General features: G+C 45.3%; 1 protein-coding gene and 1 gene segment (V, D, J or C); one reads left to right on the plus strand and one right to left on the minus strand.

The window, feature by feature from the left end:
* Positions 1 to 8583: 8583 nt before the first annotated feature.
* Positions 8584 to 36038, minus strand: LOC140479534 (immunoglobulin kappa light chain-like). Its single transcript, XM_072573345.1, has 5 exons — positions 35873 to 36038; positions 35185 to 35240; positions 33811 to 33931; positions 18974 to 19105; positions 8584 to 8912 (listed from the first exon to the last, which is right to left on the minus strand). Exons 1-5 carry the CDS (start codon positions 36036 to 36038, stop codon positions 8584 to 8586), a joined length of 804 nt encoding a protein of 267 aa, XP_072429446.1.
* A 12464-nt stretch (positions 36039 to 48502) lies between these two features.
* On the plus strand, positions 48503 to 60701 carry LOC140479435 (Ig kappa chain V region Mem5-like). The segment is given in 4 exon segments: positions 48503 to 48569; positions 48756 to 49050; positions 49547 to 49581; positions 59838 to 60701. Coding segments are annotated over 4 exon segments (708 nt in total).
* Positions 60702 to 72089: the final 11388 nt, after the last annotated feature.

Here is a 72089-nt window from a genome sequence, read left to right on the forward strand (position 1 = left end):
CACACTAACCTTCTGTGATTAATGCACAGAGACCTAGATATGGTTCCGGGGACGCAGGCTCAAATCCCACCGTGGCAGATGGGGGAAATTGAAATCAATTTTTAAAATCTGCAGTTAGGAGCCTAACGATGACCATGAATCCATGTTGAATGTCAGGAGAACCCATCTGGTTCACTAATGTCCTTTAGGGAAGGGAACTGCCATCCTGACCTGGTCTGGTCTACATGGGAATCCAATCCTACAGCAATATGGTTGACTGTTAATTGCCCTCTGGGGCAATTAGGGGTGGGTAATAAATGCTGTCTGAGTCAGTGCTACCCTCATCCTGTGAATGAATTAAAAAGAAAATTCTGGCTATAAACAATTGACATAAGGATTAAAGTCATTTGTAATTAATGAGCAGCCTGAGTTCCAGGCCCTCATTATCTCCTGATTTATTCTCTTTCCCACCATAAAGCTACTGATAGGAAGCATGGAGACTATTCCTACCAGCTCTTGGATCTCTTCCCTATATGTACTGCTTTCCAGAACTCAAGTGTCTTCCTGCTCCAGCCTCCATTCCTCACCCTCACACTGTTCTCCCTCTCTCCACTCCTGACCTCTCACACTGTTCTGCAGCCTCCGCTCCTCACCCAGACCTGTTTAAGACCAGAGGTCATAAGATTAAGGTGGAAGTATTTTTTGACCCAGCGTGTGGTTGGTATATGGAACATGCTGCCTGAGAGGGTGGTGCAGGCTGAAAATCTCACAACCTTTAAAATACATTTCGATGAGCACTTATAATGCCAGGGCATAGTAGGCTCCAGGCAACTGCGGGTAAATGGGATTAGTATAGTTTAGTGTTTGTTGGACAGCATTGACATGGTGGACCAAAGGGCCTATTTCTGTGCTGTATGACTCTTTAACCTGGCTCCCTGGCTCTGTGAAGCAGCAGTGCTGTGTCGCCCATATTGAGGGAGGCACACAACAAAATCAGCACAAGGTGCGATAAGAATTCAGCTCTTCCAGCCTTTGAAAACCTCAACATCACATCACCCAATTAGTAAGTTAAAACAAACAATGGGTGACAAGCACAGCTCCCACCAGGGTTGGGGGCGTGACGTGGTGGTACATGGTGGTGGGGAGGTGTGGTCACTGGTCAAATAACAAATATGTAGGAAGAGAGGGAGTGGGCCCAATTAAAATTGAATGGTAGTGGTGTGAGTGGAATCTGTGAATGGATACTTACCCATCTGACAGAGTGCCCTCCACCTGGCAATCTATTTTACGCTCCATAGAAGCATAGAGGGTAGGAGCAGGAGTAGGCCATTCAGCCCCTCCAGCCTGCTCTGCCATTCTAAATTATTGTGGCTGATCATTGAGCACTATGCTGTAATCCCTCTCTACTCCCATGTCCCTTGATTCTTTAGCCACAAGAGCCATCTCTACCTCCTTCTTGAAAACATGACGTTTTGGCATCAACCACTTTCTGTGACAGACAATTCCACAGGATCACCACTCTCTGGGTGAAGACATTTTTCCTCGTCTCTGTCCTATAGGGTTTACCCATCAACCTTAAACTATGAGCCCTGGTTCTGGACTTCTCACCATTGGGAACATCCAAACTCCATTTGTCTTGTCTGGTTCCAATTTATAGCTTTCTCCAAGATTCCCTTCCTTCATCCTTCTCAACTCCAGTGAACACAATCGTTACCAACTCAACCTCTCCTTATACGTCAGGCCTGCCATCACAGAAATCAAATGGCATTCACTAATTAATATTAATCAGCTCATTGTGGAACACAGACTTTGAAGGTCAGGGTTTGAAGATAATCATTGCCAATTCTGAAATTCAGGTTTCTGTTGCAGTAATCTCAATGGAATTATTGGATACAATCTTACAACAGCAGAAATATGGGAGGTGTAAATGGAGGGTGCAGACAATGGCTGTTGGGTGGATGCTGGGTGCAGACAGTGGGTGCAGATGGTGGTATAGATGGTCGTGTAGACATGAGCAAGGCTTTGCATGGTGACCAGACAAGTGGCTGTGTGGAATCACACAAAGAGCAGCCAGTGAGCCTGACACAGTCAGGGACACCCCCTGGTGCTGAAGGTCACGTTGCTGCTGGCAAAGGACGCATTTCATCTGAAACTGCACTCCCTCCCTACACACTCCCCTCTTGTCCCCACATGCCTCATTACAACTCCTGGAGATGTCAACCAGCACCCTGTGCCCTCACTCAGTCTCCATTGACCTTGTCTCCATTAACCTTGACCCTTCTTCCAAGCACCTACTTGGGCCTTCACTGAAGCTTGAGCCATTTCCTCTGATCCTTGATGATGAGTTTGCCATCTTGGAACAGCCTAACCTAGTCACCATTAACTTGCACTGTGCTCTCAGCATGGAGAATAGATTGATACAACGCAGAAGAGGCCCTTTGGCCCATTGAGTCTGCACCAACATAGTTACCACGAAAGGCACTCTAATCCCAATTTCCTGCACTTGTCCCAGATCCTTAAATGTTATTCTATTTAAAGATTGTGAGGTTTCCACCCTCCACTACCTTCCCTGGCAGAGGGTTGTGTGTTTAGAGTTTATATCACCTCAGGCTCATGGAGATTAACAAAAGCTCAACTCTTTGGCCCTTTTTAATGGATGGCAAGGTGGCTCAGTGGTTAGCATTGCTGCTTCACAGCACTAGGGACCTGGGTCGATTCCAGCCCCAGGTGACTGCTTCTGCACAGTTTGCACATTCTCCCTGTGTCTTTGTGGGTTTTGTCCCACATTCCGAACATGTGCAAGTTAGGTGAATTGGTCATGCTAAAATTGCCCATTGTATTCAGGAATGTGTGAGTTTGGGTCTCTTGGGCCTGCAAGAGTTTGATCTCCCTCATTCAGACAGCTCCCCTCCCTGTAAAGTAATATTGCTGCATTTAGTGTAGCGCTGATTGACCATTGAAATATGACTATGGCTCACCAGCATTAGCTGAGCAGGCAGCCACTACTGAAATGACCCTGGCTCCAGAAAATCCCCTTGTAATCAGGCAACACATTAGGGAACACAGTGTGCACTGACTCTGAAGTCCCTCCCTTACTGAGAAAACACTCTCAGTATTCACCTTTCTCAGCTACCATCTCAATTTCACTGTAAATTCTGTGAACTATGATCCTGCCCTGCTCGCTACCAGATGAAGGAGCAGCGCTCCGAAAGCTTGTACTTCCAAATAAACCAATTGGACTCTAACCCGGTGTTGTGTGATTTTTAACTTTAGCCATCTCACTGAGGTGCCATCTCAGACTGAATTGTTTTTCATTTGAGATTTGAGAAGATTAAAGACTAATCTTCAATCCCCATCACAAAGCCCATTCTCTATCCAATGCTAAGAGACAAATACCTCAGAGTTACCTACAGGCATCACAGAGTAGCATACTCACACTCAGTGAGATACCGACGATCGGAACAGAATAACACACACACTGAGAGAGCCAGACAGCGCTGAGTAACATGCTCACACTCCATGCTGCCTGTAGGTGTCTCTCTGAGCGTGAGCAGGTTATGCAGTGCTGCCAGTCAGTGTCTCGCCTATGGCAGCTGAGGAAATTTGGCCATCCCAATGAGCTGCCATCTCAGACTGAATCAGCTGAACTGTTTTTCATTCATGATTTGAGAAAATTAAAGCCTAATCTTTAATCTCCAGCACAAATCCCATTCTGTATCCACCGCTAAGAGACAAGTACCTCAAAGAGACACCGACACGCTGTGCTAAGTAACACACACAGTCAGAGAGACAGGCAGCACTGTGTGAAATGCTCACACTCCATGCTGCCTGTCGATGTGTCTCTGTGAGCTTGTTACTCAGTGCTGCCTGGAGGTGTCTGTCTGAATGTGGGTGTGTTACTCAGTGCTGTCAGTCGGTATATGTCTGTGTAACATACTCACACACACACTCATACCTCAAAGAGACATGTACAAGCAGCATTAAGTAATACACTCACACTTACAGAAACACATAGCCTGCAGTATCTGTGATAGGCTGAACATCATTTCAGGTGCTACCAGGCAAACAACAGAGTGCACAGTGCAATCCCACCAGCTGCGTCTGGACCAACAGAGTGAGGAGGGAATGCCTCAGATTGGAATTATTGAGTCCCAACAGCTTTCAGTTTCCGTTCTGTTTGTAACCTTGACAGATTCCAGATCAAATGGATCATTTAAAAGTGATTGCTGATTGGCTGTCAGTATCACCTACAACAGACATGGAATTGATTGACAGGCAAAGTAGCCAATTGTGACAATGACCTGCTGAAATGCAGCCAATCAGCTCAGGCAGCAGTCCATTTCCAATGTACACAGCCCTCCCCTTCACTGTGTGATCATGTAGCATTGCCCCCGAAGAAGGACACTGCTTCTCACTCGACACTTGGGTGTTTCCTTTCTTTCTGGTTGTGGAAATTGAATAAATATTTGTACACCTTGTATCTTTCACTGTGTCCCACATCTGCATACACACAACATGGAACGAGAGAGACTCACATTTGGTATGTTGCCTCCCAGGTGCAAGGGTACGTGATGTCTCTGATCGTGTTTTCCGGGTCCTTAAGGGGGAGGGGGAGCAGCCTGAAGTCGTGGTCCATATTGGCAACAATGACATAGGTAGGAGGAGTGCTGAGGATGTTAGACAGGCTTTTAGGGAGCTAGGTTGGAAGCTCAGAGTTAGAACGAACAGAGTTGTTGTCTCTGGTTTGTTACCCGTGCCACGTGATAGAGAGTCGAGGAATAGGGAGAGAGAAGAGTTAATTGCGTGGCCACAGGGATGGTGCAGGAGGGAGGGATTTCAGTACTTGGATAACTGGGGTTCTTTCTGGGGAAGGTGGGACCTCTATAAACAGGATGGTCTGCACCTGAACCTGAGGGGCACCAGTATCCTTGGGGGGAGGTTTGCTAGTGCTCTTGGGGGGGGTTTAAACTAACTCTGCAGGGGCATGGGAACCCAGACTGTAGCTTTAGGGTGCAGGACCTGGAGTGTAGGGAGGTTAGGAATATGGCATCAATCTTAAAGGAGGGTGCCTGTAAACAGAAGAGTGGCTTGAAGTGTGTATACTTTAATTCCAGAAGTATACGAAATAAGGTAGGTGAACTCGCAGCGTAGGTTGGTACCTGGGACTTCGATGTTGTGGCTATTACGGAGACGTGGCTAGATCAGGGACAGGATTGGCTGTTGCAGGTTCCAGGGTTTAAATGTTTTAGTAGGGTCAGAGGTGGGGGCAAAAGTGGGGGGGATGTGGCTTTGCTTGTCAAAGATAGTATTACAGCGGTGGAAAGGAAGATGGACAAAGATTTGCCATCTGAGGTAGTTTGGGTTGAGGTTAGGAATAGGAGAGGTGAGGTCACCCTGTTAGGAGTCTTTTACAGGCCTCCTAATAGTCCTAGAATCGTTGAAGAAAGGATTGCAAAGATGATTCAGGAGAAGAGTGACAGTAATAGGGTGATTGTTATGGGAGACTTTAACTTTCCTGATATTGATTGGGAAAGCTATAGCTCAAGTTCGTTAGATGGGTCAGTGTTTGTGCAATGTGTGCAGGAGAGTTTCCTGACACAATATGTAGATAAGCCAACAAGAGGTGAGGCCATACTGGATTTGGTTCTGGGTAACGAACCAGGCCAGGTATTAGAACTAGAGGTAGGTGAGCACTTTGGGGACAGTGACCACAATTCGGTGATTTTTACTCTAGTGATGGAGAGGGATAAATGTGTACTACAGGGCAAGAGTTATAGCTGGGGGCAGGGAAATTATGATGCGTTGAGGCATGACTTAGGAGGTGTGGATTGGAAAAGTAGATTCCAAGGCAAGAGCGTAATTGATATGTGGAACTTGTTCAAGGAGCAACTATTGAGTGTCCTTGATAAGTACGTACCTATCAGGCAGGGAGGAAAGGGTCGTGTGAGGGAGCCGTGGTTTAATAAGGAGTTGGAATCCCTTGTTAAATGGAAGAGGGTGGCCTTTGTAAAGATGAGGCGTGAAGGTTCAATAGGGGCAATTGAGAGTTATAAGGTAGCCCGGAAGGACCTGAAGAGAGAGCTAAGAGCAGCAAGGAGGGGACATGAAAGGTCCTTAGTTGGTAGGATTAGGGAAAACCCTAAGGCTTTCTATAGGTATGTTAGGAATAAAAGAATGACTAGGGAAGGAATAGGTCCAATCAAGGATAGTAATGGGAAGTTGCGTGTGGAGGCTGAAGAGATTGGGGAGGCGCTGAATGAATACTTTTCGTCAGTATTCACTCAGGAACAGGACATTGTTGTCGATATGAATACTGAGGCACAAATAAGTAGAATGGATGGCTTTGAGATATGTAGAGAAGAGGTGTTGGAAATTCTGGCAAGGGTGAAAATAGATAAGTCCCCTGGGCCTGATGGCATTTATCCTAGGATTCTCTGGGAAGCAAGGGAGGAGATTGCAGAGCCATTGGCCTTGATTTTTGTGTCCTCTTTGTCGACAGGAGTAGTGCCAGAGGACTGGAGGCTAGTAAACGTGGTTCCCTAGTTCAAGAAGGGGAGTAGGGATAATCCTAGTAACTATAGGCCAGTGAGTCTCACTTCTGTTGTGGGCAAAGTCTTAGAGAGAATTGTAAGGGATAGGATTTATGCACATCTGGATAAGAATGATGTGATCAAGGATAGTCAGCATGGTTTTGTGAAGGGCAGGTCGTGCCTCACAAACCTTATTGAATTCTTTGAGAAGGTGACTAAGGAGGTAGATGAGGGGAAAGCGGTAGATGTGGTATATATGGATTTTAGTAAGGCGTTTGATAAGGTCCCCCATGGTAGGCTACTGCAGAAAATACAGAGATATGGCATTGAGGGTGAGTTGGAGGTTTGGATTAGGAATTGGCTCTCTGGAAGAAGACAGAGGGTAGTAGTTGATGGCAAAGGTTCATCTTGGAGTGCCATCACTAGCGGTGTTCCGCAAGGATCTGTTTTGGGACCATTGCTGTTTGTCATTTTTATAAATGACCTGGAGGAAGGGTTAGAAGGTTGGGTGAGCAAGTTTGCGGATGATACGAAAGTCGGAGGAGTTGTAGACAGTGAGGAAGGATATGGCAGGTTACAGCGGGATATAGAGAAGCTGCAGAGCTGGGCAGAAAGGTGGCAAATGGAGTTCAATGTAGCTTAGTGTGAAGTGATTCACTTTGGTAAGAGTAATAAAAAGATGGATTATTGGGCTAATGGTAGACTACTTGGTAGTGTGGAAGAGCAGAGGGATCTTGGTGTCCATGTACACAGATCTCTGAAAGTTGCCACCCAGGTAAATAGTGCAGTGAAGAAGGCATATGGCGTACTGGCTTTTATTGGGAGAGGAATTGAGTTCCGGAGTCCTGAGGTCATGCTGCAGTTGTATAAGACTCTGGTGCGGCCGCATCTGGAATATTGTGTGCAGTTTTGGTCGCCATACTATAGGAAGGATGTGGAGGCACTGGAACTGGTGCAGAGGAAGTTTACCAGGATGTTGCCTGGTATGGTAGGAAAATCCTATGAGGAAAGGCTGAGGCACTTGGGGTTGTTTTCATTGGAGAAAAGAAGGTTTAGGGGTGATTTGATAGAGGTGTACAAGATGATTAGGGGGTTAGATAGGGTTGACAGTGAGAACCTTTTTCCACGTATGGAGTCAGCTATTACAAGGGGGCATAGCTTTAAATTAAGGGGGGGTAGATATAGGACTGATGTTAGGGGTAGGTTCTTCACTCAGCGAGTCGTAAGTTCATGGAATGCCCTGCCAGTAGCAGTAGTGGACTCTCCCTCTTTATGGGTATTTAAGCGGGCATTGGATAGGTATATGGAGGATAGTGGGTTAGTGTAGGTTAGGTGGGCTTTGATCGGCGCAACATCGAGGGCTGAAGGGCCTGTACTGCGCTGTATTCTTCTATGTTCTATGGAAGCTGGGGAAAATATAAGCAGTACCACAGTTAGGGGATGGTGTGGGAGTGTTATAAAATAAAACAACAGGAGTGTCAGATATTCTCTTACTTAAAAAAAAAATCCAAAGTACACAGAGACAGAGACTGAATCTTCTTCATCTTTATTCCCTTTTCCAGATTGACATTGACAGAAAATAGACTGCAAGTAACAGCCCAGACAGAGGAAGCTGCACAAATTCACTGCCACAATGGAGCTTGAGGCAAAAAACTTGTGGAGATTTTCTCAATAACATGAGAATCCTGTCTCTTTAAACAGTGACAAAACCTTAAAATGGAACTGGTGGCTGAGCAGGAAGGAGATCTGGTTTACTGAAGCAGAGACTTCTGGGGTTCACATTGTTTTGTACAGCTGACAGTCTTCAGCACCTTTGAAAGTTTTTACTTGGCATCACAAAACAACACTGTTCCCATCATACACTCCCAGGACAAGGACAACATGAGATTTGACACAGCATAAAACTCTCTCTAACCTGTCCCAGTATCCTGTCTTAACCCCTGAAACTCAGAAGTGTCTCTGAGCCAGTCCTGAGAAGGAAGAGAATTGAAATTCAGTGCTAACAATGACCTTTGACCTGCAAGCTCAGACCTGTTCTGTTTTAAGTTGTGTCTCCACTGTGGACTGTCTCAAACTACACACATTCTGATCTCCTGATGCTCTTGCTGAGGGGAGAGGGGAGGGTCACATGGGTGAGGGCACAGGAGAAACAAGCGTTGGACTCCCAGTCAGACCCAGAGAGGGTCAGCAGGCTGCTGACACTGTAGGTGCTGTCTGAAGCTCGCAGGTAGTTGCTGGTCTGAACCCCGTCTGAAATGACTGCACCGTCCTTCTTCCACTGCACCTCCAGCTCATCGGGATAGAAGTGATTGGCAAGGCACACCAGGGTGGCAGTGCTCTTGGCATTGACCTGCTCCGGGGAGGGGGGCAGCAGGGTCAGCTTGGGCTGAGAGTTCTCACGGCCTGAAAGACAACAGAAACAATTTTAATCCCTGTCATTCGAAGGGCTTTCAACTCTTCGAACATTAAAAGGCAAAACAATCCATTTGAACATTTGTAGTCAATACCTAACAAACCTGACAAAAGACAAATTGTTTCTTGGGATGTGAGTGTCACTGGCAGGACCAGCATTTATTACCTATCCCTAATTGCCCCTGAGAAAATGATGGTGACGCAGCAGAGAGAGAAGGGACAGTTTTAGACCATCGTTTATAGAATGAAGGTGGGCAGCTGGAAGGGCTATCAATGAGGGAGCATTTCAGTAACAGTGATCAGAACTCAGTGAGATTGAGATGAGGGATGTAAATGGAGAACCATGGAGCAAGTGTGAAAGTTTTCATTTGGAAATGAACCATTTTACTAAATTGTACGGTGATTTGGTAAAAGTGGACTGGAAACAGAGACTGGACGGGAACTCAGTGTCAGGGCAGTGGAAGGCCTCGAAGGACGATACAGAGATCGTTCAGAATCTGTTCCCACAAAGATTAAGGATGGGGGTGTACAAATCTCTACTCTCAGTCTGGAATGTGTCAAAGCAGGCAGAGTAGGGCAGACCAAACAGGGAAGGTGATCTTCGTTATCTGGTGTTCAATCCTGCAGAAAGTTAAGAGGAGGATAGAAAATGCAGGGGTGAAATTGAACAAGACCAGAGGAAGGCAAAGAGCTGACAGGATAAAATGGAATAATAGAATTGACAGTACAGAAGTAGGCTATTCAACCCATCATGTCTGTGCTGGTTGTAGAAAGAGCTGTCCAGCCAGTCCCACTCTCCAGACTGATCTCTGTTGCTCTCTAACTTCATCAATTTCAAATATACACATTGAAACCTTCAACAGAATCCACCTCCACCATCCTGTCAGGCAGCATGCTCCAAATCCTAACAACTCTCTTCGTAAAGACATTCCTCCCCATCTCACTCCAAGCTGTCTTGCTGACCATCTTGAAATTGTTACCCATAGTTACAGACATACCAACTCATGGAAACGGAATATCCTCCTTAACGCTGTCAAAATTGTTCAAAACAGTGAACAACTCTATAAGATCACCACTTAATCTTCTCTGCTCAGAGCAGAATAAGCCCAATCTCTCTAAGCTTTCCTTGTATCGAAAATCCCTCATTCCTGGTATTATTCCAATAAAACTCCTTTGAACACTCTCCAGGGTTTTAATATTGTTCTTTAAATAAGGTGCTCAGAACTGAACACAATCCTCCAAATCTGGTCTGATCAGTGATTTATAAAGGTGGAGCATCAGTTACTTGCTTTCATACATTATTCTCTAATTTAAAACCCACAGATCCTGTAAGCTTTTCACTAACAATGCAATACGGGGTGAGAAGATGACATATGAGAAGATGAAATGCCAGCTGGTAATATAAAAAAAGATTGCAAGACTGTTTTTTTTGTTGAAATATAAAAGCTAAGAGGAATGCAAGGCTGGATGTTGGACTGCTGGAAAATGAGGCTGGAGAAGTACTAATGGGGAACAAAGAAATGGCAGAGGATCTGAATAGTGCCTTTACATCAGTCTTCATGGTGGAAGACACCAGTAGTATACCAGAACTTAAAGAGATTCAGGGGCAGAGATGAGAGTAATGGTTATCACTGGGGAGAAGGTGCTGGGGAAGCTGGAAGTTCTGCAATGGATAAATCAGCCGGACTGGATAGACTACACCCCAGAGTTTGAAGGAGACAGCTGAGCAGATTGTGGAGAAATTGATGGTGATCTTTCAGGAATCACTGGAGTCAGGGACACTCCAAGAGGACTGTAAAATTCTTAATGTAACGCTCCTGTTTCAGAAAGGAGTGAAGCAGAAGATGGGAAATTATAGGCTGGTTAGTCTGACCTCAGTCATGAGTGAGATTGTAGACTTCAGTTTAAGGTTGAGATTGCAGGGGAGTTGGAAGTGCACAGTCAGGTCGGGCTGTGTCAGCATGGCTTCATCAAGGGGAGGCCTGACAAATCTGTTCGAATTCTTGGAGGAAGGAATGAACAAGTTAGATAAACGAGAACCAGTGGATGTGATCTATTTGGATTTACAGACAGAATTTGACAAAGTGCCATACAGGAGGCTACTGAAGAAGAGAAGAACCCATGGTGTTAGGGGCAAGGTCTTGGCATGGATAGAAGATTGGCCGCCTGGCAGAAGGCAGAGAGTGGGATAAAAGGATCTTTTTCAGGATGGCAACCGGTGACTAGTGTGGTTCTGCAAAGGTCCATGCTGGGACTACAGCTATTCACCAAAAATGAATTATTAATTAATGATCTGGACAAAGGATCTGATGGCATTGCTGCCAAATCTGCAGGCAACCCAAAGATAAGTGGAGGGACAGGTCGTGTTGAGGAAGTGGAGAAGCTGAAGAAGGAGTTGATCAGGCTCAGTGAGTGGACAAAGGAGTGGCAGATGGAATACAGTGTGGGAAAGTGTGAACTTATGCACTTTAGTCAGAAAGATAAAGGCATAGACTGTTTTCTAAATGAAGAAAGTATTCAGAAATCTGAATCACAAAGGGTCTAAGGAGTCATAATCAGATTTTTATTAACATTAGCATGTTGGTTCAATTGGCAGTTAGGAGCACAAATGCAATGTCAGCATTCATTTCCAGAAGGCTAGAACACAAGAAAAGAGATGTACTGCAGAACACAATTCATGTATTGTGAGTAGTTTTGGGCCCTGTATATAAGGAAAAATGTGCAGGCATTGGAGGCTGTACAGAAGAGTTTTACAAAAATGATCTTAGGGATGAAGGGCTTATCATATGAGGAACAGTTGAGGATTCGATGGAGTTTAGAAGGATGAGGGGAATCTCATTGAAACTTACAGAATACGGAGAGATCTGTCTCAAGTGGACACGGAGGAGATGTTTCCAACAGGGGAAGAGACCGGGACATGACCGCACAGCCTCAGAATGAAGTGAAGACCCTTTTGAACTGAGATAAGGAGGAATTCCTTCCGCCATAGGGTTGTGAATCTATTGAACTCACTGCTGCAGAAAGATATGGAGGACCTTTCATTGAGCATACTTCACACAGAGGTAGCTAGGATCTGAATGCTTCCCACCATGAGAGCAGGAAGTGTGGTCAGTGACAGCAGTTGGAGCACCGGGTTTCGGAGCTTGAGCAGCAGCTGGTGTCAGTGCGGAGCATCCGTGAGGCTGAGAGCTCCATGGAGAGCACGTTTCTAGATATGGTCACTCTGCAGCTTCAGAGTATACAGGGAGAGGGGAAATGGGGGAGCAGCAGACAGTCCAAGAGGACCAAGAAGCTAGTACAGGAATTCCATGAGTGCATCCCACTCTCCAACCAAGATTCACTTCAGAATCCTGATGAGAATGATGGTTCTTCTGGGGAGTGCAGCCAGGCCCAAGTCCATGGCACCACGGGGGAGGCTCAGCTGTCCAGGGGGGCACAAGGAAGACTGTGAGGGGAGGGGAGATTCGATAGTGAGGGCAATCAGCAGGTGTTTCTGCAGCTGCAAATGGGAATCCAGGATGGTGTGATGTCTCCCTGGTGCCAGGGTCAAGGATATCACTGAGTGGCTGCACAGCACCCTGAGGGGAGAGGGGGAACAGGCAGCAATCGTGGTCCACATCAGTCCCAGTGATAGAGGGAGAAAAGGGATGTGTTCCTGCAGTCAGAATTTAGGGAGTTCGGGAAAGAATTAGGAGCAGGAACTAAAAAGTAGGAATCTCCAGATTATTTCCAGTGCTCCTTGCAAGTGAGATTAGGAACTGAAGGATAACACCAAGAGCCACAGAATCGACAGTGCAGTCTATAGGTCACCAAGCAGTGGGCTGGATGCAGATGAATAAATCTCCAAGGAACTTACAGAGAAGTGGAAACATTACTGAGTTATTATAATGGGGGACTTTAATTATCTGAATATAGCCTGTGATTGGAGCAGCGTCACAGGCAGAGCTTGGCCATGATTGTGGGAGTGTGTTCAGGTGAATTTTCTCCAGTTGTGTATTTCCAATCCAATGAGAAAGGAGGCTCTGCTCAGCCTGGATTTTGGGAATGTGGAGGCTCAAGTAAATCAAGTGTCAGTGAGAGGACATTTAGGGAAGAGTGACCATTGTATCACAAAGTTTAGGGAGACAGTGGAAAAGAACAAAGGCATTCGGGGGTCAAAATGACCAAATGGGGAAATCATCAACTTCCATGGGGTAATGACACATCATCTTTGAATAAGCTAAGGTCAAAGGTTGGCAAGAAATTCCTGAGGTGAATAATATGGGGTATAGATCAGCAACAGTCAAAGTATACTTAAGGGAGGGCAAGCAATCCCTGAGCCCTTTTGAGGGCAGAAGTGGAAAAATTAAAGTGAATAATAAGGAGATTTTAAGAAGGGGAGTAGAGACAACCCTGGTAATCACCGACCAGTGAGCCTTACTTCGGTCTTGGGTAAGTGTTGGAAAAATTTCCAAGAGATAGGATTTATAATCATCCAGCGAGAAATAAGTTGATTTGGGAAACTCAACATGGTTTTGTGAAGGGTGGTTCGTGTCTCACAAACCTGATTGAGTTCTTTGAGATGGTGACCAAACAGGGGGATGAGGGTAAAGTGATTGATGTGATGTATATGAATTTCAGTAAGGCATTTGACAAGGTTTCCCACAGTAGGCTATTGCACAAAATACAGAGGCATGAGATTGAAGGTGATTTAGTGGTTTGGATCAGAAATTAGCTTGCTGAAAGAGGACAGAGGGTGGTGGTTGATGGGAAATGTTCATCCTGCAGTTCAGTTATTAGTGGTGTACTACAAGGATCTGTTTTGGGGTCATCGTTGATTGTCACTTTTATAAATGAGCTCGATGAGGGTGCTGATGGATGGGTTAGTAAATTTGCGAATGACACTGAGGTCAGTGTAGTTGTGGATAGTGCCGAAGGATATTATAGATTACACAGGTATATAGATAAGCTGCAGAGGTGGTCTGAGAGGTGACAAATGGAGTTTTATGCGGAGAAGTGTGAGATAATTCATTTTGGAAGGTGCAACAGGAATAAAGAGTACTGGGCTAATGGTAAGATTCTTGGTAGTTTAGGTGACCAGACAGATCTCGGTCACCATATACATAGATTCCTGGAAGTTGCCACCCAGGTTGATAGGGTTGTTAAGAAGGCGTAAGGTGTGTTAGCTTTTATTGGCAGAGCGATTGAGTTTCGGAGCCATGAGGTCATGTTGCAGCTGTACAAAACTCTGGTGCGGCCGCACTTGGGGTATTGCCTATAGTTCTGGTCACAGCATTATCCGGCCGCACTTGGGGTATTGCCTATAGTTCTGGTCACAGCATTATCGGAAGGATGTGGAAGCTTTGGAAAGGGTTCAGAGGAGATTGACTAGGATGTTGCCTGGTATGGAGGCAAGGTCTTATGAGGGAAGGCTAAGGGACTTGAGACTGTTTTCATTAGAGAGAAGAAGGTTGATGACTTAATTGAGACATACAAGATAATCAGAGGATTAGAAAGGGTGGACAGTGAGAGACTTTTTCCCCAGATGGTGATGGATAGCATGAGGGGACATTGCTTCAAATTGAGGGTTGATGGATATAGGACAGATGTCAGAGGTAGCTTCTTTATTCAGAGAGGATTAGGGGAGTGGAATGCCCTGCCTGCAACAGTAGTATATTTGCCAACTTTAAGAGCATTGAAATGGTTATTGGATAAACATGTGGAATGAAAATATAGAATAATGTGGGATAGATGGGCTTCAAATTGGTTCCACACTTTGGTGCAACATCGAGGGCTGAAGGGCCTGTACTGTGCTGTAATGTTCTATGTTCTGTGTTCTTTGAATAATAAAAGGGCAAAAGATTAGCTGGGGACAGAATAGGGCCCCTTAAGGATAAATGAGGTCACATATGTGTGGGCCCAGAGAAGACAAGTGAGATCCTAAAGGGATATTTCATGAATGTATTTACTGGGGAGAAAGACATGAAAGCTCGGGAACTCGGGGAAATAAATAACGATGTCTTGACAAGAATCCCCATTTGAGAAGAGGAGTTCTTAAAATGCATAAATTTGATAAATCTGATCTATGGCTCTAAGTGTATCCCAGGACATTGTGAGAAGCTAGAGAAGAGATTGCATGTGTCCCTTGCTGAGGAATTTGTATTATCAACAGCCAGGGGTGTGGTGCTGTCTGATTCGAGGGTGGCTAATGTTGTTCCATTATTGAGGAGCAGCTGTGAGGAAAAGCTAATGAACTACAGGCCTGTGAGTCTAACACCAGTGGTGTGTAAGGTGTTGGAAGGAATTCTGAGAGACAGCATCTACATGCATTTGGAAAGGCAAGGACTGATTTGGGATCGTCAGCATGGCGTTTTTTTGTGGAAACTTGTGATACTGTTGTTCACTATTTATATAAATTATTTGGATGTGAAGAAAGGATGAATCATTAGTACATCTGTGGAAGACACCAAAATTGGTAGCACAGTGGACACTGAAGAAGGTTATCTGAGAGCACAATTGGATCCTGATCAACTAGGCCATTGGGCCGAGGAATGGCAGATGGAGTTTAATTCAGATAAATGCAAAGTGCTGCATTTTGGTAAGACAGAGGAGATAGGTGAGATCTCAAACAAATATTTTTGTGGCTGTGTTTACTGTGGAGAACGACATGGAAGATAGGGAACTTGGAAAAATCTCTGGGACCTGGTCAGGTGTATCCCAGAATACTGTGGGAATCTAGGAAAGAGATTGCTGGGCCCCTTGCTGAGATATTTGTGTCATCAACAGCCATGGGTGAGGAGCTACAGAACTGGAGAGGTTGGCTAATGCTGTGCCATTATTTCAGAAAGGCTGTCAGGAAAAGCCAGGGAAATATAGACCAGTGAGCCTGATGTCAGTGGGGGGTAAGTCTTTTGAGGGGATTCTGAAGGACTGAGATTTATTGAAGCAGTAGCAAAGAAGATTGATAAAGGCAGACATTTTCAACATGGACTTCAGCAAAGCATTTCACAAGATTCCACATGGTACACAGGTTAGAAAGGTTAGATCACATGGGGTCCAGGGGATCCATTTGGATATATAATTGGCTTGAAGATAGGAGACAAAGAATGGTGGCAGAGAGTTACTTTTCAGACTGCGGGGCTGTGACCAGTGGTATGCCACAAGGATTGATGCTGGGTCCACTGACTTTTGTAATTTGAAAGCATGGTTTAGATGTGAATGTTGGTGGTACAATTAGTGAGTTTACTAACAGTGTATATTACACTATGCAGTCTATCGAAAAGAAGATTATTTCAGAGTACAGCAGGACCTTGATCAGATAAGGCAATGGGTGGAGGAGTGGCAGATGTGTTCCGATATAGAGAAAGTGAGATGCTGCATTTTGGAAAGCCAACCCACGGAGAACCCATGCAGTGAATTGGAGGGCCCTGTGGAGTGTTGCTGAGCAAGGTGTTGTTCATCTGTTGCTGGGACTGGTGGGTTTGGGCTATCGGGAGAAACCAAAGGTCATTCCAGTGGTGAGGAATGTCAGTGATGAAGGTGGATTGAAGAAGTTGGGACTGTCTTCCTTGGAGAAGAGAAGGCTGAGAGGAGGTTTGTTCAAGGAATCCAGCATCACGAGGAGTTTGGATACAGTAAATAGAAAGAAAATGTTCCCAATCGGGAAAAAGTTTGAGTGTGAGAGGCCACTGATTGAAAGTAATTGTTCAAAGAAACAAAAGTAAAATGAAGAAAAATAATTTTCAGCCAGTGAGTGGTTAAGGTGTGGAATGCGCTGCCCGAGAGTGTGGTGGAGGCAGCTTCAATTGAAACATTCCAAAGGGAATGAGACTGTTATTTGAAAAGGAGCAATGTGCAGGGTGACAGGGAGAAGGCAGGAAAATGACAATCAGTCATTGCTCAGTTAGAGAGCTGGTCCAGACAGGATGGGCATAATGGTCTCCTTGTGCACTGTAACAATTCTGTGATTGTGTGATTGAGCAGAGTTAAAGCTGGGGGAGGTGGGAGCTCGGTGTCTCACTGTGTTGCTGCTGCTGCTGCTGCTGCTGCTGCTGCTGCTGCTGCTGCTGCTGAGGTCAGTGAGATCAGAGACTGGGACAGGGAGCCAGAGCTCACATCAAACTCTGCCCGTGTCTGTCACACTGAGACTGGCAGGAGGCTGCTCACTGATTTCACTCCATGCTGCAGGAATGGGACCACAGGCTGCAAATGGACAGAGCTCCTCCACACGGTGAGTATAACTGCTGCTTCAAGGGGGCAATGGAACTAAAGAAATACAGCTGGACACCCTGTTAGACACAGTGCTCCTCAATCAAGCATTTCATTCACTGAAGCTCCCCACGAACACCTTCAACAATTGGAGGGTGCTACAATTGCAACATTTAAGAGGCATTTGGATGGATTATGAATAGGAAGGATTTGGAGGGATATGGCCAAAATACAAAGTACTTTACAAAGTACAAAGGGATCTGGGAGTGCTAGTCGAGGATTCTCTAAAGGTAAACATGCAGGTTGAGTCCGTGATTAAGAAAGCGAATGCAATGTTGTCATTTATCTCAAGAGGGTCGGAATATAAAAGCACTGTTGTGCTCCTGAGACTTTATAAAGCTCTGGTTAGGCCCTATTTGGAGTATTGTGTCCAGTTTTGGGCCCCACAGCTCAGGAAGGACATACTGGCACTGGAGCGTGTCCAGCGGAGGTTCACACGGATGATCCCTGGAATGGTAGGTCTAACATACGAGGAACGGCTGAGGATTCTGGGATTGTATTCATTGGAGTTTAGAAGATTAAGGGGAGATCTAATAGAAACTTACAAGATTATACATGGCTTGGAAAGGGTGGACGCAAGAAATTGGTTCTGTTAGACGAGGAGACTAGGACCCGTGGACACAGCCTTAGAATTAGAGGGGGTAAATTCAGAACAGAAATGCGAAGACATTTCTTCAGCCAGAGAGTGGTGGGCCTGTGGAATTCATTGACGTGCAGGGCAGTGGAGGCCGGGACGCTAAATGTCTTCAAAGCAGAGATTGATAAATTCTTGATGTCACAAGGAATTAAGGGCTACGGGGAAAATGCGGGTAAGTGGAATTGAAATGCCCATCAGCCATGATTGAATGGCAGAGTGGACTCGATGGGCCGAATGGCGTTACTTCCACTTCTATGCCTTTGGTCTTATGATCTTATGGGCTGGGTGCTAGCAGGTCAGACTAGATTGGATTAGGATATCTGGTCGGCATGGATGGGTTGTACCAAAGGGTCTGTTTCCATGCTGTACATCGCTATGACTTTATGACTCTATAATTCAGCATTTGTGTTTTAGAAAGTTTCAGTGCTTAATAACAGAGGATTGGGGTTAACTTACTCAGTCTGAGCTTGGTTCCTTTACCGAATGTGTACCACAGTGAGAGGTCCCAGTGCAGAAGCTGTACAAAAACCTCTCCTCTCTGCTTCCCTCCATCACTCTCACCCTCTTCCTGTCCGTCTCTCATTCACCCTCAGCCTCGCTCTGCCCCTCTCTGTCTCTCGCTCATTCATGTCTTTCTTTCTCTCTGTTTGTCTCATTCTGTTTCTCTCTCTGTGCTGTGTCCAGCTGGGCTCGGACGGTTTGTGAACTTTATTTATCGATGTTAAATCTTGCAGCTGCTCTTCACATGTGGCCATGGAGTGTAAGAGGGAAACTTGAGGCCTTCAGTGAGCGGTGGACACCACAGGGATTGGAGTGTGTTGTGGATAGTGACAATCCCTGCATGGGGGATTTTGTTCAGTTTCATTTATATCTAACTATGTGTATTGTTGGTGGAGGTAGGGTTGTGTGTCCATTATTACATGCAACATGTAAATATGAATGTATCTATACAGGAGGTGGTGCCGTGTGTATTGAGGTTTTTGTACGGATCTGTATCACTGGGAAAGTCTGGTGTAACGCTGCATACAGTAATAGTCAGCGACATCCTCATTCGGAACGTTGCTGATTGTCAGGGTGAAACTGGTCCCTGATCCACTGCCGGTGAATCACTTGGAGACTCCTGTGAATTGAGTTGTTGCACCATAGATCAGGAGAGAGGGTTTCTGACCTTCTCGCTGCTGGTACCAAGCAAGGTAGCTGCTAATGTCTTCGCTGACCGTACAGGTGATGGTTGCGGTCTGGCCCAGTTCCACTGACAGCGCCGGGGGAGACTGGGTCATGGTGATGTCCCCATTGATACCTGAGGGGTGAGAGAAACACAGTGAAGTCAGAACTATCACAGAAAGCGCCTGTCAAATGAGAGATTGTTGGAGACACTGAGCATTCCTCTGGTTTCAGCATTTTCCCTTCAATCACAAGTCAGTGGAATTGGAGTGAAATGGAGAGCAGCTAAAGATTCAAGGTGGAAGGAGAGAGATTTGTACCTGCGACACAGAATGCCAGAGGCCAGATCAGCTGGATGTGTGAAATCATGGTGTGTGCTCCTGTCCCTGTGCCTGGTCCCTGATAAACTCTCCCTTCACTGGGCTCTGCTTTATAAAGCTGCAGCCTGTGAGAGTCTGATTGGGTGTTCCTCAATATGTAAATGGAATCAGGCAGAGAGAGCCACGTCAGCCCTGCACTCTCTCTCTCTCTCTCTCTGTCTCAGAGAGTCATTGATGTGAACAGCTCTGAATGAGGCCATTTGGCCCATTGTGTCTGTGCTAGACAACAAAGAGCTTGACAAACCAATCCCATTTTCCCGCCCTTGTTCCATAGTCCTGGAAGCTACAGTAACACAAGTGATTATCTAAACACTGCTCCAATATCATGAGAGTTTGTGACTCAACCATCCTTTCAGGCAGGGAGTTCCAGAATCCCACCACTCTCTGGGTGAAATCATTTCGCCTCAACTCTCCTCTCATTCTCCAACGCCACTGGGCCGAGACTCACTCGAGTTCGGAAGGATAAAAGGGGATCTGATTGAAATGTACAAAATTCTAACAGAGCTGGGCAAGGAGGAGGTTTCCCCTGGTTGGGAAGTCTGGAACCAGGGAACCCAGACTTGGGGGATACAAGGTTGACCATTTAGGGCTGAGATGAGGAAACATTTCTTCACTCTGAGGACAGTCAACCTGTTAAATTCTGTACCTACTATGCAGACGGCTATGGAGGAGAGGGAATTGAATGTATTTCAGATTATTGTTTTGCCTTTTCACAGCATGAAGGGAATGGGGAGAAATCAGGAATATGGCTTTGAGATGGCGGATCAGCCATGAGACAGACTAATGCCTGGTCAATGTGAATGATAGAGCAGACTCAAAGGGCCGAATGGCCTACTTCTGCTTCTCGTTTCTGTGTTTCTGTGTCTGTGTTACCTTCAGTTTCTGACCCTGGTTTTTGACTCCTCTACTCATATAAAAACTGCCTTCCTGTCGAATCTATCTGTGCCCCTCGTAATCTTATAGTCCTCTGTCAGGTCTCTTCTCAACCTTCACTGCTCCAAGGAAAACAACCCCAGTCTTTCCAATCTTTCCTCATCACTCAGACCCTACAGCCCAGGCAGCATCCTGGGAAATCTCTGCACCTTCCCGAGTACAATCACTTCCTTCCCACAATGTGGTGACCAGACGCTGTCTCTCTCTTTTTATCACTTTCTCTTTATCACTCTCTCTCTTCCCATTCTGTCTCACATCTGCCAATTCTTTCTCTCTATCTCTCTCTTTGGCACTCTTAATCTCTCCCATCCTCTCTCTCTCTCTCTCTCTCTCACACACACACACACACACACACACACACACACACTTTCAACCCTACCATCTCTCTCTTGATTCCCTTCACTCTTGGTCTCACATCTCCTGGTCTCTTTCTGTCTCTCTCTCCGTCCCTCTCAGTCACGCTGTCTCCCACTCTATTTCTCTCCCCATATCTTTCAACCTCACCATCTCTACTTCCAGGTCTGCATCTCTCTCAATCCCTCCACACATCTCACACTATCGCAGACACACCACCCTCTCTCTCTCTCACACACACACACACTCCCTCCAACCCTCATTCTGTTTCTCTTCCCTCTCTTTCTCACAGTATCCCAGGTGGTGACAGTTAATTGCAGGGCAAATTTCCCTCTGCTCTGGCCCACTAATGGATGTTAACCCTTGACCCCAGAAGCATGTCTTCTCCAGGACTAAGTCCCCATTTTCCACATTGACCAGGCATTAGCCTGTCTCATGATGATGGACAGATTCTTGTTAAACAATGGGTAGTTCTGTGTTGTGGGCCTGTTCTCACTGAGGACTGGTTTGGACACAAACCTCATTCCATGAAGGCCCAGCAGAGAGAGGAGATCCTCAGGCAATCAACGTAAGCTGGAAGGACAGGACAGGCTCTGACCCACTGACCCATCCCGTCCATTCAAACATGACCTAATCCCTTCCCTTCTCCTTCCCTTTCCACGGTCAGGTTCTGGGTCAGGGTGATTTACTGGGATGATGTCAGGACCATCACACAATTCCAACAGAAAGGAACTGAGCCCCACACCCACCATGGTGTCCGTGATGCACTGGACTATCCAATGGAGACCAGTAAACATAGGCCTCCTTCCCACTGAATGTCCAGCAGAGACCAGTATATTTGGATCTCCATACCAGTGGATCATCCAATACATATCAGTAAACATGGACCTCCATTACACTGGGCCCTTCAACACACACCAGTAATCACAGGCCCCCAGCCCACTGGATGCTCTAATAGACTCCAATAAACATGGGTCACCATCTTACAAGACACTTCAGTAGAGGCCAGTAAACTAGGGCCTTCTTTGCCCTGGACCTTACAATGGAGACCAGTAGACACGCATCCTGTTACCACTGGATCTTCCAATAGAGACCAGTAAATATGGGCTTCCTTACCACGGCACCCTCCAGTATCTGAGCTTCAAACCCCACATCCCTTCCATCACTACGTCAGTCCCTTGACGCAGAAACCCTTATTCCTGTTCATCCCACGTCCTAACTCCATAATTCCGGTGTCCTCTCTCACCTTCCTTCCACCCACTCCATAAAGCCCAACTGTCTGAAATGGAGTGGTCCCTTCCCTGTCTCACACCAAGGAGGAAATGGGCAGATATTTACTGAGTAATGGGTTAAAGGATGATGGAGAATGGGCAGGAAAGTGGAGTTGAGGCTGAGACGGGATCAGCCATGATTGTATTAAATGGTGGAGTGGGCTCGAGGGGCTGAATTGCCTGCTCCTGCTCCTAGTTCTTATGTTCATCGACCACCCTCCCCCATTCCTCATACTGCAAATTTTTGAAACATCCTGGAATGTTTTGGACATTGAAGGTGTGATGTGAATTCAAGATTTGTGTTGAATTAATGTGGGGAAAGAATTATGCAGGGACTGTGATAGCTCCTGCAGTTGAATATCCTGCTGGCAGGCTTCGGCCTTCCACATACAGAAAGGGAAAGTCGGGGAAGTCAGAATGTGATGTTGGGATCCATGGCACTGTCCCCCAGCAATGTGGTTGACCCTTAACTGCCCTCTGAAATGGCCGAGCAAGGCTCTCAGTTGTATCAATTGTGACAACATCTCAACAAAGAAATGAAACCAAACGGACTGCCTGGCATCAATCTTGACACAGTAAAGGTATTGACAGAAACAACCCTGTCTTCCCTGCTCCATCCTCCTTACTGACGTCTGGGGGCAAGTGCCAAATTCAGGAGACCTGTCTCACAGACTAGTCATGCAACAGCCTGACGCAGTCATACTCACAGAACCATACCTTACAGACAATGCCCCAGACACCACCATCACTGTCCCGCATGTGTCCTGTCCAACCAGAAAGGCAGACCCCAGCAGAGCTGATGACACAGTGGTCTACAGCCAGGAGGGAGTTACCCTGAAAGACCTCAAAGTTGACTCCAGACCCCATGAAGTCTTATGACCCCAGGTTAAACATGGGCGAGGAAACCTCCTGGTGATTACAAGATATCTTGCTCCCTCAGCTGATGAATCGGTCTCCTCCATGTTGAACAGCATTTGGAGGAGGCACTGAGGGTGGTGACAGGCACAGAATGTACGCTGGGTGTGGGATTTCAATGTCCACCACTGAGAGTGGCTCGGCGGTAGCACTACTGATCGAGCTGGTTGGTTCCGAATGGGCGTAGCTGAGGGACTGGCTCTGCAGCTGGTGGTGAAGTAACCAAAAAGATGGAAAAACGTACTTAACCCCATCCTCACCTCAGCTGTAGATCCATCTGTCCTTGACAGAATTTGTAAGAGTGACCATAACACTGTCGTTGTAGAAACAAAGTTTGACCTTCGCATCGAGACTACCCTCCATTTTGGTGTGTGGTACTATCTGTCTACTATTGGACAGACTCCAAACAGATATTGCAACTCAAGGCAAGAGCATGAATGTGGATCATTGCCAACGAGTGCACAATCTCAACGTCTCATATACTGAGACTGTCCATGTTCAAATGCAGCAATATCTGCACAATACCCAGGTTTCATCTGAGAAGCAACATTTCCCATTGGTGCCATGCAAATGCCAGCCAATGACCATCAGCAATAACAGACAATCTCGCTATCGCCCCTTGACAGTCAATGCTATCACCGTCACTGAAGCCCCACTATCAACATTTTGAGGTACCATTGACCAGAAACTCAACTGGACTCACCACAGAAACAGAATGATGACAAGAGCAGGTTAGAGGCAAGGAATACTGTATCGAGTAACTCACCTCCTGATTCCCCCAAAGCCTGTCAATCAGGTCAGGAGTGTGATCGAATACTCCCCACTTGCCTGGATGGGTGCAGCTCCAAGAACATTTATAGATTGATAGTGTCACAGAGTCGTACAGCACAGAAACAAACCCTTTAGCCAAACCTTTACATGCTGACCAGGTTTTCTGAAGTGAACTCGTCTCATTTGCATTTGGCCCATATCCCTCTCATCGATTCCTGTCTATGTCTATTGTATCCTCTGTCTTTCTTATCCATTCAAAAAGTTTGATACCATCCAGAGCAAAGCAGCCTGCTTGATTGGCATCACATCCACTCTCACCATCACCGATGCTCAGTAGCAGCAGTGTGTCTTATCGATAAGATGCGCTGCAGAAACTCACCAAAAATCCTCAGATAGCACCTTCCAAACCCTTGGACAAAAATAGAAATTGAGGAAAGCTCAGCAGGTCTGGCAGCATCTGGGGAGAGAAATCAGAGTTAACATTTTGGATCAAGCATGAAATATTAATTCTGATTTCTCTTCACAGATGCTACCAGACCTGCTGAGCTTTTCCAGCAATTTCTATTTTTTGTCTCGGATTTACAGCATCTGCAGTTCTTTTGGTTTCCTTCCAAGCCCACGTCCACTTCCATTTAGAACAAGAGCAGCAGATACACGGGAACACTATGAGCTACACATTTCTCTCAAAAAAACTTAGCATCCTGACTTGAAAATATATTGCTGTTCCTTAACTGTTGCTGGGTCAAAATGCTGGCATTCCCTCCCAAGAACATTGTAGGTCAACTTATAGCTTATGGACTATAACGATTCAAGAAGGCAGCTTCCCATCACCTTTGGGATGGCACGGTGGCTCAGATGTTTAGCACTGCTGCCTCACAGGTTCAATTCCAGCCTCGGTCAACTGTCAGTGTAAAGTTTTCAAATTCTCCCCATGTCTGCGTGGGTGTCCTCCCACAATCCAAAGATGTGCAGGCCATATTAAATTGCTTAGAGTGTGAGGTGCATTAGTCATGAGTAATGGATCTGGTGGGTTCCTCTTTGGAGGGTCGGTGTGGACTTGTTGGGCCGAAGGGCCTGTTTCCGTATTGAAGGGAATCTAATCTAAAATCCTCAAGGGCAACTAGGACAGGGTAAAAAAATGTTGGCCCAGCCTTTGAAGCCCACTTCCCACGAGTGAATATACAAAACCAAATGAAGTGTCCCTCAGGAGGGGAGAGGGAATGTTCATGGTCCTGAGCTCCATTTCCCAGCCCAGGCAGTTTGTCTCCCAATGAATGAATGAGATGCCAATTTGGAACCCAGCTTCAGGGCAGTCTCATTCTGTGGCCCCAGGTCTATAAGTGGGAATTGGAGATTGAGCTGAAAAGGAAAGATATGCTGGGTTATGGGGAGAGGGAGGAGCAGTGGGACTAATTGGGTCATTCAAAGGCATGATGGGCTGAATGGCCTCGTCCTGTGCTGTAAGATTCCAGGGAGTTCAGACAACTCACAGTTTTCTCCCGTCTCAGTTACAAATGTCCAGCTGCTCTGAGCTCCTTCTTTCACTTCCTCTAATGGTGAAGTTTCAACCTTGCGATCTGACAGTCTTTGCAGTTATTTTTTACACTGGGGCTTTCTGCTGTGGTCAGAATCTCTAATAATAAGTGTCTAATCAGTGACAATCACAGCAGCTCAGAGCAGTCAGGACTGAGGAGCCAGGTTCACTGGGAAACACATTGGGAAGATCAAAGCCATCGTCTTCAGCTCCCGGTACAAACTCCATGCCTCTCCCTGAGCACTGTCTGCTGCTCAACCAGACTCTTTACAATTTTAGCCACATCCTTGAGGCTGATTTGAGCCCCATATCCTCCACATCACAAAGATCAGCCACTGAAAATCTCAGCAATGTCATGGGGACTCCAAACATGACCATTCCAAAGTTATCCTGGTTATAAATCACACAACACCAGGTTATAGTCCAACAGGTTTATTTGGAAGCACTAGCTTTCGGAGCTCTGCTCCTTCATCAGGTGGTTGTGGAGAATAAGATTGTAAGACACAGAATTTTTCGCAAAAGTTTCCAGTGTGATGTAACTGGAATTATATATTGAAAAAGACCCGATTGTTTGTTAAGTCTCTCACCTTTTAGAATGATCATGTTGGTTTCAGTTCTTTCATATGTAAATTGTAAAACATTTTTTAAAAGTTACATTCTCGAGTGAACTTTAACAATTGCTGTCATGTCGGCTCTGATAAGGTATTGAAGGTGTTAACTCCCTGTGAGGTTGTCTGTGCCACAATGGTCAGATTGAAACTCATTCTAAAAACGGATATACAGAATCTTACATGGAATCATGCAGTTTTTGAGCAAAATAAAATGTAATTCTGCAAATACAAATTCACCCCACACACTTATATATATGTGTGTGTGTGTGTGTCCGTTTACCTGTGTGTATGTTGTATAGTGCATTGTTGGAGGTGCTGGTGTTGGGCTGTCGTGTACAAAGTTAAAAATCACAGAACACCAGGTTCTAGTCCAACAGGTTTATTTGGAAGCAGCAGCTGTCGGAGCGCTGCTCCTTCATTAGGTAGCTGTGGAGAATAAGATCTGATTCCATGTTTCTTTTGTGGAACATTCTTAAATGTCTTCCGGAATTCCCTACAGACAACAGCCATTGCTCCCCACTCCAACACCGGCGTCTCCTAATCAATGTTATCCTGGCTCACATCACAACGGCCGACACACCTCAGCTCATCCCAAATTCTGCTGTCAGTATTCGAACTCTCACCAAGTCCCCCACCCCACCCCACCACGACCACCCCCATCCTCACTGACCGACATAGGCTCCAGGTCCAGCAACACCTCAATTTTCAACTTCTCATTCTTGTTCTCAAATCCCTCCCTGTCCTCCACCCTCCCTATCTCTGTAACCTCCTCCAAGCTGCCTCACTCAGTGTGGTCAGCAATCTTAGAGACGTGCCTCTCTGCTTCTTCATCCAAGTCATTGAGAAATATCGTGAGAAGCTGAGGTCCCAGCACAGAATCCTGGGAATACCACAATTGACATCACTCATTGGAAAACACACACATAATCCCCCCTCTCTGTCTCTTAACTCCGGACCTATTCCTGACCCAAGGTAAATGCGATTCTCAAATTCCATCTGATTCCATGATTTGGAGGTGCTGATGTTGGACTGTCATGTACAAAGTTAAAAATCACAGAATACCAGGTTTTAATCCAACCGGTTTATTTGGAATCACCAGCTTTCAGAGCACTGCTCCTTCATCAGATGGTTGTGGAATGTAAGATCTGACTCCATGTTTCTTTTGTGGAACATTCATAAATGTCTTCTGGAATTCCCTATAGACAATAGCCATCAACATTCCCTTATATCACACATTAGGGAGCTCCTAACAAAGTGTAACAAGGTTAGTTAAAGATGTCTGAACCTTTGTAAATCCATGCTGACTCTCGGAATAGTTCATATTTTTCTGTTATTCTGTCTCTAAAAACAGACTCAATCACTTCCTGACAACAAACATTCAACAGAGATGTTCATTGTGAATGAGGTGAGTAAACAGCTAGCACTGACACGAGGGGCTGAATAGCCTCCTCCTGTGCTGGAGCCTTCTCTGTCTCCTTGACAGAAATATTTTACAGATAAAAACTAAAGACCAACAGCAAATTTAAAAATACAAATTAAAAACTCCTCAGGTAATTTCCTCATACAGGGCCAGGCGATGTGTCGTAATTGTCGCGTTGGGGAAGCTGGTGGAGCACATTGTAGCTCAGAGTGACCACATCTGCAGCAAGTGTTGGTTGCTCAAGGCACTCCAGCTCAAAGTTGATGAGCTGAAGTCTGAGCTTCAAACACTGTGACACATCAGGGAGGGGGAGAGTTACCCGGGCACTGTGGTTGGGGAGGGAGTCACACCTTGTAGGTTAAATACTTCAAATTATGGCCAGGGGTCAGGGAGAGGAGGGTGTGACTATAAGTGAGCAGGTCGATGCAGCCTGGATTTAGCATTGTAGGAGCCTCAGCTCCTTGTGCAACAGGAATGAGGTACTTGCTTCCTGTGTCAATGGATTGTCGGGAGAATGGACAAATGTGGTGTGAGCATTTCGGTGAAAGTGACTAGAACTCCATAAGTTTCAAAGTCATTATGTAAAGACATAAAGATGGAGTAGAAATTAAGTGTCTCAACGGGGGGGGGAAGGCCAATTTCAGCACCATTAGATAGGCACACACAAGGGGAGGCAATGGCCTCGTGGTATTATCACTGGATTATTAATCCAGAAACTCAGCTAATGTCCTGGGGACCTGGGTCAAATCCTGCCATGGAATTTGAATTCAAGAATGGTTCTGGAATTAAGAGTCTGATGGTGAGTATTGTTGTATTGTTGACTATGGGGAAAGCCCATTCAGTCACTAATGTGTTTCAGAGAAGGAAATTTGTCATCCTTACCTGGCCTGGCCTACATGTGACTCCAGACCCACAGCAATGGGCGGCATGGTGACTCAGTGGTTCACACTGCTGCCTCACAGTGCCAGGGTCCCGAGTTTGATTCCACCCTCATGGACTGTCTGCGTGGAATTTGCACGTTCACCCCATGTTTACGTGGGTTTCCGTCAGATGCTCTGGTTTCCTCCCACAGTTCAAAGATGTGCAAGTTAGGTGGATTGGCCATGCTAAATAACCCATAGTGTTCAGGGATGTGTAGGTTAGGTGCATTAACCATGGGATATGCAGGGGTAGGGGGATAGGTCTGGGTGGGATGCTCTTCAGAATGTTGGTGTGGACTAATCGCGCTGAATGGCCTGTTTCACACTGTATGGATTCTCTGATTCCATGTGGTTGAATGTTAACTGCCCTATGGGCAGGAAATGCTGGCGTGGCCAGAGATGCCAATATTCGATGAATGAATGAAAGAAAACCACTGCATCATGGTCCAGGAGACCATTCAGGCAGGGGAGCACAAAGAAAAGAGGGGGATTTGATAATGAGAGAGGCTGATAGCATCCTTTGTGAGCAGGATTGAGAGTCCCACATGGTGTGTTGCCTGACTGGTGCCAAGGTAAGGGGCATCTCAAACTGGTTTTAAAGTTTCGCAGAGTCGGGGGAGGGTAAAGCAGGGAGTCGCGGAGAATCCAGTTGTTGTTGTTGTGTTGGGACCAACAACCTCAGCAAAAATAGGCAAAAGGTCCTATTTGGGGAATATTAGGAAAGATATCAGAAGTATATGTCAGATTAAACAGATAGAGAGAAATAAGAAAAGAGGTGAATACAGCATCAGGGCTGAGGAACAGATTCCAGTGAATGGACCAAATAAGAATACAAATGCACGGAATATAAGGAATAAATTCAATAATCTGCTCGCAGAAATTCAAATTTAAGATTTTGCTGTCGGATCAATTACTGAGACATATTTGCAGAATCATTAGGATTGGGAACTAAATATAGGTTCACAGGATAGACATGGGGAAATGGCAGAAGAGGTGGAGCAGCTTTATTGATTAGAAACAAAATGACTTCAATGGTGAGGGAGGTTATAATGAGGGGAAAGCATTCAGTGGAACTGAGGAGCAGGAAAGGATCTAAAACTGTAATAGATGTTGGATACAGGCCCCCTGGCAGCAGCTCTGAGGTGCTGGATTATATAAATGCAGAAATTAGACAAGTGTGTAGCAAAGCCAGTGCATTATTAATGGGGAAGTTTAACTTTAACTTAGAATGGGAGATAGACAAGTACTCTGTCAGAAAGGTAGTGAATTTCTGGAGTGTATCCGGAATAGTTCCAACAGCAATAGGTTCTGGATGTAACAAGGGGACAAGCAATATTGAAATTAGCAATGAATAATGAGCCAGATTTAGTTACGAAACCTTTGTGCATGAACATTTATCAAATAGTGATCATAACACAATTGAGTTAAACACCACATTTGAAAGTGAAAAGCATGAATCACCTGCTTGAGTTTGAGATTAAGGTAAGGGCCGACTTTTCGGAGATGAGACAGAGACTGTCCACAGTAAACTGGGAAAATCTGCTCATGGGTAAAACAACTGAAGAACAGTGGGGAATGTTGAAAGAAACATTCACCACAAAACAAAACCAGTTTATACCTGAGAGGGAAAATCTCCACTTCTTCGAACAAACAACAATGGACAACTAAAGAGATAAGGAAAAGAATAAAACTAAAAAAATCTTACAAAAAGCAAATAAAATGACAGATTCTGCTGAATGGGAAAGATACAAAGGGTCACAAAGCAGCTTTGAAGAGCTACCAAAAGGGCTTCTGAAAGGAAACATGTAAGGGATAACAAAATCAATAAGGAGAAATGTTACAGTTCCATAAAAGGGAAGCTGGGAGGTCAGGAGCAATGTTGGCCATTAAAAGTGGGGGATATTGTCAGTGACAATGGGGAAATGGCAGTCATGTTAAATAAATACTTTACCTCAAGATTTGCAGTATAAAAGAAGGAGGACTTGCCTGAAGTCCCAAAGGAATTAACAGAGTATCACGGACAGCAACTGAATAAAATTAATGTCAGTAAAACATCTGTAATGAGGAAAATAATGGAACTAAAGAGTGACAAATCCTCAGGACCTGACAGTTTCCATCTGGGAGTGATAAAGGTAGTAACAGACCACATTTAGACATCCTGACTATAATCTTTCAGAGTTCCCTGGATACATCAGTCATACCTCTGGATTGGAAAATTGCAAATGTCACTTCACATTTAACAAGGATATGAGAGAAAATCCAGGGAATTACAGATCACTAAGCCAATATTTGTGGTGTGGAAATTGTTGGAGTCTATTATCAAGGATGATGTTAACTGAAGGCCTTGAAAATGGTCAGTAAATCAGGTAGAGTCAGCATGGATTCATGAGAAGTTGGTCATGGTGAAAAACCTCACTGAACCTTGTTGAAGAGAAGATGAAATTCCTGGACACTGTAATGTCTATGGATGTTGTTCATATAGACATCCAGAAGGCATTTGATAAAGTCCCATGTAAGAAACTGTTAACTCAGGTAGACATCTGCAGAATTGAGGCTAAAATACTGACACACTTGGAAATTGGTTGAGTGACAGGTGACTGAAAATAGGGATAATGAGTAAGTGCTGAAATTGGCAGGATGTGACCAGTGGTGTCCAATAGGAATGTGTGCTCACACCTCAATTAGTTACATTAGTTATGAATGACTTGGATAATGGCATAGAAAGTCAGATATTCTACTTTGCTCATGACACAAAGTTAGGCAGCATTGTAGATAGTGTTGATAGATTCATAGCGTCATACAGCATTCATCCAGGACAGTCTTTAACAGTGTCTAATTTGTCTTTGATTTACAACTCCTTCACCTCCATCTCTCCCTCTCACTGTCTCTCCCCACTCACTTCCCTACCTCAGCTGGATAGATCTCACTCTGAGTTCCATCCCTCTTTCTCTCTCCATGCTCCATGCCCCCCTCTCTCAGGGCTCCATCTCTCTCTCTCTCTCTCTCTCTCTCTCTCTCTCTCTCTCTCTCTCTAAGCCCCACCTCTCCCTCCATTTGAGCTGCTGGGAGTCTGATCTGAGCCAGTTCCAATGAATCCCATGAAGAATAATGATGGGATATATGGAGTGTGAGTTTGATGATGTAAATGTGAACCATTGCAGCAAAGACATTACAGATGGTTTGTACAGACAGCAAAGCCCAAACCAGAACATTGTGTCAATCAACACAGAACCAATGAAAGCTTCAATAAGAACAGTTATTAATGAGATTCGCAGAGATGTGTCATTATTCTAGTTACAAATTACTCTGGAGAAATGTTGGCAGATGGAGTGAAATGTGGGGGAGTGTGACCTTGTTCTCTTTCACAATAATCATTCAAATGTGACTGGAGCGCCCTTAAGTACAAATTACAAAATTCATCATTTGGTGTCATCCATTAGGTGTGACAAATACAGAACTCACTTAGTTCTAGCGATCAGTGAGTTCTTGTCAATATCCTTTTAACAACTCAGTTTTAGGTAAGAATGATACACTACCTACCCTGTCTGTGCAATCTTCTTGTCCGGGAATAGGGAATGAATTTGTGACTATATACACTTTCCTCGAGTCTACACAGAATCAAATTGAACAGTTTGGTTCAGGAGCCAATACTACAGGAGAACTCCAATTACTCTGACTTGGTTCAATCAACTGATTCTCCAACATGGAAGCCCTCTGTTACGTTGGCCTGTTTCTGTTCATGTTTGTTTTATTGTGTCTGAATTATCAAATCCATTTCATACTTGAATCATGTGGTCCATTGAAATGTTTCAATAAAAGTCCACAAGATAACGGAGCAGAATTGGGCCATTTGGCACATCAAGTCTGATCCACCGTTCATTTACAGTTGACAATGTTTCTCAACCCCAATCTCTTACCTTCTCCCTGTACATCTTGATCCCTTGACCAATCAAGAGCCAATCTATCTCTATCTTAATTCACTCAATGACCTGGCCTCCAAGGCCCACTGCAGCAATCAGTTCCACAGGTTAACAACACTCTGGCTGAAGAAATTCCTCTTCGACTCAGTTCGAAAGATCGTCTCTTCACTCTGAGGCTGTGCCCTTGGGTCGTCAACTCTCCTATTATTGGAAACATCTTCTCCACGTCCACTCGATCCAGGCCTCTCTGTATTCTTTAAGTTTCAATGGCATTCCCTCTCATCCTTCTAAACTCCATCAAGTACAGAACCAATGTCCTCAATGACTCCTCATACAAACATCTTTGTATTTTCTGAGCAATATCACTAAATCTACCTGTTGATCTTTCTCCAAATACAAAAATACAGTGTCTGAATTCTCTAATACCTCTGAATTTGTTCACCTAATAACAGGAAGTTCACTTTGGGAATTGTCCAGTAATTTTTCGATCTTAAACATTTTCTCATCCCCTCCTTGATTATACTCACTACTTGACAAACCTGTACATGTCAGGATGGTTCCTCAAAACTTGGGAGAGGCATTAAGGATGCTGGTTTTGTGTTGAGGTTTACCTAAAACTTGACAAGTAGGACACATTTTATAAAACTGAACCACATCTTTATCCAATTGTGGCTCAGTAAAATACCTGTTTCTGGATGCCTGTGTTTTCCAAATCCCCATGTGACCTGCCATGGAAGTCTCATGTACTCCTTGCACTATGATAGCTGGGTGGGAGACTAGCCGATGTCTAACCAACCATTCTTCATCTGTTGGTCCATGAGGGGGTCTCCAATTCCTCATCAGCATTCCATTCTGAAGATGATAGCACTCTGCAATTCCTTCAGCCTTGATTTCAGTATTAACTGACTATGTTTATTTATTTCATTCAGGATCTGCTTTTTGGATCTGCTGTAATTAGTGACATCATACCAAATACTCCACCTGGATTATCGTCACCATTTCGGAAAGTTTCAGCGATCCTTTCACTTGCTGTGGTGTCACATCACCCCTTATTGATGGATTTTGTTTAACCATTGCCCTGGTTACCTCACACGAAGGAGAGAGAACAGGAACCTGTCCCTGTCATTGTTCTGTTTCTTGGACTTCCTTTGGACATTCTGTAATTATCGGGGAAGCTACTGCCTTTACTCCTGACAAATCATTCGCCAGAAGGAAGTCGATTTCCTCAACAGGGAATGTTTTCCCCACTCTGGCAATTACTTCTCCTGATAACAAATCACGTTCCAGTTGCACTTTATACAATCGAAGTGGAATATATTCTCCACCAATCCCATTAATTAATACCTTAGCTCCCATCAAGCTCTCTGGAAGGAAAATCAATTCTTTCTCCAGTCAAAGTGATTTTGTTGCCCCTGTATTTCTCAGTTTGGTTCTGGGTTTAGCTGAAGAAAAAGTGGTCACCGTTCCTTTTGATAAAAATCCTGTCCCCCTCTCATCTACCTTCCAACTTCCTTTACTAATGACAGAATTCACCTCCAGCCTTTTTGTTATAGTTACAGCTACAACCTGCTCCGTGGGATTATCTGTTTGTGTTCCCTTCTCTGACTCATTATTACTAACTCCTATAAATCCCATGGGTCTACCTCACAACTTCCAACATTCCAAACACACATGGTCCACCTTATTCCCAGAGAAACATTTCAGCTTCTGATCATCACTTCCACCCTCAGCAATTTCCTTCTTAATTTGAGGAGGAGTTCTTGGCCTGGTCCCTCCTGTCCATTCTCTCCCCTGGCTCCCTGCCTTCCTCACACTCTCCCAATTTTAATTTTTCTCTCATTTCTGGGGCTGACTGAGAAAGCTTTCTGGATCCGTTATCATTGTAGCTGCTTGTCTTGCGGTTGGCCTTTGGTCTTCTACATGAATTTTGATTCTGGAAGGAAAAGAAGTCATAAATTCTTCTCAAAGAATAATTTCTCTGAGTGTATTGTTAAGTATTCTCAGCCTTTAACGATCTTATCTACCTGTCAACATTATTTTGTTAATCCCTCCCAAACCCAGTAGAAGTTTGTCCAGGCTGTTTCCGTACATTCTGTAACCTCTGTCTGTATGTTTCTGGAACCGACTCAAATGTATTTAGAATAGCCCTTTTCCCCTCCTCTTGATCGTGAGAATGCTCCTTAGACAGGGATGTAGAAATCTCTTGTGCCTTCCGAGTTCATTTACTTTGCATGGGCAAGCTACTTTTGGCCATTTCGCTTGTGTTGCTATCTTCTCAAACAACATGGGAAATGCTTCCATGTCCTTCTCTTTAAATGTTGTCACAGGCTTCACTGTCTTCAACATAAAGTCATAGTTATGGAGTGATATAGCACAGAAACAAGCCCTTCGGCCCACCATGTCTGTGCTGACCAACAAACACCAAACTGCACTAATCCCATGAACCTGCACTTGGCCCATAGCCAACATGCCCTGGCATTTTAAGTGCTTGTCTGGATGCTTCTTAAATATTATGAGAATACCTGCCTTCACCACCCTCTCAGGCAGCCTGTCCCATATTTGTATCGCCTGGGTGAAAAAACATTTGCTCAGATCCTTTCCAAACCACTTAATCTTCATCTTAATCTTATGCCTTCTGGTTTTAGACACATCTTCCACAGTGTAAAGATTCTCATGATCTACTTTGTCTCTGCCTTTCATAATTTTGTGTACCTCAATCAGGTGTACCCCTCAGGCTCCTCTACTCCAGGGAAAACAAACCCAGCCTGTCTGGTCTTTCCTCATAACTGAGACTTTCCATCCAAGGCAACATCCTAGTGTATCTTCTCTGCACCCTCTTCAGTGCAATCATGTCCTTCTGATAGTGTGGTGACCAGATCTGCACACAGTATTCCAGCTGTGGCCTAATCAGGGCTCTGTACAGTAGCAACAAACTTTCTTGTTCCTATCTTCTGCACCCTGGCTGATGAAGTCACGCATCCTGTATGCCTTCTTCCCCACCCTGTCTACCTGTGCTGACACCTTCAGGAGTCTATGGATTTGTACACCCAGGTCTCTTTGTTACTCAACACTCCCGATGGACCTACCACTCATTGTGTGTATCCTTCCCTTATGAGACCTCCCAAAGTGCATTACCTCGCACTTATCAGGATTAAATTCTATCTTCCATTGCTCTGTTCAGTTTACCAGCTGATCAATATCAGTCTGAAGCCTGAAACCTTCCTCCTCACTATTATCAACATCTGCAAATTTACAAATTATACCGTGTACAATCACATCCAATTGTTAATGCATACAGCAAACAGCAAGGGCCCTAGTGTTGTTTCCTACAGTACAACATTGGTCCCAGGCTTCAAATCTTCCACCATCCCTCTTTGCCTCTTATTTGGAAGCTGGCTTTGGATCCTAACCTGCCTTGGATTCAAATGGGCTCTTTGCCTTTGTCCAGCCTTCCATATGGGACCGTGTCAAAGGCCTGACTGAAGTCCATACAAAACATATCAAATTCACAATCTCATCACCTTTATTCACCTTTTCAAAACACTCAATTAAATTATTCAGACAGGATTGCCCTCTAAAACATCTGTGCTGGCATCTCTGACTTTATAATTGTTGATTAATCCTGTTCGTCAGAATTGTTTCCAATAATTTCCCTCACACTGGTGTCAGATTAATTGGTCTGTAATTTCCTGTCCTATCCCTGTCACTCTTCTTGAGCAAATCAGAGCATGTCAGCAATGAAGTTTGAATATCTCCTTCAGGATTCCAGCAATCACCTCCCTTGTCGCCCATAGCAGCCTGGGATACATTTCATCAGGCCCTGGGGATTTCTGCAACTTTATGCCTTCTACAACATCCAATACTTCCTTCTTACCAATAATAACATGAACTAGAACCTCATTATCAGAAGTAAAATCTCCAGCGACAATGTCTTTCTCCTTTGTGAATGCAGATGAATAAATTTCATTTAAGATCTCATCTATGTCCACACAAAGCTTGTCCCTCTGGTCATGAATAGATTTAACTATTTCCCTGGTCATCCTCTTGCCCTTAACATACATATAGAATGCTTTGGGGTTCTGCTTGATCCTATCTCACAAAGATATTTCATGGTCCCTCTTTAACCTCCTAATTTCCTTTTTAAGCACCCACCCAGTTACATTATACTTCTGAAGGGTCTCCCCTGCTTTTAATTCTTTTTATGTGACATGTGCTTCTTTCTTTTTATTTATCAAACTCTCACGATCCTTTCACATCCAGGGCTCCCTGAGCTTGCTCTCCCTGCCCTTCACACTTAGGGGTTCACGCTGTCCCTGAATTCTCACGATACCACTTTTAAAAGATGCCCACTTTCCAAATATAAACTGACCTGGATTTAGCTGCTCCCAGTCTATGTTTGCCAGATCCTGTCGAATGACATTGAAATTGGCCTTCCCTAAATTAAGACATAAATTGTGCACTGTCTTTATCCCTTTCCATAATGACTTTAAAATTTATAGAGTTGTGGTCACTGTGCTCACCCATTGACACTTCAACCACTTGACCGGCATCGTTCCCGAACTCTGCCCCATCTCTACTGACACTATCTACGAACTGGTACAAAAAGATCTCCTGGATGGATTTCAAAATTTCCGTCCTGTCTGATCCTTTCACACAAAGGCAATCGCATTTCACACAAAGGTAATCCTAGTTAATGTTCACAAAATTGATATTCCCTCCTAACATAACCCTATTCCTCCAACATCTCTCTGTGATTTGCTGACATATCTGCTCTTCTATCTCCCTCTTAGTATTGGGAGGCCTGCAGTATAATCCCAGTGAAGTGATGGCACCTGTTTTATTTCTTAGATCAACCCAGATGGCCTCATTTGAAGACACTTCTAAGACATCCTCCCTCATTACTGCAGTGATGGTTTCCTTTGTGAATAATGCAATGCCCCCTGTCTCTCTGCTGCATGCCCCCATTCCCCCTGAAACGTCTATATCCTGGAATGTTAAGCTGCCAGTCCTGTCCTTCCTCCAACCGTGACTCAGTGATTGCAACAATGTCATATTCCCACATGCTCATCAACGTTATACATTCATCTGCCTTACTGGTCAAGCTCCTTGCATTAAAATAGATACAATTTAGCTTTCTGGCCCTCCATGTTCCACATCCTGCCTACGTCTCCCTGCTGGTTACCTAATGCTTTTCTGTCTGTGTGACCCTTCCCCTCCCATGAGGGGAAACATCAGTTTATCCTGTCGAGCCCATTATGAATCCTATATATTTCAATGAGATTGCCATTCATTTGCCCACAGGAGAATTCCCTCCACACTGAGGATCATCCCAATCAACCTTCTCTGATCTGCCTCCAGTGAAATAATATGTTTTCATAAATAAGGCAACCAAAACTGTTCACAGTACTCCAGATGTGGTCTCACCAGCACCTTGTACACTGGCAGTAAGAATTCCCTCCACTTATGCTCCAACCCCCTTGAAATAAGGGCCAACATCCCAGTAGTTTTCCTGATTCCCTGCTGTTCCCGTGCGCTAACTTTGTGTGTTTCAGACACTTCTAATCATCCTTCCTCATTACTGCAGTGATGGTTTCCTTTGTGAATAATGCAATGCCCCCTGTTGCAGCTTTCTCAGTTTTTCTCCATTTAAATAATATTCTGTTGTTTTGTTCTCCCTTCCAAAAGATACAACTTCACATTTTCCCACATGAAACTTCATCTGCCAACACTTCCTCACTGACCTAACCAATAAATATTAGCCTGAGAGACTACTTCCAATAACTTAGAAGTCTCCTGTCGGCCAAAGCAACTGTTGATGAAGAGATCCAACATCACCATCAATGTCTTAGCACAGTCTTCAGCTCCTTGAGCAAAAGGGTGTACAAAGACAACAGCATCAGATCCAAGACCAAGCTCATGGTTTACAGAGCTGTGGGGGTTCCCAGCCTCCAATATGCCTCTGAGACATGGACTGTCAGAGCAAACACCTCAAGGCACTGGAGTATGATCACCAATGCTGCCTGCTCAAGATCCTGTGAATCAACAGGAAAGACAGACACACTAACACCAGTTAGTCCTCAAACAGGCTAATATCCCCAGTATCGAGGCACTGACCATTCCTGATTGGCCACGATGGGCTGGGCACATTGTCTGCATGACCGACACAAGACTCCTCAAGCAGGTGCTCTACTCCCAGCTTCGACACAGCAGGCAAGCCTCAGATAAACAGAGGAAGTGGCTCAGGGATACCCTCAAGGCCTCATTGGCAAAGTGCTGCATTCCCCAGGCACCTGGGATTCACGAGCCCAAAACTGTCTAAGGTGGAGGAGGAGCATCCAGGAAGGCATCGGGCATCCTGAGACTTGCCACCGGGAAAAAAATGGAAGCCAGGCTAAAACAGCAGAAAGGGCACACTACCACACCAATGTCCCATCCATCCCTTCCCTTGACCACCACCTGTCCCAAGTGTAACAGAGCCTGTGGTAGCCACATCAGTCTGTGCAGCCACCTACAGACTCATTCTGAGGGTGGAAGAGAGTCATCCTTGTCTGCGAGAGACCATGGCCAATGTTGATGTGTGTGTGTGTGTGTGTGTGTGTGTGTGTGTGTGTGTGTGTGCGCGTGCGCGTTGAATCTGAGTGGGGCCAGGATTCAGACTTGGGATTATCATCTAAAGTATTGGAATTTGAGTTCAGAACACATCCCACAGATCTCTGGAACAAGAGGAGGCCATTCAGGACGTTCTCTGGGAAAGCGTCGTTTGAAACAAGAATAATGACACACCCCTGAAAATCATATTAATAATCGTTTTTACTGAAGCTTTCATGAGTTCTGTGTTGATTGACACAATGTTTTGGTTTGGGCTTTGCTGTCTGTGCAAACCATCTGCAATGTCTTTGCTGCAATGGTTCACATTTACATCATCACACTTACATTCCAAATATCCCGTGATTATTCTTCATGGGACTCACTGAATTGGCTCAGATCAGACTCCCAGCAGCTCAAATGGAGGGAGGGCTGGAGCTCAGAGACAGAGAGAGAGAGAGAGAGAGAGACAGAGAGAGACAGGGTGGGGAGTGAGAGAGAGTGAGAGAGAGAGAGAAAAAGAGAGAGAGAGATGGAACTCAGAAGAGAATGCTTTGACTGGAGACTGCACTGGATGAATGGTGCTCTGGATGGAGACTGCACTGGATGAATGGTGCTCTGGATGGAGACTGCACTGGATGAATGGTGCTCTGGATGGAGACTGCACTGGATGAGAGAATCCTTGATTGCAATCACAGGACCCTGGCTGATTCTTTCCCCACAGCAAGTCAAATGTCATCATTGGACTCGATATTGGACAGAAACAGGTCCACTCTGGATCATAGGAGATCTCGGGTCAGGTTTTAGGAGTGAGTGGGAATGCTGGATCAGAGGGGGAGTTTCCTCCAGAACCGGGAAAAGGTAACAATGAGAATCCAAGCAGACAAAGCCTTATAGGGGAGGGAGGGAGGGAGGGGTTGTCGGCGCTGGGCACAGTAAACCAGCTCATGGTGTCCAAGAGACTGAGTGGGCAGTTCCTGGTTAGAAACTGAAGCTTCTGCAGCTCCTCCTGGCTTCCAGCTCCATCATTAAATCCGGAGCAGTTTCAACATTTCTCATCAACACACACTGACACCATCATGAGAACAAAAGGAGTAGGGACTCTCTCTCACTCTCTCTGTCTTGATGCTGACTTCGACATCTGAAGGGGTTCTCTGGGTGCCAGTGTTTAATCGAAGGGATTGGGTCTCATTATGTTTTTGATGCTGTATGGTTTATGAGTGTGGTGGGGGAGGGGATACAGGTTCCGTTCTATGATGTCAGGCAGTGATGGCTGTCCCAGTGGGTCAGACTGTGATGCTGTTTTTTGCTGGCACTGACACTATGATATCGATTGCAATGTCACTCAATGTGACAGGAGGTTACATGGCTTGATCAGTGGTGGGGGAGGAGCAGACTGAACAAGGAGCTGCAATCATTAGTCACTGCTGAAACCCTTCATACAGCCCTCACCATCCGGAAACTTCTTCACCAAAGATTCTTTCAACTCCTTCATGCCAGCCCTGGAGCTGAAAAGGGAGAAAGAGAAAGACATCTTTTCGAGAGGCTCCTGGACACAATTCCCCACTAATTACACTCCATCCGTCCACATTGAACTCATTGTCGAAGCTGCAGCCCAGCTCCTATTCCTATCGGAATGTTACAGTCAAGGAGACAGAGAAGGCTCCAGCAAAGGAGGAGGCTGTTCAGCCCCTTGTGTCAGTGCTAGCTGTTTACTAATTTATTCACAATGAACCTCTCCATTGAATGTCTCTTGTTGGGAAGTGATTGAATCTGTTTTTAAGAGAGAATGTCTGACAAATATGAACTGATTCAAGAAAGTCAGCATGGATTTTCTCAGGGTTAAACACCTTGAACTAACTTGGTTACATTTTATTAAAGAGGTTACTAATGTGTGAAATAATGGAATGTCAATGGGTGTTGTTCATATGAATTTCCAGAAGGCATTCAAGAAAGTTGCACACAAAATTTATAATCTTATAATGAGAACAACAATATGGCAGAATAATTAAATACATATTCAGGATTTTTGTACACAAAGGAACACTCTAAAACATCCCCAAATTGTTGGGTTCACAGAGTCTAGAGTGAGGGAGGAACTGGAGAAAATCATTTATTAAAGGGAAATGGTTTTGGGAAAATTGATGGGAATAAAGTTTGATAATCGACATACTAAGTCTTCAGGAAATGGCTCAAAAATTTTGGAAACATTGGTGGTCATCTTCGAAGATTGTATTGATTCTGGAACAGTTCCTTGAGATTGGAGAGTTGCTGATGTAACCTTACTCTTAAAATGGGAGGGAGTGAGAAAACAGGGAATTTTTGATCAGTCAGCCTGATGGTGGTATTGGGGAAAATTCTTGAGTCCGTTGTAAAATATTTAATAGCTGAACACATGGAAAACAGTGACAGGATTGGACACAGTCAGCATGGATTGTGGGAAGGGAAATCATACTGAACAATCAACTGGAATTGTTTGAGGATGTAAGGAGTGGATTTAATAAGGGGGAGCTAGTGAATGTTTTTTTTTCTTTATTCATTCATGGGATGAGGGCATCACTGGATAGCCAGCATTTATTGCCCATCTCTAATTAGTTAAAAGTCAACCACATTGTTGTGGGTCTGGAGTCACAGGTAGTCCAAACCAGGTACAGATAGCAAATTCCTTCCCAAAAGGACATCAGTGAACCAGATGGATTTTTCCAACAGTCAACAGTGGATGCATGGTCATTATTAGATTCTTAATTTTGGATTAATGTGTTCATTTGCACTTTCAAGAGACTTCTGATAATCCCACAAAAGAGCATTGCATATAAAATTAAAGCTCATAGGATTGGGGGCAGTGTACTGACATGGATAGAGAACTGATTGCAGACAGGAAACAAAGTCAAAGTGAGGAACAACTCAGACACTTGAGTTCTGGCAACATCCTCATAAATTTCTCCTGCACTCTTTTCAGTTTAATAATATCCTTCCTATAACAAGGTGTCCAAAACTGAACACAATAATCCAAGTGTGGCCTCACCAACATCCTGCATAACTGCAATATAACTTCCCAACTTCTACAGTCAATGCCCTGACTGATGAAGGTCAGTGTGCCAAAAACCTTCCTCACTGCCCTGTCCAACAGTGACTCCACTTTCAGAGAATTGTGCACCTGAACTCCAAGGTCCCTCTGATCCACTACACTCCTTCACCATTCACCATGAAACTCCTACCTTGATTTGACTTTCCAAAATGCAAGACCTCACACTTGTCTATATTAAATTCCATTTGCCATTTCTCAGCCCACTTCCCCAGCTGATCAAAGTCCTGCTGCACTTTCAGATAACCTTCCTCACTGTCCACAATACCGCCTATTTTAGTGTCATTTGGAAATTTATGAATCATGCCTTGTACAGTCTCATCCAAATCATTGATATAGATGGAAGTTTGAAATAAACGGGCTTTTTTTCTGAAAGGGCTGGATGAGCTCAGGTCTGGACCACAGGCCTGGATACCAGCTACTCACATAATATATTAATGATTTAGATGATGGAATTAAGATTAATATCTCCAGTTTAACAGATGACACAAAGCTGGTTGAGAGGGGGAGCTGTCAGGAGGATGCAGAGATGCTTCTGTGTGATTTGGACGGGTTGAGTAAGTCACAGATGAAATATAATGTGGATAAATGTGAAGTTACCCAGTTTAGTATCAAAAACAGGAAGGCAGATTATTATCCGGATGGGGATAGATTGGGAATGGGGAGATATAATAAGACCTGGGTGTCCTTATTCACCAGTTGCTAAAAGTAAGCATTGCAGGAGCAGCAGTCGTGAAGAAGGCCAATGGTATTTAGGTCTTCATAGCGATAGGATTCAAGAACAGGGCCAGAGGTATCTTGCTGCAATGTTGCAGGGCTTCAGTGAGATCATACCTTGAGTATTCCATTAAAATTTGGCTCAGTGACAGGAGACAGAGCGAAGAGGCAGAAAGTTGTTTGCGTGACTGGATCCAGTGTGCAGTGGGATACCACAGGGATCAGTGCTGGGTCCCTTATTGTTAGTGACACTTAGAAACAATGTGGATGAGAATGTGATGGGGTGAGGGGTGGGGTTAGTGAATGATATCTAAGTTTGTATATGATATGAAGATTGGAGGATGGTTAACAGTGAGGAAGAAGGTGTGAGGTTACAGGAGGATATTAATGGATTGTTCAGATAGGCAGAGCAAAGGCAGATGGAATTTAACTCTACTAAATGTGAGGTGAAGCACTGTGGAAGACACAGCAGGTGAACAGGGCAGGAATGAAAACATATAGGACGCTTACCTTTACCGTTTCAGGGGTGGGTGATAAAAACAGGGAGGTTATGTTGGAACTGTTCAGAACTTAGGGGAGGTGAGAGCTGAAGTACTGTGTGCAGTTCTGGTCACCACACGATAGGAAGGATGTGATTACACTGGATGGGGTGCAGATGAGATTAACCAGGAAGTTGCTTGGGGTGGAGCATTTCAATGATGAAGAGATGCTGGATAAGCTCAGATTGTTCTCTTTGTAGCAGAGAAGGTTAAGGGGTCCCTGATAGAGATGTATAAAGTTATGAGGGGTATGCAAAGGGTGGATAGAAAGTTCTCCTGAGGCAGAGAGATAATAATATGGTGGCAAGCATTCAAATGTGAAAGGCAGGAGCTTCAGAGGGGATTTGAGGAGCATATCTTTCACCCAGAAGATGGTGACAGTCTGAATACATTGACTGGGAAGATAGTTGCGGTCGGAAACTTCATAACTTTTGGATGAACACTGAAATGTCATAGCATTCAAGACTATGGGCCTAATATTGGAAAGTGGGACTCATGCAGGTTTAATGTTGTTTGGCTGGCACAGGTTCAATGGGCTGAAGGGAGTCTTCTGTACTGTGATTTTATGATTCGATTATGTGCAGTTTTGGTCCCCTTATCTGAGGAAGAATGATCTGGCTGTGGAGGGCAGGGAGGGGTTTTAAGAACAAGGATGAGAATTTGAAAATCGAAGTGTTGCTCAACCGGGAGCCAATGTAGGTCAGTGAGCATGGGGGATGAGGGTGGGGATGGTGATGTGGGGCTTAGATCAGCCTCAAAGATGAGGTCAAGGTTGTAATGAATCTGTTTGAGCAGCAGACAGTTCTCAGGGAGAGGGATGGAGTTTGTACCGGGAGCTGAAGAGGATGGCTTTAATCTTCCCAATGTGTTTCCCAGTGAGCCTGGCTCCTCAGTCCTGACTGCTCTTAGCTGCTGTGATTGTCACTGATTGGACACTTATTGTTAGAGATTCTGACCACAGCAGAAAGCCCCAGTGTAAAAAATAACTGCAAAGACTGTCAGCTCGCAAGGTTGAAACTTCACCAAAAGAGGAAGTGAAAGAAGGAGCTCGGAGCAGCTGGCTGTTTGTTACTGAGATGGGAGAAAACTGTGAACCATCTGCACTCCCTAGAATCTGACAGCACATAAGAAAATAAGGACTAGGATCCTGAGTATAATGATGGTAAAAGTGTCAGTCACTCTCTCACAAACACACACTCAGAGATCAAAAACAGAATCCAGCAGCAGCTCTGTCTCCAAGCTGTGAAGCCTACACAGAATGTTTTCCTCATTCAGTTTTTAACTGGCAGGATAGTCCAAGCAGGGGAGGCAACACAGTGGTGTGTACATTCGGAAGGGAGTTGCCCTGGGAGTCCTCACCATTAACTATGGAACCCATGAAGCATCATGACAGTAGATCAAACATGGGGATGGAAACCTCCCTCCCCTCCAACCTCAAATGAGCAGTCAGTCCTCCTCCATGTTGAACAACACTTGGAGGGAGCACTGAGGGTGGAAAGGATGCAGGATATACTCTGAGTAAGGGACTTCAAAGTCCACCATTAAGAGCTGCTCAAAAGCATCACTACTGAACAAGCTGGTCAAGTTCCAAGTGATTCCGCTGCGAGAATGGAGCTGGGGCAGGTGGCGTGGGAACCAACAAGAGGGAAAAACATACTCACTGTCACCCTCACCAATCTGTCTGCTGCTGGTGTATCTGTCCATGACAGTATCAGTAAGAGTGACCACAGCACAGTCCGTGTGGAGACAAAATCCCATCTTCACATTGAGAATACCTTACATTTTGTTCGGTAAGAGATACAGGATGTCAGGAAGAAGTTTGTTTTTAGCAGCAATTGGTAATGACTTGGAAATTAGTGCCCATTCAGGTGAGGCAGGTGAAGACACTCAGTGATTACAATGACAGATTGGATGGGCTCTTGATGGAAATAAACCTGCAAGGCTCTGGGGGCTGAGGAGGGGAGGGGGTGGGACTGACTGGATTGCCACATGAAATGACAGCATTTACCTGACAGGCTGAATGTTCTCCCCCTGTGTTGGAAATAGGTCTCACTCAATGAGGGGTTCACAATTGGAGAGTTTGGATGCAGTAAATACAGGATAAATTGTTTCTCCAGGCAGGAGGGTCAGTAACCAGAGGGCAAACATTTCAGAAAGGGGCTGAAGGACAAGGGAGAAGATAGGAACATTTTTATCCAGCGAGTTCATGATGACAGTCTGCAAGGTGAGTCGAAGTGGATTCAACAGCAACTTTCAAAAGGGCATTTGGAGAAATAGCTGAAAAGGAAACAATTGCAGGGTTATACAGAAAGGGCTGGATAAATGGGACTCATTGGACTCATTTGACTAACAGGCACAATCGTCCCAGTGACCTCTGTCTGTGCTGTATAAGAGCTTACACACACTTAGTCTCACCTTTACACAAAGACTGGGAGAAACAGCCAACCCAGTTTACAGAAAAGTGTTTTCTCAAGGAAAATTTACACAGTGTCCAAATGTGGCCTTACCAATGCCTTGAACAGCTGGAACATGATGTCCCAGCTCCTGTACTCCCTGCTTTGACCAGTGAAGGTGAGCGTGCCAAATACCTTCTTTATCACCCTGTCTACCTGTGGCCCCACTTCCAAGGAATTATGTACCTGTACCTCTCAGTCTGTCTGTTCAACAACACTCCCCATGGCTCTACAATTATTTGTGTAATTCCTGCCCTGGTATTTCTTACCAAAATGTAACTCCTTGCACTTTTCAAAATTCAACTCCATCTGGATTTGTTGACCCACTGGCCCAGTTGATCAAGATGACATTGCACTCTTGGATAACCTTCTTCCCTGTCCACGATGCCAACAATTTTAATGTCAGCCACAAACTTCCTGACCATTCCTGCTATAGGGCTTATGCCCGAAACGTCGATTCTCCTGTTCCTTGGATGCTGCCTGACCTGCTGCGCTTTTCCAGCAACACATTTTCATTCCTGCTATTTTCTCAGCCAAATTGTTCATATAAATGATGAACAACAGTGGATCCAGGTTCGGTTCTCATGGCAGACGGCTGGTCATTGGCCTCCAGTCTGAAGAACAACCCTCTCTCACCAGCCTCTGCCTCCTACCATCAGGCCAATTTTATATCCAATTGGCGAGCTCTCCCTGGATCCTATGTGATAGAATTTTACTAAGCAGTCTACTATGGGGAACCTTGTCTAAGGCCTTGCTAACGTCCATGTAGACAGAGTGTACTTCTCTACCTATCGACTTCTTCTTGATTACTTCTTCAAAAACTCAGTCAGCTGCTCATCTCAATTGGAAACTCCAGTGAATAGGAGGCTCATGTTTACTGGTCTCCTTTGGAGAGTCCAGTAGGAAGGAGGCCAATGTTTACTGTTTTTATGGCTTCATTGGTAAAGAGGCCTATGTTTCTCCATCAAGCAGCTTTGTGAACTGAATTTCATGTTTCCTGGACACTGTTGGAGTATCCAGTGTGTCATGGAGTTCATGGTTGGTGTGGGTCCAGTTTCTCTCTGTTGTAACTGTGTGATGCTCTGACCCTCATCCCAGTCAAAAAGCCTGACTCAAAGACTGATCATGGAAGGGGCAGGAAAGGGAAGGGATTGGACAGGATGGGTCAGTGGGTCAGAAACTGTCCTGTCCCTCCAGCTCACACTGATGGCCTGAGGATCTCCTCTCTCTGCTGGGCCTTCATGAAATGACCTTTGTGTCCAAACCAGTCCCCAGTGAGAATCGGCCAACAGCACAGAACTGTCCTTCATTTGACAAGTATCTGTCACTCTTCCTGAGAGAGACCAAACCCTGGTCAATGTGAGAAATGGGGCCTTAATCCAGGAAAAGACATGCTTCTGGGGTCAAGGGTTAACATCCATTAGTGGGGCAGAGCAGAGGGAGATTTTTCCTGCATTTAATTGTCACCACCCGGGACACTGTGAGAAAGAGAGAGAAGCGAGACAGTGAGAGAGGTAGAAGATGTATGTGTGTGTGTGTAATTGAGGGATAGAGGGAGGAGCATCTGAGACAGTGTGAGATATGTGAGGGGACCAAGAGAGAGATAGAAGGAGGTAGAAGTAGTGAGATTGAGGGATAGAGGGAGAGAATCAAGATGTGACTGAGAGGGATGGAGAGAGAGAAAGAGACAGGATGGGTGTGAAACCAAGAATGAAAGGAATCAAGAGAGAGTTGGTCGGGTTGAGTGTGTGTGTGAAAGAGAGAGATGAGTATGGTTAGAGACAAAATGACAGAGAGGGAGGGAGAGAGACTGTAGATTGGGAATGCAGGCAGGGAGGGAGAGACAGAGAGAGGAATAGAGAGGGGCAATTAATATTTGGAGGTTTTCAATTGATGCGAGAGATTGAGTGAGTGACAGTGAGAGACAAAGATGCAGAAGTAGAGATTATGAGACGGAGTGAGGAAGCGTGGGTGAGTTGGAGAGAGTGGCTATGTGACTGATTGAGAGAGAGAGAGAAAGGGGTGGACAGGTCCTGGTCACCACATTCTGGGAAGGATGTGATTGTACTTGAGAGGGTGCAGATATTTATCAGCATGCTGCCTGGGATGGAGGGCCAGCTGTGAGGAAAGCTTGGAAAGGTTGGGAATGTTTTCTTTGGAGCAGTGAAGGTTGAGAGGGGACCTTATAGAGGGGTATAAGATTATTCAGGGCAGTGATTGGATGGGCAGGAAGGCACTTTTTATAAGAGTCAAGGATTCAATAACCAGGGACAAACATTGAAGATAACACAGACATGGCCACACAGAAACTGCTGCAGGAGTAGGCCATTCGGCCCTTTGAGCCTGCTCTGTCATTCAGTATGATCATGGCGGATCCTCCATCTCAAAGCCATATTCCTACTTTCTCCCCATTTCCTTCATGCTGTTAAAATGTAAAACAATTATCTCTCTCTTTCTCTTGAATATATTCAGTTCCTTGTCCTCCACAGTTTGACTACCCTCTGAGTGAAGAAATGTTTCCTCATCTCAGTCTGAAATGGTCTACACAGTATCCCCCTGAAATTGTGACCCCTGGTTCCAGACTCCCCAACCAGGGGAATCCTCCTCCCTGCCCAGCCCTGTTAGAATGTTACATGTTTCAATCAGATCCTCTCTCATCCTTCTGAACTCGAGTGAGTCCAGGCCCAGTTGATTAGAGAGTGAGAAGTGTGTTGGGGAGAAATGTTTTCACCCAGAGGGTGGTGGGAGTCTAGAACTCACTGCCTGAAAGGCTGGTTGAGTCACAAACTCTCATGACAATGGAGCAGTGTTGAGATATTCACTTGTGTTGCTGCAGCCCCCACGGTAATGGGCCAGGAGCTGGCGGATGGGATTAGTGTCATCAGATCTTTGCTAACCAGTTTAGACACAATGGGCCAAATGGTCTCATTCAGTGCTGTTAAACTCAATGAATTTCTGAGACAGAGAGAGAGAATGGGAGTGAGAGAGAGAGAAAAGAGGTACTGACGTGGCTCTCCCTGCCTGATGTCATTTACATACTGAGGAACACCCAGTCAGACTCTCACAGGCTGCAGCTTTATAAAGCAGAGCCCAGTGAAGGGAGAGTTTATCAGGAACCAGGCACAGGGACAGGAGCACACACCATGATTTCACACATCCAGCTGATCTGGCCTCTGGCATTCTGTATCGCAGGTACAAATCTCTCTCCTTCCACCTTGAATCCTTAGCTGCTCTCCATTTCACTCCAATTCCACTGACTTGTGATTGAAGGGTAAATGTTGAAACCAGAGGAATGCTCAGTGTCTCCAACAATCTCTCATTTGACAGGCTCTTTCTGTGACAGTTCTGACTTCACTGTGTTTCTTCCTGACCCCTCAGGTATCAGTGGGGACATCGTCATGACCCAGTCTCCCCCGGTGCTGTCAGTGGAACTGGGCCAGACTACAACCATCACCTGTAAGGCCAGTCAAAGCATTAGCAGCTATCTTGCTTGGTACCAGCAGCGAGAAGGTCAGAAACCCTCTCTCCTGATCTACAGTGCAACAACTCGTTTCACAGGAGTCTCCGATCGATTCACCGGCAGTGGATCAGGGACCAGTTTCACCCTGACAATCAGCAACGTTCAGAATGAGGATGTCGCTGACTATTACTGTCAGCAGCAATACAGCTCGCCTTCACAGTGATACAGATCCGTACAAAAACCTCAATACACACAGCACCAACTCCTGTACTGACCCAATCCACAGTTATATAAAATATATAATAATGGACACACCATCCCACCACCTGAACTGACACATTCACATTTACATCTAAATGAAACTGAACAAACTAACCTATGCCAGAATTGTCACTGTCAACAACACACTCCAGTCCCTGTGGTGTCCACCACTCACTGAAGGCCTCATGTTTCCACCTACACTCCATGGCCACACTTGAAGAGCAGCCGCAAGATTGAACATCAAAAAATATATTTCGCATTCTGCCCAAGCCTAGCTGGACACAGCCCAGAGATACAGACAGACAGAGAAAAAGCCATGAGTGAGGGAGAGAGAGAGGGGCCGGGAGAGGGTAAGAGTGAGTGAGAGACAGGGAGAGGTTGAGAGTGACGGAGAGGAACAAAGAGCAGAAGTTTTTGTGCAGCCTCTGCACTGGGAGTTCTCACTGTGGCTTACGTTCGGTTCAGGAACCAAGCTCAGACTGAGTAAGTAAACCTCAATCCTCCATTATTAACCCCGTCAATACTGAAACACAATTTCTAAAACACAAGTGCTGAACTGTTGAAGGTGTTATTGAGCAGCTGCAGTGAATGAAATGGTTGATTGAGGAGCCCTGTCTCTAACAGGGTGTCTAGCTGTATCTCTTTAGTTCCATTGCCCCCTTTAAAAAGCAAGATATAAGTCAGTCATTTTACTCACCGTGTGGAGGAGCTCTGTCCATTTGCAGCCTGTGGTCCCATTCCTGCAGCATGGAGTGAAATCAGCGAGTAACCTCATGCCAGTCTCAGTGTGACAGACACTGGCAGAGTTTGATGTGAGCTCTGGCTCCCTGTCCCAGTCTCTGATCTCACTGACCTCAACAGCAGCAGCAGCAGCAGCAGCAGCAGCACAGTGAGACACTGAGCTCCCACCTCCCCCAGCTTTAACTCTGCTCAATCACACAATCACAGAATTGTTACAGTGAACAAGGAGACCATTCCACCCGTCCTATCTGTACTGGCTCTCTGAATGAGTCATTGACAGAATGTCATTCTCCTCACTTCTCCCTGTCACCCTGCACATTGTTCCTTTTCAAATAATAGTCTCGTTCCCTTTGGAATGTTTCAGTTGAAGCTGCCTCCACCACACTCTCAGGCAGTGCGTTCCACACCTTAACCACTCACTGGCTGAACATTTTGTTCTCCATCTCACTTTTGTTACTTTTCCCAATTACTTTCAATCTGTGGTCTCTCAGTCTTAATCCTTTCTCAATTGGGAACATTTTCTCCTTATTTTTTCTGTCCAGGCCCCTCCTGGTTTTAATTCCTTCAACAAATCTCCTCTCAGCCTTCTCCAAAGAAGACAGTCCCAAATTCTCCAGTAGATCTTCATAACTGATGTTCCTCATCCCTGGAATGACCTTTGGGAATTTAATTTGCCATCTCTACAAAACATTCACATGCTTCCTGAATTATTCACATTATTTATGTCCCTCATGACTTTGTAAATTTCTCAGCCTCCGATGTTGCAGGGAAAATTGCCCCAGTTTATTCATCCTCTCCCGATCGTTCAAACCTTCCAATTCCTAGCAAAATCTTAGTAAATCTTTTTCTGCACCTTTTAAAAGTTTAACAATATCCTTCCCATTGCACGATGATCAGAACTGTTCACATTATTCCCAAAGTGGCCTCACCAATCTCCTGTACAGCTGCAACATGATGTCCCAACTCCGATACTCAATACAGTGACCAATAAAGGCAAACGTTCCCAACACCTTCTTCATCGTCCTGTCTCCCTGTGATCCAGTTTTAAGGAATAATGCAGCTTACCTTCACCTTCACCTTCATGTCTCTTTTTTCAGCAACAATCCACAGGGCCCTACCATTAACTGTATAACTCCTGCCCTCGTTTGCCTTTCCAAAATGCAACATCTCACATTTAACTAAATTGAACTCCATTTGCCACACCTCTGCCCATTGCCCCATCTGATCAAGGTCCCACTGATCCCTGAGATAAACTTCTTCACTATCCACTGTCCCACCAATTTTGGTGTCATTTACAAACTGATGTTAACTCCTACATTCACAGTGAAATCATTTATTTAAATGACCAAAAGCAGTGAACCCAGCACCACTCCTTGTGGCACACAGCTATTCACAGATCTCCAGTCTGAAAATCAACCCTTTACCACCACTCTCTCTCTCCTGTCTTCAAGCTATTTTTTTTTACCCAAATGGCTAGCTCCCACTGGATCCCATGTGGTCTAACCTTACTAACTAGTCTATCATGTGGAACCTTGTCAAACACTTTACTGAAGTCCAAACAGACACTGTCTACTGTCTGCCTTCATCAATCTTCTTTGTCACCTCCTCAATCAAATCAGGAGACACATTTTCCCATGCACAAAACCACATTGATTATCCAAATGGATGTAAATCCTGTCCCTCAGAATCCACTCCAATATCTTGCCTAGCACTGACATCAGGCTCATTGGTCTATCGTTCCCAAGCTTTTTCTTATAGCCTTTCTGAAATAATGATACAACATTAGCCATCCTCTCTGCTCCTCCAACACCTTACCTATAGCTGTAATGATAAACATATCTCAGCAAGGGGCCCAGCAATCTCTTCCCTCGTTTCCCACATGTTCTGGGATACACCTGATCAGGTCCTCGGGATTTATATACCTTTATATCTTTTAAGACCTCTCGCATCTCCTCAGTTGTATTGTGGACATTTTCAATACGTCACTATTTTTCCAAATTCCCTTACTTTCATGTCCTTCTTCCCAAAAAATACTTACCTGAAATATTTGCTTAGCATCACACCCATCTCCTGTGTCTTACCAAAATACAGCACTCACATTTATCTGAATTAAACTCCATCTGCCATTCCTCAGCCCACTGGCCCAGTTGGTCAAGAGCCCACTGTACTCTTAGATAGCCTTCTTCGCTGTCCACAATGCCATCTGAAAATTCACCTGAACACACTCTCACAACTCTGGCCCCTCTCTGCCTGTTACACTGCTACTACCCTAATCTATATTCAGAAATTAAAGACCCAGTCCCCCATTTATAACGATTCTATCATATTTGCAGGTCTCTGTAAATTCCTTGCATTTGTATTCCTCCACATTCTTTCCACTGGGTGGTGATTTATTGTCTACACTGAGGATTCCGTGGACCTTGGTGTTTCATTCTGATATTCCCCACTGGCTCCCACAGCCCAGCTCATCCCAAAGGAGCTCAGTCACAGCTCTGTTCAGGAGCAACGCTGTCTGGTCTGGCCAAATCTCATCTCCCCCAGACCCACTCCCAATGTCCCAAGAACCTAAAGCCTCCCTCCTCGACCCGCTCTCCAGCCCCACAGTCACCTGTGTTATCCTCCTGTTCCTCTTCACACTTGTGGGGGGCACTGGAAGTAATGTGCAGATTCCTTCTTTTTAGTTCCTGCTCCTAATTCCTTTCCATGCTCCCTAAATTCTGACTGCAGGACTACATCCTATTTCTCCCTCTGTCACTGGGACCGATGTGGACCACGACTGCTGACTGTTCCCCCTCTCCCCTCAGGGCGCTCTGCAGCCGCTCAGTGACATCCTTGAGCCTGGCACCAAGGAGACAACACACCATCCTGGATTCCCATCTGCAGCTGCAGAAACACCTATCAATTGCCCTCCCTCTCGAATCTCCTCTCACTGTCGCTCTTCCAGTCTTCGTTGTGCACCCCTGTACAGCTGAACTACCCGTGGTGCCAGGGACTTGGCTCTGGCTGCACTCCCCAGATGAACTATCATTCTCATCAGGATTCCGAACTGAATCCTGGTTGGAGAGTGAGCTGCACTCAGGGGATTCCTGTACTAGCTGCCTGGTCCTTTTGGACTGTCTGCTTCTCCCCCATTCCCTCTCTCCCTGCATACTCTGAAGCTGCAGAGTGACCACATCTAGAAACGTGCTCTCCACAGAGTTCTCAGCCTCACGGATGCTCCGCACTGACACCAGCTGCTGCTTAAGCTCCGAAACCTGGAGCTCCAACTGCTGTCACTGACCACACTTCCTCTACTCTTGGAAGTCCAGGAGCTGGGAAGCATTCTGAAGTTCCCACATGGATGCACACTCTCTCCACTCTTTGGTTACCTCTTGGCAAAGTTCTGATGACAAACAGCTACAGCAGGGCTCAGTCCAGTGGGTTCAGTGTTCCAGGGTTTTGGGGAAACTCTCCAGAAGACTTTAAGAAATAGGAGCAGAAATCATCCATTCAGCCCATTGAATCTGCTCTGCCATTTGATCTTGGCAGATATGCTTCTCACCCCCATTCTCCTGCCTACTCCACAGGTACCATCAATCCCCTTAACAATCACAAACCTATCTATCTCTGTCTTAAATACACTCAGTGACTTGGCCTCCACTGCCCTCTGGAGCACTGAGTTCCACAGATTCGCCACCCTCTGGCTGAAGAAATTTGTCCTCATCTCAGCTCGAAAGTGTTGGCCCTTCATTCTGAGGCTGTGCCTTGGTTACCTAGTCTCTCCTGTTTTTGGAAACATCTTCTCTGCATCCACTGTATCCAGGCCTATCTGTATTCTGCAAATTTCAATAAGATCCCTCCTCATCCTTCTAAACTCCATCGAGTACAGACCCAGAGTCCTCATCCATGTCTCATATGACAAGCCCTTCATCCCCAGGATCATTCTTGTAAACCCCTCCAATGCCAGCACATTGTTCCTTAGAATATGGGTCCCAAATCTGCTCACAATATTCCAAATGCAGTCTGACTAGAGCCTTACACAGCCTCAGCAATACATCTGTGCTCTTGTGTTCTGGCCCTATTTAAATGAATGCAAACATTTTATTTGCCTTCCCAAGCACAAACTGGACCTGCCTGTTAACCTTAAGAGAAACCTGAATGAGATTTGTGCTTATAATTTCCAAAGGCTTTCCTCATTTAGCAAACAGTCTTTGCATTTCTTCTTCCTCCCAAAGGGCATAACCTCACACTGTAACACATTGTATTCTATCTTCCAATTCTTTGCCCACTCTCTGAGCATATCCAGGACCATTTACAGCCTTCCCACTTCCTCAACACGACCTGTCCCTCCACTTATATCATGTCATCTGAAAACCTAGCAACAATGTCTTCACTTCCTTCATCCAGATTGTTAATGTATAACATGAATAGTTAAGGTCCTAACGCCCTGCAGACCTCTACCGGTCACCAGCTGCCATTGTTCCTCGCTCTCTGCTTTATGCCAACCTGCCAGTCCTCCGTCCATGCCAGTACCTCACCCCTAACACTATCAGCGCTTATCTCATGTCAAATGCCCTCTGGAAAATCCAAAGAGATTACTTCCTCAGACTCTCCTTTGTCTGACTGGCTCATTGTCTCCTTTGGGAATTCTAACAGATTTGCCAGGCATGACCTCCCCTTGACTCAGCCCTATTTTCTCAATGCACTTCCAAGTCCTCTACAATTTCATACTTCAATTGAAGTCTAAAACCTTACCAACAACTGAGTCCAGGGTAACTGGCCTATAATGTCCCATCTTCGACCTCCCTCCTTTCTTATTCAGAGCTGTTATGTGAGCCATTTTCCTGTCCCTTGCCCCCACCAAATGCCACCCTACCCCACCTCCACACCCTGACTCCATTGATTCCTGAACGATCATCACCAAAGCCCCCACAATCTCCTCAGCAATCTCCTTCAGAACACACTGGTGTAGTTCATCCAGTCTGGGTAAGTTATCCACATTCAGACCTTTCAGCTTCCCCAGTACTTCCTCCTTAGTGATGGCCACTACACTCCCCTCTGCCCCCTGACAGTCTTGAAGTACTGGTATGCTGCTGGTGTTTTACATTGTGCAGACTGACGCAAAGTATCGATTCAATTCCTTGGCTATTCCTTCATTTCCTATTATTCTTTCTCCAGACTCATTTTCCAGCGATCCAAAGTCTATTTTTGCGTCCCTCTTCCTTTTTATATATCTGATAAAACTCTTGCAATCTATTTGTATATTACTGGCCAGCTTACTCTCACATTTCACCTTCTCAACCCTTAGTGCTTTTTTCGTTATCCTCCAAAAGTTTTTAAAGACTTCCTAATCCACTGGCTTCCCACTATTTTCCACCACATTGTATGCCTTTTCCTTTTACTTTTTTGCTGTCGACCTCCCTCATCAGCCATGGTTACCTTGTCCTCCCCTTAGTATGTTTCTTCTTTTTTGGAATGATTTCCTGCTCTGCTTCCTGAATTACCTCCAGAAATTTTGCTATTTGCTGCCCTGCCATCTTACCTGCTCGGCTCCCCTTCCAATCAACTCTGGTCAGCTCCTTCCTCATGTCTTTATACTTACCATTACTCAATTGAAATACTGTTCCATCTGATTGCAGCTTCTCCCTCTCAAACTGCAGGGGGATTTCTATCATATTATGGTCACTTATCCACAGGGATACTTTCATCTTCAGCTCACTTATCAAGTTTGCCACATTACACATCACTGAATACAAAACTGCCTGTTCCAAATGATCAACCACAAGCTGTTTCAAAAACCATCTCATAGACATTCCATGAAGTCCTTTCCCTGAGATACACTACCAAGTCCACCTATCCATTGAAGTCTGCCCTGACATTTTGTACCTGGCGTTTCTATCTCCTGATTGATTTCCTTCCCCACACCCTGATTACTGCTTGGAGGCCTGGACAGAACTTGCATCAGATTATTTATTTCTTGCGGTTCCTCAACTCTAGTCACACAGATTCTACACCTTCTGACTCTCTATCACTTCTTGCTATTGATTTAATTTCATTTCTTACGAACAAGGCAACACTTGCCCCTTTGCCCATCTGCTTGTCCTTTTGATGGGACATGTATCCTTGGATATTTAGATCCCAGCCCGGATCCCCTTACAGCCATGTCTCTGTGACAACCACAACATCGTACCTGCCAGTTTCAATCTGCACTACACGATCATTGTGTATACTGTGTGTGTACAACACCCTCAGTCCTGCATTGACTGCCCTCCTTCTCATCATTGTCCTCTTATCTGCTGTGCTTTACGTTTGATCTCTGATCCTTCCCACACTTTCTGTCCTATTACATCTTCTAGAAACTTGAAAAACCTCTCCCTCCACTTTAACTGGTTTAAATTCCTTAGAAACTCAATTTACCTCGATATGTGGCATCACTTTGTCGACCTTACTCGGAATGCTTCGTGCATTTAGATACAACCTGTTTAAGTTTGTTGTATTATTGATTTTCTCTGCACTTTTATGCTTCCTTTGATATTCAAAATTCCATCACTTTCTTTTATTTTCTGGTAATCCCATCACTAACCAGCAATCCTACCTTCTCCTTTACCTTCCATTTTCTCATCTTCATCCAACTGAGCCAAATTACTTTCTCTTGGGGTTAAGTTCAGGCCAATATTTATCGTTGAGCCAACATCATTAATGCTCTTTGATCTCATTGCTGCTAGTGGGATCTTGCTGTGCAGAAACTGGCTGCCATGTTACTGACATTGCAACAGGGGCTGCTTGTCAAACAAAACGACCTGTTGGAGTCTTTTGGAGAGCCTGAAATGTTAAGGGCTGGATTGAAATACAATTAGAGTCAGAGAGATGGACAGCACAGAAACAGACCCTTCGGTCCAACTTGTCCATGTTGACCAGATAACCTAAATTAATCTCGTCTCATTTGCCAGCATTTGGCCCCTATCCGTCTAACATGTTCCTATTAACAAATGCATGCCTTTTAAATGTTGTAATTGTACCAGCCTTCACCACTTCTTCTGGCAGCTCATTCCACACATTTAACACCCTCTGAATGAAAATGTTGTCCCTTAGGTCCCTTTTAAATCTTTCCCCATCACCTTCAACCGATGCCCTGCGGTCCTGGACTCCCCCACCCTGGAGAAAAGATCTTCTCTATTCACCCTATCTATGCGACCCATGACTTTAAAAACCTCAAAACAGTCACCCATCAACCTGCAATGATCCAGGGAAAACAGCCTCAGCCTATTCAGCCTCTCACTTTCGCGCAAATCCTCCAACCTTGGCAACATCTTTGTAAATCTTTTCTGAACCATTTTAAGATTCACAACATTTTTCCTGTAACAGGGTGACCAGAATTGCACACAGTATTCCAAAAGTGCCCTAATCAATGTCCTGTATAGCTGCAACAGCTCCCAACTCCAATACTCAATGCACTGACCAATAAAGGAAAGCAAACCAAATGACTTTGTCACTCCTCTACCAACCTGCAACTTCATCTTCAAGGAACTATTCTTTATTTTTTGGATGAACTGAGAGTCTTTCAGTTGTGAAAGAGAGCAGGCAGTTCCCCCTGGTGCCCCTGGTCAGTATTTATCACCCAGTCAAAATCACTAAGAATGTATTTCTCTGCTAATTATCACATGGTACTGGGATCTTACTGGGCACAGTCTGCTGGAAAGATCTATTGGGACATCCTGAGTTGGGCACAGGTGCTACACAAATGCAAGTCTTTCTTTCAGGGTTGGAGTCTCCTGATCCGGATCCTCATCCATTGTATGAGCACTCTTACCTTCCAGGGGGCAGGGGGTCATTAGGAACAGTGACCCTGTCTGACCCTAGGGCACTGAGACTCTTTGCAGCCTCACCCTTGACCCTCAGCCCAATAGTGTGCAGCAAGGTTTGTAATATAATCCAGAACCTTCTACACAGACACCCGATGTGACTCTTTCCTGAAATGTGTGGATCCGAGTCTGCTCTAATGTTCTCGGATAAAGTTCTCCTGATCTGTGGGTGATCGGAGGTTTGTTAAAGAAATATCGAGCTCCATCCCACTTTCCAGCTCTTGCTCCACAGTTCTGGAGGTTTCGTTTGAAGTGAACATCCAAGTGTTTTTTTCAATATGATGAGGGTTTCTGCCTTTCCCACCCTTTCAGACAGTGAATCCCACATCCCACCAACCTCTGGGTGAAAACAAATAACCTCATCTCCCTTCGAACCCTGCCCCCAACTGATTTCAATCTCTCCCCATGGTTATTGCCCTTTGTGCTGGTGGAAATCAGTCCTTCCTATCCAATCTATCCAGGCCCCTCAGCATTTTACACAACACCACCAAATCTCCCCTCTGCCTCCTCTGTTCCAATGAACACACTCCCATCCAATCCAATCATTCTTCAAAGCTCAAAATTCCTGGTCTCTCGAGGGATCACATCCTTCCTGTAATGTGGTGACCAGAACCGTACACTGTTGTCTCACTGTACTTTAACTGGGGTTTTATACAATTCCAGAATAAAAAAACTCCTTGCTTTCACTCTCAACCAAAAATGAGATAAGGGAGGTGATGGTCTCATGGTATTATTGCTGAGCTGTTAATCCAGAGATCCAGATAATGTTCTGGGGACCAGGGTTAGAATCCAGCAGATGGTGGCATTCAAATTCAAATTTAAAAAAATCTGTAATTAAGAGTTTAATGATGACCATGAAACCATCATTGATTGTTAGGAAAAAGCCATCTGATTCTCTAATGTCCTTTAGGGAAGGAAACTGCCATCCTTACCATGTGACTCCAGACCCACAGTAATGTGGTTGACTCTAAACTGCCCTCTGGGTGATTATGGATGGGTAATAAATGCTGCCGATCCAACAATGCTCTCATTCCATCAAGGGAAAAAGAAAAACAGTTTCTCCCATGTGTCTTCTAAACCACCTTACTGACCCGCATTCATTAATCACCATGGCCACATCTTCAGCTCCAAACACATCTGACTTCCAGCTTCAAAATGATGAGAGACATTCCTTCATTATCTGAGAAACAGATCGAAACATCAAACACAGGAGCAGCAGTAGGCCATTTGGCCCTTCAAGCCTGCTCCACCATTCAATATGATCATGGCTGATCATCCAACACAGTCCCCTGTTCCTGCTTTCTCCCCACATTCTTTGATCTCTTTAATCCAAAGAACTATATCTAATTCCTTCTTAAATACACACCGCATCTAATTCCCTTTTGCTGGAAAAATGGATGACAATTATTGGGTTGTTGTTTTTTGACCAGAGTGGACACAATGGGCTGATGGGTCTTTCCGGCTCTCTGACACTATTATTATATATTATGAGTAACTGGGTACCAAGGACTGACCCCTGTGGCACCCTAAGTTGTAATTACTTGCCATTCAGAAAAAGACTCCTTCTTTCTGTGCTGTCGGCCAACCAGTACCCAATCCATGTTAGTACATGGCCCCAATCCTCTTGTTCATTCGGTCGAGATCGGGAAGTCCCACCTTTACTCTTTGTGGGAACAGATTCTGAATGACCTCTGTCTCGTCCTTCAAGGGCTCCCACTGCCCTGACACTAATTTCCCATCATGTCACTGCTCCCGGTCCTCTTTTACCAAAGCACCACACAGTTTAGTAAAATGAAAAGTTTTATACTTACTGCACAGTTCTCCATTTCCATCCATATTCTCAATCTCACTGAGTTCTGATCACTGTCACGAAAATGCTCCCCCGTTGATAGCCTTTCCAGGTGCACACATTCATTCCATAAACAATGGTCGAAAACTGTCCCTTCTCTCTCAGGGGCATTTAGGGATGGGCAATAAATGCTGGCCCTGCCAGTGACACTCACATCCCAAGAAGCAATTTGAACAATATCTGTTCTTTTGTTGGTTTATTCTGTATTGACTAAAAATGTTCAAAAAGATTGTGTTGCCAGTGAATATTTGTGAGGGTTGAATTCCCTTCGAATGGCAGGGATTAAAATTGCTCCTCTTATCTTTCAGGCCGTGAGAACTCTCAGCCCAAGCTGACCCTTCTGCCCCCCTCCCCGGAGCAGGTCAATGCCAAGAGCACTGCCACCCTGGTGTGCCTTGCCAATCACTTCTATCCCGATGAGCTGGAGGTGCAGTGGAAGAAGGACGGTGCAGTCATTTCGGACGGGGTTCAGACCAGCAACTACCTGCGAGCTTCAGACAGCACCTACAGTGTCAGCAGCCTGCTGACCCTCTCTGGGTCTGACTGGGAGTCCAACGCTCGCTTCTCCTGTGCCCTCACCCATGTGACACTCCCCTCTCCCCTCAGCAAGAGTATCAGGAGATCAGAATGTGTTTAAAGTGTTTGCGATAGTCCATAGAGGAGACACAACTTTAAATAGAACAGGGCTGAGCTGGCAGGTTATTGTCAGCATTGAATTTCATCTCTTTTCCTTCTCAGGACGGCTCAGAGAACCTTCTGCGGTTTGGGTATTAAAGCAGGTCATTGCGACAGTGTCAAGAGAGCTTTACACGATGTCAAACGTCATGCTGTACCTTGTCCAGAAAGTGTTTGATTGGGACAGGGTTGACTTGTGATGCCAAGAAAAATCTCTTGAAGTTGCTGAAGACTGTCAGCTGTACAAAACAATGTAACCTCAGAATTCTCTGTTTCAGTAAACCAGATCTTCTTCCTGCTTAGCTGCCAGTTCCAATTTAAGGTTTGGTCACTGTTTAAAGGGACAGGATTATCCTGTTGTTGAGAAAATCTCCACAAGTGTTTTTCTCAAGCTCCATTGTGGCTGTGAATTTGAGCAGCTTCCTCTGTATGGGCTGTTAATTGCAGTTTTTTTCTGTCAATGTGAATCTGGAAAAGGGAATAAAGATGAAAATTCAGTCTCTGTCGCTGTGTGCTTTGGAAACAGATGACCTCCCCCCCCCCCACCTCAGTTGAGTGGCTGCATTTCAGCAGGTCATTTTCAAGATTGGCTGGTTGGCCTGCCAATCAATTATAATCATCAATCATTTCAAATGATCCCTTTGATCAGGGATTTGTGTAGGTTACAAGATTCCAAAAAAGAACACAAACTGAAAGCTGTTAGGACTCAATAAGTACAATCTGATGCATTCCCTCATCACTCTATTGGTCCTGGCCCAGCTGATGGGATCGCACTGTGCAATCTCTGCTGCATGTTGGTTAGCCGCTGAAACAATCTTTGGCTATTCACCAACATTATCGGCCTTGTGTGTCTCTCTGAGTGTGAATGTTTAACTTAATGTTGCCTGTAGATCTCTGAGTGTGGGTGTGTTACTCAGAGAGACACCCACATTCAGAGACTCCTGTGGACTGTGAGTGTGTTACTCAGTGCTGCCTGTCTCTCAGAGTGCGTGTGTGACATACTGTTGCCTGAAGGTGTCTCTCTCAGTGCGCATGTGTTACTCTGTGCTGTCTGGAGGTGTCTCTCTGAGGTCTGTGTCTCCGAGTGATGGATTCAGAACGGGCTTTGTTCTCGGGATTGAAGATTGGGCTTTAATCTTCTCAAATCATGAATGAAAATCAGTTCAGCTGATTCAGCCTGAGATGGCAGCTCATTCAGATGGCCAAAGTTAAAAAGCACACAACACCAGGTTATAGTCAAACAGGTTTATTTGGAAGTCGAAAGCGTTCAGAGCACTGCTCCTTCATCAGGTAGCTGGAGGGTCATTGGACACAGAATTTATGGTAAATTTAGATGGCAGCTGAGAAAGGTGAATACTGAGAGTGTATTCTCGGTAAGTGAGGGATTTCAGAGGCAGTGGGCACTGTGCTCCGGAATGTGTTGCCCAATTCCGAGGGGATTCTCTGAATCCAGGGTCAGAGCAGTCGTGACTGCCTGCCCAGCCAATGCTGGCTCCCCATAGTCATATTTCAGTGCTTAATTAACCCAAAACTAGGTGCAGCAATATTACATTTCAGGGAGGGGAGCTGTCTGATGGAGGGAGGTTGAATTCTTGCAGCCCCAAGAGAGGTTGCGGTGGATTAATGACAGGTTTGACCACCATGAAGATGCCACCTTCTCCCCCCGCCCCCACCACCCCCACCACCACCCCCACCCTCGCCCGCCCGCCCCAGCTGTGATGACCCTCGGATTAAAAATGTGACTGCTCTGGGATGATGACCACATTCCTGGGTGATGGAGAGAAGGCCAACCTCTCCCAAAGGCAGCACAGGGTGGATCGAAAGGGCATCAAGAGTAAGCATGGAGAGATTGAGGGTGACAGTAGGAAGGGGTTGGTTGGTAAGTTGTTATTCAGAGTCGGGTCCCAGAGCATCAGTCCTTCTGACACTCCCCTTTTTATCTGTCAGCCAGGGCTCCCTGATTGACAAGGTTAACTGTCCCTGTCAGAGAACTCATATTTTATCAAAAAGAATAAAACATTTATTGAACAAGGAGCTCAAGAGCTAAACGACACGAGACAAAATAATGGTTTGTAAGGTTTCATCATGGACACTGCAAATAAGATTTGGTGAAGACCTTTTTCACTCAGCAGGTGGTGAGAATCTGGAATAGACTGTCATAGAATCCCTAAAATGAGGAAACAGGCTATTTGAACCAACACGCCCACACTGATCCTTGGACGAGTTACCCACCCAAGACCCAATCCCCTATCCTATTATTCTACTTTTCCCCGACTATTAAACCTAACCTACACATCCCGAATCACGATGGGCAATTTAGCACAGCCAATTCACCTAAACTGCACGTCTTTAAATTTTGAGAGAAAACCAGAGTACCCAGAGGAAACCTACACAGACGTGGGAAGAATGTGCTAACTGCACACAGACAGTTGCCTGAGGCTGGAATCAAACCTGGGTCAAAACACTCAGAAAAGCCTTGACTTCACTCCAGCCTCAGCCTCCACATCTGCCCCACCCACTCTGCAACCAAGACTGCAACTACATTTCCCAGGGTCACCCCTGAGTCCTACTGCCTACCTGCTGCCAGCCAGAACACTCGCTCTCCCTCCTCAACCATACACCCCCACAGTGCACCCTATCCCTCCACTTCTCCCTCTTTACTTCATTCCCACCATCCCACTCCCCCACCTCACTCCACAACCCACCTCCGCCCCAATCCCCTTTCTCTCCCACACCCATTCCTCCATGCTACATCACAACCAACCCTCACCCACCACATGCCATCACCCTTTCCCCCAAAAACCCCACCCACGAGTCTTGTTACATATTTACTATGCCCCCCGTTCTCAAACATTCTGAGGCCAAAAGGTCCATCCTCATGGAAGGGCTCACATTCATTCCCCTCTGCTTCCACCTCAACAAATCCCACACCCTCCAGGATGTGGAGCTCTTCTTTGGCCACCTCTACCTCCATGTCTTCTTCTTTAACACAAACTCACAACCTCCCTCTGAGGACCCCTACACCTGCCTCCAATGTTCCTCCTCTGCTTGGTCACCGCCCCCCCCCCCCCCCCCCCCACCACCAGCCGTGTCCCTACCTTAGATCTCTTCATTGCTGACTGTTGATGTGTCTTCAGCCGCCTTAATTTCTCCACCCCCTCACACTCTCCAATCACACTCCCTCCGAACTGCTGCACTCTCTCCACACCAACCCCTGGTTCACCATTAAACCCGCTGACAAAGGCAGAGGGGTGGTAATCTGGAGAACGGCTGTAGCCATGTCGCAGAGGCCGAACGCCAACTCTCAGACACCATGTCCTACCCCCCTTGCCCATGACCCCACCGTGACCCATCAGACCCAAATCACTCACACTGTCAGTTCCCCCATTGCCTCAAGTGATCTCACCTCCACTGTCTCCAATCTCATAGTCCCCCAACCCCATAATGCCCAGTTTTATCTGCTCCCCAAGATCCACAAGCCCAACTACCTGGCTAACCCCTCATTTCAGCATGCTCCTGCCCCACTGAACTCCTCTCGTCCTACCTCGACTCCATCCTCTTCTCCTTCGTTCAGGCACTTCCCAACTACATCTGCTACACCAACCATGCCCTCCATCTTTTCAGTAAACTTCAGTTCCCCAGACCTGAGCGCTTTATCTCCATTATGGACATGCAGTCCTTATATATGTCCATACCCGATAAGGATGGCCTCCACTTCTACCTCTCTGACAGACCCATACAGTCCCCCTCCACCAATACCCACCTCCGCCTCGCCAAACTGGTCCTCACCCTCAATAACTTTTACTTTAACTCCTCCCATTTCCTCCAAATCCAGTATATGGCCTTGGGCACCCGGATGAGCACCAGCTACGCCTGCCTCTTTATCGCCTATGTCGAACAATCTCTCTTCAGTACCTACACAAGCTTCATTCCCCAACTCTTCTGCCATTACATCAATGACTGTGTTGGTGCAGCAGCCTGCACCCAGGCTGAACTGGAACAGTTCATTCACTTCACCCACAACTTCCACACCATCTTCAAATTCCCTTGGTCCATCTCGGACACCTCCCTCCCCTTTCTTGATCTCTCCATTTCCAATTCTGGTGACAATCTTCAGACAGGCATTTACTACAAAGCCACAGACTCCCATATCTAACTGGACCACACCTCCTCCCATCCAGTATCCTCCAAGAACTCCATCCCATTCTCCCAATTCCTCTGCCTCCGCCCCATCTGCTCAGAGGAGGAGACCTTCCACTGATCACAGATGTCTATTATAAACAAAGTGCTTTTCCTCCTTCTGTCATCCAACGCATCCCCTCTATTTCCCGTTCCACTGCTCTAAACCCAGCCCCCTCCAAACACAATGAAGACAGAGTCCCCATTATCCTCACCTATCAGCCCACCAACCTCCGTATCCAAAGTATCAGCCTTGAACACTTCTGCTAACTCTAACTAGACCACACCACTAAATATATCTTCCACTCCCCACCGCTGGATGCCTTCCACAAGGACCATTCCCTTTGACAATTCTTGGTTTGCGTCACTCTCCCACCTACCCCACTTCCGCTCCCCCCCCCCAACCTCCCACCCCGAGCCCCAGGTCCTTTCCCTGCAACCCAAAACGATGCAAAGCCTGCTGGTACACCAATCTCTCACCTCCATACAGGGCCCCAAACAGTCCTTCCAGGTTAGACAGAGGTTCACCTCTCTCTCCTCCCACCTAATTCACTGCATCAGGTGCTCCCAGTGTGGTCTTCTCTATTTTGGGAAGACCAAACATAAACTTAGGGAATGGTTCACTGAGCATCTTAGCTGGGCCCGGAGGGGCTGACTGGACCTCCCAGTCACTGCCTATTTTAATTCCCCTTCCCACTCCCTTTCTGAAATGACCATCCTTGGTCTCTTCCATTGAGACAACAAACCAAACTGCACATTGGAGGAACAACACCCCATATTACGCCTGGGCAGCCAACAGCCCAGAGGACTCAACATTGAGTTCTCCAATTTCATATAACCACCCTTCCCACTCCCCTGTCTCTCTTCCCAATCTCTCTCCCTCCCTTCCACTCCTTCCTGCCACCTACCGGATTCACTCCTCCCATTGACCAAACAGGTCATAACCTCTACCTGTCATCATCAATCCCCACTTCATCATCCTGTCCCTGCCACTCCCTTTATCTTAGCTCCCCCTACACCCACCCCGCCATTCCTGAAAAAGAGTTCCACACCAAAATGTCAACTAGGATGGAACGGTGGCTTAGTGGTTAGCACTGCTACCTCACAACACCAGGGACCTGGGTTCAATTCCTGCCTGTCTCTTTGCACATTCTCCCTGTGTCTGCATGGGTTTCCTCCGGGTGCTCCAGTTTCCTCCCATATTCCAAAAATGTGCAGGTCAGGTGAATTGGCTATGCTAAACTGCCCACAGTGTTAGGTGTGTTAGTCAGGGGTAAATATGGGGTAGAGGAATGGGTTTGAGTGCGTTACTCTTCAGAGAGGCGGTGTGGACTTGTTGGGCTGAAGGGCCTGTTTCCACACTGTAGAGAATTGTGCAGCACTGCTGCCTCACAGCGGTAGGGTCCCAGGTTCGATTCCAGACTAGGACGACTGTCTGCGTGGAGTTTGCACATTTTCCCCGTATCTGCGTGGGTTTTCTCCGGATGCTCTGGTTTCCTCCCACACTCCAAAGATGTGCAGGTCAGATGAATTGGCCATGATAAATTGCCCATCTTGTTAGGTGCATTAGAGGGGAAATGGGTATGGATGGATTACTCTTTGGGGGTCGGTGTGGACTGGTTGGGCTGAATGGCCTGTTTCCATTCTGTTGGGAGTCTAATCTAATCTACTCCGCTGTCTGACTTGCTGTGTTCCTCCAGCCTCCTCCCTATCTACATTGAATGGAAACTGCAGGAAAGGGCTGGACAATCAAGTATCAGGGCCATAAACAAATGGGACATGCAACAGATAGATGCATTGAGGTGGTCATTCTCAAAGAGAAGACCAAACTGGAAATGAAACATTCAGATCCATTGGATGGAATTTAATGTCAGAAAGTGTGAGACCATGCACTTTGGTCAGAATAATCTAAAGGCCGACTATTATTTAAATACTGAGAGATTCCAACACAGTGCAGTACAGAGTGATAGAACATAGAACATAGAAGAATACAGCGCAGTACAGGCCCTTCGGCCCTCGATGTTGCGCCGATCAAAGCCCACCTAACCTACACTAACCCACTATCCTCCATATACCTATCCAATGCCCGCTTAAATACTCATAAAGAGGGAGAGTCCACTACTGCTACTGGCAGGGCATTCCATGAACTTACGACTCGCTGAGTGAAGAACCTACCCCTAACATCAGTCCTATATCTACCCCCCCCTTAATTTAAAGCTATGCCCCCTTGTAATAGCTGATCTGGGTGTCCTTATGCATGGGACACTAAAAGTTAGTGCAGGTACAGCAAGTAATTGAGAAGATGAATGGAACTTTCGCCTTTATTGCTGGGGGTTGAAAGTTTAAAGTAGAGAAAGCCTGTTCAAATTGTACAGGGTGTTAGTGAGCCTGCATTTGGAGTATTGTGTGCAATTTTGGTCCCTGTATTTAAGAAAGGATGGACAGACATTGGAGGCTCCCTCCTGCTCCTATTTCCCATGTCCTTGTGTGCTCCAGTGTCCTTCCCTCACAGAAGAGCTGGTTGGAGCCTGCCTGCAGTAGCAGCCTCCAGTCTCTAGGTGGTGCTGCCAAATGATCTGCCTTGGCCAGGCTGTCACAGTTCCCACATTACAACAATGTCTGGACTTCAGAAGTATTCCATTGGCTGTAAAACATTTTCAAACATCCTAAGTTCAAGGACGGTATAACAGAAATATAATTCTCTCCCTTTTTATATTTTATCTCTATGCCTTCCCATCTATTACCTAACAACACTTGTGTCAAGTCCGGAATGAATCATGAATCTCTGGGAGAACTTAATCTATGACAACACTGGGATTAATGATCACCTCCTCAGTGGGCTTTGTGGATGAAGGTCAATAGCAATCTACTTATGACTTGATCTGAGTTGGTCTGAGTCAGTCAGTGTTATTGTTCTGGGTAGGGACAGTAGTGACCAACCTCAGACCCTGTGATCTGATTGAGATAAAGGGTTAGCTGTGCAGCGCTTTCACACATGGCTCATTCACATAGTGAAGCAGGGATTCCCCATTTTGCGAGAGTAAATGGAACTAACAAACTGGGTGGGCGTGACACCCCCCTCCCCCCTCTGTCTCCAAGAGTGGGGACAGGAACAATAATATTCTCAGACAGAAAGGATGGTAAAAATGATAAAGAGAGGACAGGATGCATGACACTCCCCAGAGACAGGCAAACAGTATCTGTCTGCTCCCCACTTTCTTGTTGTGACATATGTCCTTGGGAAATGGGTTTGGTTTATATTTTCTCAATTGTATTTAGGTTTGATGAGGTGATTTGGTAACAATGATTCCAATTCCATATTTTGTGTGGCAGCAGATCTACTGAAGGCCATGCTTTTATTTGGAGGTTGCCCAGGTTTCTGTCCAGGCTGATGCAGCATGGTCTACAGTGCTGCTCCTATTGGGCTAATCCATCACACATGAGGGAATCTGACAGACGCTTTCTCTTTGTGCTGGCAAAGGGAGACATTTGTTTACACTGTAATTGCGGCCAAAGAAATTAGTCAGTGGATGTAATTCCAGCTGAATATAAAGTTCTGATGTTCATGATGGGATTAACCTCGACAGTTCCCACTTTACCCCGACAGTGGAAAGGAAGTCACCACGCAGTGGTCTCCTGGCTCACACTGAGAAACCAAGTTGATGGTATAACTGCAGAGAACAACACAATGGCTTAGACTCACCGAACAACCAGAGGCTTCAGCCAAAATCTGGGTCACAGGCAAATGGAGTGTTGTGTAAACGCTCAGTATCTCAGGGAACAAACACAACTACTGAGCTGCAAAACTGAACAGGACTTTATATGAAAATTGGCATTCCAAAAATAAATTCCAAACACAATATGTGTAAAAACTGAGTACAATCTCATGACAAAGACTACATCATTTTCTTTGAAAGCTGGACGATAATAAGATGAGAATTCAAACAACCACCCACTCCATCACATGGTGTTCTCATCATAACACACTTGCAAGCCTCTTAAAACACGGAAAGAGAGAGAAACATTGCAAACTATATTACCATGAATGAGGATCCATTAAAAACTAGTATCATGATGTTAAATGCTCCCAGCCAGAAACAACACTGATGCATTCACATCATTAGCTTGTTAAATGATGTTAAAACGTCTGCCAATCACTTTCATGAAGACGAAGTATTTAAATCTCAAGAGGCATTGATGACTATTTTCCAGTATCATAGCAAGGAAGCAGCAGCTGACATGTGAACTCCAACAACCTAATGATAACAGGCACTGAATACAGAACTAGCTCCTGAGAGAAATAAAATCAACAGCTGAGATATGTCCAGTGCTGGGAGCATTTTAGACAAGACACTTTGTTGCCAGCAAGTTACTGCAGCATGAAATTTCCAGTAGGGTCAGAAAGAGAAAAAAGACAATGTGCAGATTGTTGAACAGGCCCCTACACCTCGGCCTGAGGCAGGAGCCCAAGTTCCAACACACTGGCCTCACTTCACACCAACCTTCACACAGTGCGGGGTCATGAACTCTGGCCATCAATTCCTCTGGGACCAGGATGGAGTGAGGGAACAGGGACAATTGTAGAAGAGTCAATAGAGAGTAAAGCAAGATGAAGAGGGTGTTTGGAAAGGGGTTAGAGGAGGAAATATACTTTGTGCCACTCAGTACAGACATGGTCTACGTGTATAATAGAATGAACAAAACAGCACCTGTGAAGACAAACAAAAGTCACACCAAAGTACTTTTCTTATCACAGGGGATATTTTCATTGTGGTGTGATAAGTACTCTGCTTTTGAAGCTGTAAACTCTCTCTATGGGTCTCTCCAGATTGAGCCTGTTTGCTCCAAGCAGGGCCCCAGTTTATTTTTTCCTGATCAGGGTCAGTGACACAGCTGCCCTCTAGTGGCGAGAGAGTGCTTGCACGGCTGCTGAGGATTATGGGTAAAGTCCCCTCCCATTCACGCCCACACAAACCAGCAGCCACTTCAGCTGGTTTATTGAAAACCACAAGCTTTCAAGGTGCTGTTCTTTCAACGGTGGAACTGGATGCACGGTCATACAAATTAGGGACAAATGAAGGCGATTCATCCTCTTGAGCCTGCTCCCCATGGCTGAACTGATTCTTCACCTTCTTACCTTACTCTGACAGATTTTTGATAAGGAATGACTGTCTACTTCTTCACTACAAGCATTCAGAGGTTTCATTTCAATGTTTGAAGAAGAGTTCCAAAGACCGATGACCTTCTGCAAGAAATCAAAACCCTGTTTTTCTCGGTCTTAACTGAGGGAACTTAGTTTAGTTTTATATTCTCCCTGAAAAGGAAGCACTCTTTTCACATCCACGCTGTATTCTATGTTCATGCTGATATGGCATCTGCTTTAATCAGCTGCTTTCTCATGAGAACAGTTGTCTATCCTGCCACCTTCAATGGCTGATGCACATAAATACCCAGAACCTACTGCCCCTACACCCATCCATACTTGTAACCTTTAGTTTGTTTTGTCTCTTCACGTTTTCCTTCCAAAATGAATCAGTGACATTTCTTTCTATTAAATTCTATCTGCATCCATTTGTTCATTCCATTACCTATACCCTTTTTGAAGTTCGACACTGTCTTTGTCATGAGTCGTAATGGATCCATGTTTCAAACCATCAGCAAATTTGGAAATTATGCCTTGTGCACTCAGAATTAAATATTTTAAATAATTTTTAGAATGAACTATTTTATAAACTACTTTAAATCAAGCCTCAAATTTATTGCCCATCTGCAGTTGCTCGGACTGAATTCTGAGCCAGATCATGGGGCCATTAAGAATGAATCGCGTCACTGTGTGGGACTGGATTCACAGACCGGGTGATGACTGGGTTCCCTTGTCCAAACTACATTCATGAACATGACATTGAGTTTCATGGGGTTTTTTGTTCAGATCCCAGCGCCTTCCTTCCCAGATATTACATGGCTCACCACCGCCCTCTCCAGGACAATTTGGGAAGTGCAACAAATAGCAGTAACTTTTGTGCCCGCCCATCCCAGGAGAAGTCAAAATAAATGAGATACACTTCGAATGATCAAACTGATGAGGCTTGAATTCATCTCTTTGAAAAAACTGGAGGCTAGGCTAGAAATAGAGCCATGACAAGGGTGAACCTGGTTTGCCAGACTGAAAGGTGGAGTGTCCTTCGGATTGACACTGGGATCAGGCACAAAATGAATTACACTCAACGACCAAACAAACGGCTATCAAAGCAGGTCACCAAACTGCAAAGAGCAGCAATTTATCTGGAAGAACTCAATTGGCATCAGTGGTTGTAAAAGCATTAGGCGGGCAAGTGTCATGTTGTTGAACACACCAGAAGCACAAGTCACACATAAAGGGAAGCAGGGAAACGGGAATAACTGAATTTCTCCATTGAGAACTGGAAGGGATTTTCTCAGTTATAACGCCTTTGAGAACGAGAATAGGTTGAAGGGTCGTTTATATTATAAACAACACTGCAGTGCACAAGAAAAGATGTCAAGTGACATATCTCCTTTAACTTGGGAACAATATCAGAAACAATGGTCAATGTGATTTTGGATTGAATATTGAGAGTGAGTATATGGAGGGGAGAGTGACCATGGCAGCTGTCCTGAAGAATGGTTAGGTCATGGCTAGAATATGGTGCACAGTTAGGGGCTGCTTTGAGGGACAATACAGAATGAGACAGGGACAGGGGATCTCGGTCACAAGGTTTTATTTCGGGATGTGGATTTCTTTACACAGAAGGTGGTAAGAATTTGCAATTTTCTGCCACAGGCTGTTAAAACAAAACCTATCCATGTTTTATTCTCTGGTGGAACATGGACACTGCTGGCTGGCCAGCATTTCCTGCCTGTCCCCCATTTTCTTTGAACATGGTGAGGAGCTTCCTTCCTTCACCCGCTGCAGCCATGTGCTGTAGGTAGACCCAGTGTGCCCTGAGGGAGAGAATTCCCTGATTTTAATCTTGTGACAGCGAAGGAACAGGGATGTATTTCTAAGTCAGGGAAAATCCTGCAGGTGGCGGTATTCCCATGTGTGCACTATTTTAAAAGGGATTTAATAACCTGAAAAAGAGCAATTATAAAGGGAAAGTAATGCTAGAAAGCATTTGATTGGATGGTGACGGATTAATTATTGGGGTGATGTTTTGGGCAGAGTTGGCTGTTCTTGCTCAGCAGCAACATTCTCCATGGTAACACTTCATTACATTCCAAAACAACATGTTTAAACCTCAAAACTCTGACCTTGCACAAAAGCAGTGCCAATTATTGACATATTTTATAATTTTTTAAAGTATCAGCCTTGGCTAAGTTGGTAGAACTCCTTTCATAGAGTCAGAAAGGTTTGGGTTCAGTGCACTCTAAGGTGGGTCAACAACGATCTCACCCATCAGTGACAGAACTGCTGGGGAGCTCCTTCTGGTTCATGGGGAGGTCCCCAGTTGGAAACGAGCAGAGCAATGCTTGTTGGAGACAGAGCTCTCACTGGAGACCTTGGCGTACTATGGAATCCCAGACCAAATGCAACTAAAGGCAGGTATGGGTCATGGGAGAGGTGGCAGTTTAACATGAGGACATCATCTGAAGCAAGGTCCCTTGATTGGACACATTGTGGGAAAGCTAAGCTGAATTAATCCCTGAGTTGCCATTAAATCAGGATAGATTCAGGAATTTAGGGGTCA

The sequence above is a fragment of the Chiloscyllium punctatum genome, chromosome 7 (genome assembly GCF_047496795.1).
Source record: "Chiloscyllium punctatum isolate Juve2018m chromosome 7, sChiPun1.3, whole genome shotgun sequence".
NCBI lineage: Eukaryota > Metazoa > Chordata > Chondrichthyes > Orectolobiformes > Hemiscylliidae > Chiloscyllium > Chiloscyllium punctatum.

Coding starts and splice junctions, on each gene's coding strand:
- LOC140479534 (XM_072573345.1), bottom strand. CDS start 36,038: ATGACCAGGGAAATAGTTAAATCTATTCATGACCAGAGGGACAAGCTT. Junction 35,241..35,872: donor TCTAGTTCATGTTATTATTG/GTAAGAAGGAAG, acceptor GTAAATTTGCAG/ATGTTGATAATAGTGAGGAG. Junction 19,106..33,810: donor AAAATTAAAATTGGGAGAGT/GTGAGGAAGGCA, acceptor CTCACCCCTCAG/GTATCAATGGGGACATCACC.